Genomic DNA, 69347 nt, shown 5'->3' with positions numbered 1-69347 from the left:
CTTTGTCTGCGCTCGGCTCCCAGGACTCGTTCTCACCCTCCGAATATTCATGGGGCCGCTTCTTTAGTGGCGTGGCCCCCCCAGCCGCTAATCCGCCTGGCCACGGCCCCCAGGGACCGCTGAGCAAACTGGCATATCCCTTAAACAAACAAGCCGTGGGCCCGGCTGGCCCCACAGCTGCTGGCCCGCCGGCCTGCAGATTAGGAGGCACCCTTTCCCTGCCGAGTGCCCCAAGGCATGGGCCAGGGACCCCTCTCCCCTGCTGTCACCAGGAGGGAGCTTGCCTCAGCAGGGTACACTCCTGGGCAAGGAGATGCAGGCAGGGGACCAGCCTGCAGCAGGGTAAGCTGTGGGGAGAGGCCATGTGGGGAAGGCAGTGCCAGGCCCTGGGCAGGGATAGGATTACACCCAGAAACAGGCACCAGCCTCCGTCCCCTCTCCGCGCCCCTCCTCCAGGATGCCTGGAGCCACGGCAGGGCAGTAAAAGGCCGCAGGGGCCACGGGAGCCTGGTCTCTCCCAGCAGTAAAAGCTGACAGCTTTAGCACGGCTCTCCCTGCACCTCTTTAAAATGTCTCTGTGCCCAGCTGGGAATGCGGCTGGACAGGAGACCACCTGAACACTAACAGTACATCGCCTGCCCCGACACATGCATGCAAGGCAGGACGTGGTCCCGCAGGATTTAGGGGGAGTGTATTTCTGTTCCGTATCAGGCCCTGGGAAAGGCTACGCAGTTTGAGCCAGGACTTCCAGCCTCTCCCCCAACCCCTTCCACTGACTCTCCCCCTCCCACAGATCTACATTCCCCATCTCCTACCCCCAGCCATTCCCCCCAGGCTTTCCCCACCACTGCTTGATTGCAGGGCAGCAAAGGCTTACAGAGTTCAGGGGCAGTCTCTGTAGCCACGTGTCTCTGTAGTGACAGGGTGAGGCCACCAGGCAGCCTGGCCCTGTATGTGTACATGTTTGCATGTGCATGTGCAGGAAGGTGGGTGCATGCGTGTATACATGTGTGTACGTGCATGTATGTGCATGTGTGCATAGATGTGTGCATGTGCGGGGGGGTGCATGCATGTATGCCTGTGTGTGTGTGCAGCAGGTTAGTGCATGCATGTATACACGTGTGTGCGTGCACGTGTGTAGGGGTGGGTGCATGTGTGTATACATGTGTGCATGTGAAAGGAGTGGGTGCAGTCATGTATCCATGTGTGTGCACGTGTGCATGCAGGGGGGCAGGTGCCTGCGTGTGTACACACGCGCATGGATGCTGAGATGCAAACCGTACACTACCCCATAGATTCACAGATGTTAGGGGCTGGAAGGGACCATACGAGATCATCCAAGATCATCAGGTCCAGCCCCCTGCACCTGGGCAGGAAAGACTGCTGGGGTCAGATGAGCTATGCAAGGCTCCCTTCCTTTGCCGGCAGGGAGGCAGGGCAAGGAATAGTTTCTCTGGAAAAGGAGCTGGTACAGAGCCCGAATGCAGGTTTGCCTGCCTGAGGGAGAGACCTCGGTGCATGGAGGGTACAACGCTGCAGAGAGGGATGCACCAGGATGGACCCATACAAAGGACACGCTGCCCGAGCAGAGAGGTGGGCAGCAGCAGAGCCGGCATTGTACTCTGGTCTGAGGCTGCACACAGGCTGGGCAGGGGGGTGATGCTCCCTGCGGTGTAGATAACCTCCTCCGCAGCCCTGGGGCAGTCTGGAGGTGGAGGAGGCTGCAAGGGGGTGGCTGGAACAGACCCGTGCCCCTGCTGCACAAGCCAGGGCTGTTGGGTGCTGCTCTGAGAGCCCTGCCCTGATCCACCGTGGGGAAGGGCAAGCGACTTTCACCTTCCACCCCTGCCCTGGGGCCAGGGCCCACACAAGGATGGGTCCACCCAAGGAGGGAGCAGGCGAGAGCAAATCACCCCTTTAAGCAAGGCAGAGGGGACATGGCAAGGCCGACGGCTGAGCTACAGCAAAGCACTGACGGTTGCACTGACGGCTCCTTTGCGAGAACAGACCCGGACGATTAGGAAGAGATGAAAACCGCATCAGAAACCCCTGATCAGCAAAAAGGCAGCCCAGGGGCCTGCGGACAGTCCAAAGCAGGGCGGGAGATGCAGCCAAGGGCAGGAGAAGCACCAAGCCGTCCTGCCAGGCGCTCTCTGAGCTGCAGGACACTGCCAGCTCCCTGCGGTGCCCAACCCGCACCCACCACCTGGTCCCATCATGCCTGGAGGAGCAGCTAACGCCCCCCTCTCATGAGCACGGCATGTGGCTGGGGCCTCGAGAGACGAGGCTGGCATCCCCCCCAGAGCCACCCTGTTGGCTCACCCAGCAGGGGTTTGGCCCAACCATCAGGGATTATTTCCTGCCCTTCAGGCACCAGCTCATTCAGAGCGAGCCCCACTGCCCGGTGCTGGGAGGCGGTGGGGAGCAGCTGCATGGGCAGGCCGGAGTTGCTCCTTGGCGTCTCCATGCCAAGGGAAGGGTCAGAGGCCGGTCAGCCGAAATGCCCCCGCATGGGGAATTCTCGGGCTGATTAAAGGAACCTCTCAGCCTGGGATTTATCTGCCTGCTGTCAGACGGTCCCGGGGGATACGAGAACCTCTCTCGGAGCCGCACATGCTGCACTGAGCAGACACCCCGGGAGATGAAACCAGGGGGCTGGGAGGGAGGAGAACTGATGGGGGGAGGAGGAAGGGGGGGCTGCAAGATAGCAAGGAGCGCTTCTCGCCCACCTGCCAGCCGAGCAGAGCCGTGACGGCTGCATCCATCACGGGCGTGCGGACGGGCCTTTGCACACGGCTGGTGGCGTGGCAGGCGGGGCAAGGGGGGGCCCTGCACGGAGCTGGCTGCAGCCGGCGCTCACACCTCTCTATCTCATCTCATCTCCAATCTGCCTCTTCCACACGCACTAGCAATGAAGATTAATGGGAAGGCGCTCTCCTGTCACGGGCAACCCCCTCAGCGCCCGGGGTGGGGGAAAGGCAGCCAGCTCACCGGGAGGATGCGGCATGGGGGGAGGAAGGAAGGAAGAAGCGTCCATGCTCTGGAATTGTGGGCCAGCTGGAGGGAGATTCATTAGCTAATGTTAACGGCAGCTAATTAGTCAGCCGCCCGTGTTTGCGCAGGGCTTTGGGAATGCGAAGCGCCAGATAAGAGCCAGGCATCATCCGTCACCAGCCTTCTCCCTGCCTCCATTCTCATGGGAGCTGGGGGGCCACGGTGAGGGACTCTGGTTTGGGCACCCGAATAGAAAAGCATGGAGTAGGTCCCAGGAGGAGAGGTGGGATAGCCCGGTGGGGAGGCACAACTCAGGCCCCAGGTTCAAATCCCTGCTCTTCTATGTCCCCCATGTTCAGGAAGCAAAGACAATGGCTTGGAGGGACATAGGCATTTCACAGGTGACATGCCACGGTGCCCCCAGATGGAACTGGTGGGAGGCCCATCACCTGTACACTGAAAAGCAGGATAGAGCCAACCCCTGAAGACCACACTGCAGGTGACCTGGGCGGACCTGCACGGAAATGTCTTCTTCATCCTATCTAGGGCTATGGACGTTACACAGCAAAATCCAGCAGAAGGATATGCAAACGTATGAGCACATCGGTGCTAAATCAGGGATGGCTAAAGTCAAGTTGGAGTGATACCTCAGTGGCCTGCGACGGGGAAAGAAAGTGTCTGTGGGTGCAAACATCTTGATTAAGCGAGGAAGTGAAAGCAACAATACAAAAAATAATCAATCAGTCTAAACAGATGGAAAAGAAGAGGGAAGCTGATGGCAATGAGTACAAACACCGTGGTAGGAAATGCAGGCAGGTGATAAGCAAACGGTATCCATTGAATATCTATTAGGCCAACAAGAAAGAATTTTTTAACTCTGTCAGCAGCGGATGAAATCCTGCTGCTGGTACAGGTCCGATATGAGATACGGACGGTAAACTTGCCATTCCTAATGGAGCAAAGGCTGAAGCATCCAATAAATATTCTTATTCTATGCTGGGAAGATGTATTCAGGTTTCCCAGTGAATATGAAATGCTTTCTAGTCTGTTAAGAGCCAGGGAGAATGCCAAGCAAACAGCAGCTCCTGGAAGTTGAAGATTTTTAAAATTTTAGAGCCAGATAATATGTCCCCAAGAGTATTAAATAAAAAAAACCCCAACCCCATCACCCAAGGAGCTCACCAAACCGCTAGTGTTGATTTTTAACAAGTCTCTTGCTCTTGTCCATGGAGGTGTCTGCTTCCCCCATGGCCTGGCTAAGGGTAGTCTCATCCATGTCCCCAGAGAAGCCCTGAATGCCAATGTATTTGGCCTTAATAGAAGACACTGTTAACTGGCTCCCTCCCGTTACGGCATCAAGCTCACTCAATAGCCACAGAAGAGGGGCTAAGAACTCAAGGGGAACCATGAAGGGGCCGTGAAGCACGTCACACCCAGCAGGGCCACGGAGGAGCTGCTGATGGGGAAAAGCACTTGGCACTGGCGTCCTCCACTCCTCCTAGCAGCGCCCGGTGCTCCCTGCCATGTCCCTGCTACTCCCAGCCCCAGGAGAGTAGCCCCCAGTTCCTGCACACATTGGGTCCCAGACCTGAACCAGGACAGTGCCATCATGGCCCAACCAAGGCAATTGTTCTGCAGACAGGGGTGGAGGGAGGGAGAAAATGCTCCAAGGGGGTTTCATCTACTTAGGCACTTCTCAGCAGGGCTTTCCTGTATCGTGTTGGAGGACCTCTCTTGCAGATGAGACACTTCACTGGGACACGGCTACTGGCAGAGAATTGATAGAGTGGAGGAGCCAACCCCAGCACAGGATGACAGCAGACAGGCAGAGCAGGGGTGTTCCTCGATAACTTTATCCTCAATCAATGTTTCAGGACCATGCAAATCCCCCTGCACTGATGGGCCAGGACAGCTTCAAACCAGCCCCTCACCCAGCTCTGGGGCTGGATGGATCTGCACAAGCTGGAGGGAGGTCAGGCAAGACCCTCTGTCATGGTGGGGAGGAAATGAGGCTGTGCCGTGGGCAGGGAGCCAAAGAGATGCTGCTACAGCAAGGCTCCTGGCCCCCAACCTGGACATATCAGCAGGGGACATGGCAGGCTGTGAGCAGGCAGGGACATCCAGGATGAAGATGAATGATGGAGGTGAACCAAGGATAGTCTTGTCGTTAATAAGGATGGAGACAGCAGCTCCACTGGAAAGTGCTGCCCTGCGCAAGACCCAGCTCCGTCTGGGCTGGGAGCCTGGTGGCTGGACCTTCAAAACTAGGCTAGGCCAAGCCGTGCCAGGCATCACATATGCTATGTGCTCCCTCCCCTGGTGCTTTGCCAGCCAGGTCTCGTTAGCCTGCAAACTCCTTGAGGCAAGAGTGTAGCATCCTGTGCTGTGCCAGGCGTGCGGGGACCTCAGTCTTGGCTGGGGCGCGGAGGCACTTCTGGCATGCCTATAACAAGAGGCACATTATGGGCCATGCTAGCCCTGGAGCCAGAGCCTAGGATCCTTTCCCTATCTGCCTGAGTGGCACGCAGGCATGAAGGAAAGGCAGCCTGTTTGCAGAGATGGGGCAGCGTGCGAGGCAGCCATGCTGGCCGAGAAGCAAGGTCAAAGGCTCCCCACACAACCCCCTTGGGCTGGGCACTGGGACACGTCCAAGCGGTGACTCCCAGCTGCTCCGATGAGAAGCCCTTAGCTTGTCTCCCCTCCTGTGCAGTGGCTCCCCTCCTTCAAGCCAGGAGAAGCCAATATTGGCCATTTCTCCCGAGATGTGGGGGCACCAGGGAGAAGAACACAATCCTTGCAATGAGCGGTGGGTGACCCTGCTTCTTGGTGCACTGAGCTCCAGCCCTGGCACACGGGCTGGCCTCCAGCACGGGCACGAGCAACACCAGTAACTAGCCTCAGGGCTTGGGGCAGCTCTTCATAAGAACATGTCTCAGCCCCCTGCTAAGGTGTCCTGCCTATCTGCCATGCAGGCAAGGGGCAACCAAGTGCCTCAAACTCATCCCCATGGCCCTTCCCAGAGCTCCTCAAGCCCTTGGCATTATTAAACCCGAGGTCAGAGCAACCACTCCTAGGCTCTCAGCTCTCCAGAGATGCTGCCCCCGCGCCAGCCCCAACCCTCTTCTCTGCTTCTGCAGAGAACCCAGAGAGCCGTGTCCAGCCGCCTCTCGTCAGGAAGACGTCCGCCGCAATGAATGGCAACTCCACAGGTAAGCTCATTTGGGTTTCTCCCCGCTCAGCGTGGGGGGGTGGTGGGGGGGGTACAGGGGAGAGAAGGTTACCTCATAAATTCCAAAAGCTGGCACAAGATGTCCTGCCTTCAATGAAGGCAGCAAGTGTGAAGTTTCGAGATAAAGAGGGAATTATGAGATAAGGTCTTCTTAATCCCAGTTGCTTCATGCAATTAAAATGAGCTTCACCCTCCTGTAATTGGATGGAGGCAGGCTGCCAGGCTCAGAGCAACCACAAGCATCACACAAGCGGCAGAGGAGGATTCGCGGAGCGGAGCAAGGAGACTTATCTCCGAACCAGAAAAACCAAGAGGGCAGCGGGAGAGAGAACGGGAATTAATGAGATGAAAGCGGAAAGGCTGACACAAAGGATTAGCTCCCGTCCGGCTCCGCTCCCCAAAGCCGAAGCTTTCCTGGGAGGGATTCCTTGCATTCCAACACCAGGCCACATCCTGCCTCGACTCAGCACCTTGAGCTGGCACCCCCTCGCCCCCGTGCTGGATAGGACCGATGGCTTCCTAATGACCCACATGCAAGTGGGCTGGCCTGCCCCGACACCAGCCACAGAGATCTCCCCACTCACCCCCAGCTCTCACACCCCACCATCGCCAGCAGCCTGCTGACCAGACGTCCACAGCATCCTCTGCAGCTGCAAGTCACCTGCCAGCCAGCACCTCCGTCCCCTAGTCGCTGGGGTAGTAGCTCAGTCCTGCAGCCCGATGCTACTGGGACGAAGGTCATCAGCTGGTGTAACCGTGCCCAGGGCCCTGGTGTAGCACAGGGGGTGACTGCGGGGTCTCCCTAGCAGAGGGCGTTGATCCAGGAGGCGATGAGGTCTATCCTTCAGCAAAGGGCTATGGCTGTAGGGCAGAGGAGCAGCTCCCGAGGGCTGTGGGGCAGAGGGTGTGATGTGCACTCAGGGGTCTGGAGGGCATCAGGAAGGACCTGGGTACTTTAGCATGCAGAGGAGAGGGTGCCCTGATGTTGCAGCACAGCTGAGAGGGTGCGAGGGGTCTCAGTGCAGGGGCCTAGGGGCTGGGCTGTAGCTAGGGGGTGCAGTCATGTCTTGTCTCAGAGCCGGGGCTCCAAGGGGCTGGCCTACAGGCGAGGGGGTACAGCCTTGGTGCCCGCTGTAGCAAAGGGCAATGTCCAGACTCCCAAGGCCCCTGCCCTGCTGGCCATGTCTGGCTGACCCTCCCTTCAATGCAGGGAGCCGGAAGCGGTGGGATTTATGAGGAGAGACGGGGGCCGGGACTTGGAGATCCGAGGCACCCGAGCCTTTACAGCTTTAATACACTTTTTGATAATGAAGTTTAAATAGGCTCATAAAAGGGCCCCCCAAACGCAGGAGAAGCCGGCGGTTTATTAGGGCTATAACTCTTCTCCTGGCATTTCATCAATGTCCTTTTAATCTGCAGTTGGTTATTTTATTTCTGTTTAATATTAGTGGCCGTAAATGTTATTAGGGATGGTCTTGTCCATGGGCGGGGGGTCCTTGGGGCCCCCCCTGCAGCCCGCTGGCCAAGGGGAGCACAAATCTAAGGGACACGGGGCTGCAGGGCACTGGGTGGGTTGGGGGTGCAGTGGGCAGAGGGGGGCAGGACCACGGGCCTCGGTGCTGGGGAGCCAGGCTGCAGCAAGCCAAGCCTTGGCCTGGGCACCAAGGCCCTCAATGCTGGATGTAATGAGATGCGGGTCATGACAGGACCCATGAGGGCTGCACGGAGCAGGTCATGGCACTGCACTGCCCAGCCCCGAGGAGGGGTGCTGGGAAGGGGCCTGGGCAGGGAGGGAGTGGGTTAAAAACATCCATTTGCTTCCCGTGAAAAGGACATGGTAAGAGGATTTAGCCACTGAGCCTCTCTCTGCATGGGGCAAACGCTGAGCTTTCACCTCCGCTGCATCGCACAGGGCTCTGTAGCACACCGCACCCCCTTGACGGCTGTGCCTGTGCCCTCTCCCTTGCCCCGCTGCCCCAATATCCCAGATAGGGACACAACAGCATCCTTCACCTGCCGGCTACCTCCCCCTCCGCCTCCCACCTCCCTGCATTTCCTCAGCCAAGTCTGAGTGCAGCAGTCAAACTACTGCCCATGTCCAGGAGCAGAGACCAGCACGTGGTCCTGTCCCACGCAGCCTCCCCATGTCCGCTGATGGGCACCTCCTGCCTGGGGGGCATCATGGTGTCAAGGGTCTCGGGGCCCAGCTGTGGGGAGCCTAGCTCTGCCCTTCCTCTCCTGCCCCAGCGCACGTACCCCTTTGTGGGGCGAGATCATGCGGGGAAGGTGAGCTCCTCGTTGTCTGGAGGATGTCACCCCGGTGCTGATAAAGCTGGGCCAAGGGTGCAGGGAGCTGGGATGGGCTCAGGGTTATCTCGGCACGGGGCTCAGGGGAGGAGGCAGGCTCCGCGCACTCCCCATCCATCACGCTGCCCTGCTCTCCCTGGATCCAGTTACCGGCACAGGAGGGGCTGGGGCCGGTCCAGCCCTCTTGCTGCCACCTCCTGCGGGGCTCTCCACTGCCACATGCTCCCTTCCCAAGCCCCAGGCGCTCCCACCAAGAGCCTGGCAGGTGCTTGCTGCCCTTGGAGCTGCTGCATGGACTGGCTGTGGCTCTGGGGTCTCCCGAGGCAGCCACGGCAGCTCCAGGCTGAGGGCATTGTGTACAGCAATGCTTGGACCGGTAGGGCTGACCAGCCTCGCTCCCCCGAGCCATCTTTCCTCCGGACTTTGACAGGCAGGAGAGGAGAGGATGGAAATGCAGCAAGTCCCGGGGGACTGGCACCGACGGGTTCCCACAGCAACTGTCAGCTCAGCCGCACGCCGGGCCGAGCGCTCGCAGAATGAGCGAGGCCAGCGTGGCCCCTGCGGCATGGCTGCTAGGACAGGAGACAGGCACCTGCCCCAGTTCGGGGCATCTCGTGGGCGATCACCGTCTCCCTTCTACCTGCCCACTAAGGCCCTTTGCCTGGACCCAGCTCCTATCTCCTTACTCAGCACCAGCCGCCATCTCAAACCCAGGCCCCAATGCATCGTCCCCAGCCAGGATGAAGGAGGCGCACAGGGACTAAGGCGTGGCAGGAGGTCACGGGGTTGCACACACAGCCACGGCCATGGCAGACAGGGGCGGTGGGCAGAGCCCCAGGGACGTGCAAGGAGCTTGGTCTATAGCATCAGCGAATCTCACAGGCTGCTTGAGCTATCGGTACCCATCCTGGGCCTCCAAGGCTGCTTGTCACCCTGTATCAGAGCCCCCCCGGCCTGTCGGCTCCTCGGCGAACAGACCGCTATCTCCTCCGCTGGGAGCGGGCTGTCAGGGCGCAATATGTACTACCGCCATAAATACATCACAAAGTCACCTTTGGAGGACACCAGGAGAGACTCAGCCAGACGGTGCAGAGAGCGCAAAGGGAAAAAAAGCCCCAAAACCCCCAGCCCATGCTGACCAGATCCAAGTCGGCCGGGGGTGGAAGTCCCCTGCCCCGGCTCTCGACAGAGCAGAGGGGAGCTGCGGCACGGGTAAAATCAGAGCCGTCGGGGACTGGCCAGGGTTGGAAGCAGCTCAGCCAAGGGTCCCCCGCTTGTGTCTGCACTGCTGCTACGTGCTCTGTCCGTGCCAAGACAAACCAGCCTACGGTGATCCACTGGATCAGGTCACTTGGCTAGGGAGATCCCCACCATGGGCAGGGCTAGGCAAATTATTTAAATTGCGGTAAGTCCAGACAAGCCCGTGCAGAGGAGGTGATGTCAGCCGGGCTAGGAGGAGCTCTGCTGATGGCTACGGCCAGCTCCGCGCGTGCCCAGAGGGAAGCACCCGTGCTGCGGAGCCAGGGCTGACTCATGCCAAGCCTAGGGCTGAGTCCAAGGTGCCGACAAGCCAGAGTCCCTGCCCGGTGTGGTCCAGTGCTGGGACACGTCTCCCAGGCTGCCGGCTGCCAAGGCAAGGGCCTGGCCTGGTTTCACCGCCCAGGGGGCACGGGGCACCGATGGCACGGCGCATCTCTCTATGCCCGTAATTGCGGGTTGGCGTGGGCGGAAGGGCCCATGCACTGCCACTGCTGTTGTTGTTGACTGTGGTCCCTGCTCCGCTGTGCAGACGTCATGGGCCTGGCAGGCTTCGACGTGACCTACTTTGACAGACCTGCCTCGGCGGTTGCTGATTCCACACTTGTTAGCCTCCGAGATCTCACCCCAGAGCTGACATCGGGTTAATTGGCTGCTGTGCTAATCACACGAGCTGCGGCAGGAGCAGGGAATGGAGTCACACGAGCCACGTCGCTTGGCTGGAGGGGCGTAACCTGGGAAGGACAGCCCCCGAGCCACGGGTTGTGCCCCGAAGCATGGGGATGCATGAATGGGGGGCAGGTCAGATGGTTGCAAGACCTGGCCCCTCCCCAACCCACTGGCTACTCATGGCCAGGCTGCACCCCGGGGGCTGGTTCGCAGCCTCCCGGCAGCACCAAGACAGTCCCCCAGACGGACCAACCTGCAGGGCACGTGGGTGGCAGCCCTGGGGGCACGGTGGGCAGGGAGCAGCTGGAAATGCAAACCAAATGCTCCGATTCTCCCTCCTCCCCGACTTCCTGGCATCGTCTCCAGGGCAGCTGTCCCCGAGCTGGCAGGCGCAGGCCGAGGGAACAGATGTTCCCATACCGCTTGGCCGGTAAATGCAAGGAGCCTAAAGATGCCGTCCAGTGAGCTTGGTGCTCTGTCTCTGTGCAGCCAGCTGTGACGTGGAGCTGGAAGAAGGCTGTATGGGTGCACAGCAGGCTGGCATTTCTGGATGCAAGCACGCCCTCCCCTGCCCCTGGGGCACCTGGGAAAAGGTGCTCTTGGCCTTGATACAGCAAGTGCCCTGGGGACAGCGCTGAAGAGGCAGAGCCAGGGCTGGGCCTGGGGTGTCAGCTGGGTCTTGGGGAAGATGGGCTGTGCCCAAGCCAGCCCAGCCCCCTGGCAAGGAGGGCGCCAAGCCAGGACTTGTGCCCTGGGGAAGAACAGGGAGCCCAGCACAACCCAAGTCAAAGCACTGGGGAATGCTGCAGCATTCTCAAAGCTCCCTGGCCCTTCCTTGCAGCCACCAAGGACAGTGGAGCTCTTGCCCTAGGGACACGGCTCCTGGCCCCGGACCAGTACCAGGCCCTTGGCACTGCTGAGCCCTGCTGGTTTCTCCCAGGAGAGGGCAGTGGTGGCTCACCTGCAGCCGCAGGTACGGCTGCCAGCTCAGTGGGGAGCAGTCGAGAGCAGAGTCACCTGGCTGGGCCTGGCCTTCACGCGGCCCAGAGCCCCTGCTGACTGTGCACCCCGCCACCCACGTCGGGAAACTCTGTGGGGTTTTACCAGAGCCTCCTTCCATCCCAGGACTCCGGCAGCAGGTGATTGAAGCCGTGTGGAGGGGCACTGGCAGGATCCAGCCACTCCATACACACACACACACACACACACACACACACGAAAGCCTTGCTCGCATACCTCAGCATTTACACAGCCCCACACACGCCCGCCCCGAGACTTTACTCATCCTCCCGTCTCATTTGCGCAAGTCAGCTGTGTACACAAACGCCTATGGCTTCCTTGAGGCAAAGACAAAGCACTGCCTTCCCTCCCCCAGCCCTATGTCTCGCTGTGTCCCCCCACCTCATTGCCCCTCTGCCCCTGGGCTGCCATGGCAGGGGTCGGACTTGATGATCTGCTCAGGTCCCATCTGACCCGACCAACTATGAAACTATGCCATGCCAGCTGAGACCATCCCCTTCCACCTAAGCCAGGGCAGAGGATGGTGCCCCATCCTATGGGACCAGACCCAGCCAGTGTCACACACTTGCCCCCGAGCTCCAAGCTCAGTCCCCGCTGAGGGAGAAGGCCACAGGCCTTGCAAGAGCAAAACACAGCAGCTCACCTGCTTTACACAAGTCCCCGTGGGCACCTGGCCCCCATGCCCTGACCCCTACCCAACAGCCCCAGCTCTGAGTCTCTGATGTACCCAGGATCTGGCAAAGACGGTAACACCACACGGACTTCTAGGGTAGGGTTGCCAGCCCTCCAGGATTGTCCTGGAGTCTCCAGGAAAGAGAGATAAATCTCCAAGAGACTGCCGAGAGTCACTCGGGAGAGAAATGATAGGGCATTCATTAAAATAAATATTAAATGTTGAATCCGATTTATACAGTAGTCCCGGGGGGTTTTTAAATGTAATCATAACGTGCATTTGCCTTCCTGACATAATGTCTGTGCACCATAATCCGTAACTGATATAGGCAAGCATGTGGGCATGTTGGCGTCGGCTCTTTAGTCGGCTAACTACGTTACACTGCGTAATGTATTAATGTCATTAAAGTTATTATTACATCATGTGATGAAGCCTCCTGGAATAGATTCAAACAGGACTGGAGCCCTATTCCAGCCCCAGATGGAGCCTCCAAGGGCCCATCTCTGTGGTTTGCCAGAGGCTCATCCAGTCCTTCTCGCTCCCAGAATGGCCCGTGGAACAAAATGAAAGGCAAGAGCCGTGCCCCGCCGGAGGTAAAGCAGGAGACTCATACACGTGTGAAGATAGATATGCTGCTAAGGGTGCACACAGGCATCCAAGCCAAATCAGCACATCCTCTGCATGTACATGGCCGTGCACATCCACCAGCTACACTCTGCTGGGGTACACATGTGCACACTCATGTACAAGCCATCTCCTGGTCTCTCTCTGGCTCCACAGATCCCTGTCAGCTATAGGGATATGTGTTGCCCCAGGCCCTAGTCAAGGAAGCAGCTAGCATGCCCCAGCTTTTTGGAAAGCAAGTGTTTTGGGACTGGACCTGGTGGGTGCAGAGAAGAGGGCCTAGGTCTCCCTGCCAGGACTGAGCTTCAAGGGCGAAGCCACACTGAGCAGAAAGCCTGCAGGTGTGACCCAGATTCAGTGGCATAATGCAGGGGAATGGGGCCTGAGGAGCCACGGGTCAGATCTGAAGAGTCTGCTGAGCTGGGGGTTCAGCACTGGAAGGGGAAGGGAAGACACCGGTAGAAGAGCGCTGTTCCCAGGACATGTGGCCCTGGAACTGCAAGGAGGCGGTGGGGTGGGATTGAGGGGCCGCAGCAGCGCTCCGCATGGATGGGAGCTAGCAAGGAGGTGGGGGCTCGGACTCGAGGGGCAGCAGCAGAGCGGTGGGTGGGAGAATCACTTGCTATCGCTGCGCCCGGCTTGAGCTATTGTTAGGTATCTCTGAGCGTCGTGAGCAGGAAGATTCACACCCCTCCCCCGTGCGCCGATGCACCAATTCAGGGCCCTGCAGCCCTTGATGTTCCACCCGCTGGATCATTAACTGGCGCAGAGAAAGGAAACCCGGTAATGGCATGAAATGACTCCAGGCTGCAACGAGCACAGGATGGAGATGAAACCCACACAGCTGCTCTGAGGAGCGGGGAGCCGGGCTTTGAACTTGCTCAGAGGCTCCAAGCTCCCCTTCCTGCTCTGGAGAGCTCTGCTGGCTGGGAGCAGGGGGCAAGGAGGGTGCAGGAAAGGCCTGGCGTTTCCAAGGGGATGGTGGATACCGAATGCACATGTGCTTTTCACTATGGGTTACACACACATACAGGTAACGAATGTACGTTTGCTTTTTGCTATAGGTTACACACACACACACACACACTCTCTCTCTCTCTCTCTCTCTCTCTCTCTCTCTCTCTCTCTCTCTCTCGGCTTCTCCCACGGCTGCTTCCCTGCTTTGCTATTTCACCAATGGGAGAGGGCGTCCCTGCTCCATGTTGCACAAGCAGGTGTGAGTGTGTACTATCTGTGCACACTCACATGCACACATGAACATGCCAGAGCAGGTACAGCCTCTGAAAGTGCACATACACACAGAGCACGTATCTCCTCTGCAGGCATGTACACACACACACACACACACACACACACACACACACACGTGTGTGTGTGCAGGAGCAAGCATTACCTCTGCAAGCAAACAAGCACACGCAGGGGCAGGCACCATTGTGCAAGCATGTGCACACTCACAGAGCAGCACATGCGAGTGAAGTGTGGCCCATCTGCAGTGGCAGAGCTGCACGTGCTTGCAGGCTGGCATGCGTTGTGTGCACCACGGCCCAAAGCCCTTCGGCGAGGCGAGGGGCACGCATCTGCACATTGCACCCTTCCGCGGCCTGGCCTGCTCTGCTCAGCAGGGCGCTCTAGACTGGGCTTTGTCAGACTCCAGCAGCGGGGAGCCCCACAAAGGGCATCTGTATGCCCCTAAGAGCACCCCCTGCCCTGCCTCTGTCGTACAATGCAGCAGCTGCACCCAGCAGCTCAGGCCCGGACATGCTGAAGCACAACAGCCACGTAGCCCCGTGGCCTCCCGGTGCCAGACAGAGCCTGGCCCAGCCCCAGGCAGCTGCAGCACTGCGGCGGAGAGAAGAAGAAGACTTCAACCAGCCCCTTCGTGGGGGCATGGGCTGGGGGGAAGGAACCACGGATCTTCGCGGGAAGCTACACTTTGGAGAGATCTCCTTCCAACCCCAGCCTATACAGACAAAACCTCCAGCCCAAAGCTTTTCCTCGGCGGGTCCCAACCTCAGCCACCCTTTGTCCCACCTCCACTGGTGGAAGAGCAAAGGTGCGATGCCTCTAGGGCAGGGGACAAAGGGGCAGCCCAGAGAGGGACCCAGCCTGGAACAAAACTTCGCACCAGGGAGAAGGTGCCGCAGTCCCCAGGGGTAAGAGCGAGGGGACTTACCCCAGCGGGAGAACAGGAGGAAGCACAACAGCTCACAGCTTCAGCAGCCTCTCTAGGGCTCCAGCAGCTCACCTGGGCCAGATTTAAAGGATTTCTTTGCCTCCCCTGCAAGCCATGCTGGGAGCAAAGTCTTCAGCCTTGTCTTTAAAGGAGCATCAGGTGGGATGGTTCACGTGGGACTGCTGCAAGAGGCTGTGTGGGTGCTCTGTTTCCAGCCTGGCCAAGGTTACTGCGGTTGAGCTTCAGGCAAAGAACAGGCTCAGGATAAACCACAATAAGCCTCTGTTGCACTCAAGGAAGCGTGGTCTCAGGGGTTAGCACCACATTAAAAAAATTGGGTTAAAAATAACCCAGCTGAAGTCACAATGCAGCGGCCTTGTGTAGCTGAGGTCTATTGCACAAAGCTCTCAAAGTGCTGGTCCCCCCCGGCCCTCTGGGAAGCCGCGTCTCCTAGTGGGTAGGGCACCGGGTTTCAAGAGATCTGCTCTCTGTTCTTGGGCCGGCTGAATAACCTTGGTCAAGTTACTGATCCAGGCCTCAGTTTCCCCCATCTTTCACGTGGCGGGATGCTGTTTTGTAAAGCACTCGGTATTCTGCTGGTGGAAAGCATGGTGGAAGGGATTGCATGAAAGGGTTGCAAGGGATGGGGTGCCTGGGGGCAGGGGCTGCTTTGGCACGGGGGGTCTTGTTATCGCACACTCTATGTGGCTGCTTAAGTGCCGGATGCTTGCCAGCTAGACAGAGGGGGACCCGGTACATCAGGCCCGGCCAGGACACACTGGAATAATAGGAGCGACGCGACGGAGCTGCCAACCACCGCACGAATCTCGTGCAGCTTTCAGGGTGCCCCAGCGCTGGAACCGACTGCTTGCATGGGCCGCTCTGTTTTCATGGCTTGGAAAAGCGAGTTCCCAGCCCTCGCCGCTGCCAAGGACAGCTTGCCAACATGGAAGGAGCACAGCCCAGCAGCTCCGAATCCAAACCCGGAATAATGCACGGCTCTAAAACAATTGCCTGCATTTTGGGAGCCTGACAAGAGCCTCTAAAAGATCCAGGAAGGGCATGCAAGAGAAATGTGGAGCGGGGAGGATCTGATCAGCTCCAGGTATTTTACGTGGCTGGAGCCAGGAGAGGATGTGGAGCTCTCCCTTTTGGGGCAGATCAGAAGTCTAATAAAAGGTAATAACGGGCGACTTTGATTTCCGACACGTAAACTGGGGAATGTCACATGAGGATTAAAAATGCTGGGGGGGAGGAATAATCGCTTCTGGGAACAGCTCGTGCCAGAGCCCCCGGGAGGACAACCTGCCCTTGGGTTCAGGCCCAGAAGGTGACTCAAACAGGAACCCTCCGAGTCACCCAGAAGACAGGAAAGGCTGGCATTTTGCAAGGCAGTTTCATACCCCAAACACCGGTGACACAGCTGCGGGACAGGGAAACTCCAAGCCAAGAGGCGAGTCAAAAATGAAGAATTTCAGCTTAAGCAACCACAAGAGAGGCCCCGGGAGGTGTGAGCACACCTACCTCTGAAAGGAAGCAGGAAGGTACGAATAAGAAAAACAAACACAAAACCAGTAAGGATGAATAACCAGGAACAAACCCTGACTCGAGACAAACAGGAACCCTTTAGAAACCAGAACTCCAGCCGAAAGAAGACCAGTAAGAGCAAGCCCAGCTCATGGCAGGAAAAATAGAAGAGCAAGAAATGCTCCTTAAAGCTGGTGAACGGTTGGAGTCTCTGGCCCACCAGGAAGTAAAAGGAACAATTAAAGATGATACGGGCATTGCGGAGATGCTAAATGACCTTTTCCTGCATCAGTTTTCACCCCAGGAGAGATTGAGTCGATAGATCCTCGTTTCTTTTTCCTTTCTAGGGGAATCACTGTCATTGGTCGACGTGTCAAAAAGAAAGGGGCAATGACTAGGGTGCCCATAAGGAAATTTGGGACATCCAGGGCATCTAGGTACTGTGCCTCGCCCCAGTGCACCATGCCACCCTGCCCCCTCGCCGGACTGCGCCCCGTGCCCCTGCCATTCTGGGATCCCCGTTTGAATTGTCACTGGCCGGGACCGACCTTCGAAATCTGGGCCGGTCCCCAGCAAACCGGGATGTATGGCCACCCTAGCAATAATCCGATAGCAAAATAACCAGGCCCGGGTGGTCCAGTCAAGAGATCTGGATGCAAGTCGCTGAACTATCAGCAAGAATATGCCATCGTCCACAGAAAGCTGCCGCTGTGCTGGAGAACGGGCAGGCAGCACATGGTTGCGTGTGTGACCATATGAAAGGTGCTTAGGGTGATCTTGAGAAGTTCAGGCCAGTCCATCTTACGTTGGCGCCAGGTCAACTAGTCGAAAGGTTAATTAAATAGAGAATTATCAGGCACTCCGGTGAACACGATATGATGGGGACGCACCAGGCCGGCTTCTGCAAAGGAAAATCGTTCCTCGCTAATCTACTAGGTCGCTTTGAACCTGCCTGCAATATGGAGGATCAAGGGAAACTGCTTGACATAATGGATTTGGACTTTCAGAAAGCCAGTCTCTCGCAACCGGCTGTTAAAGAATGAAGTCGCCTGGGGGTGAGAGGCAGGGGCTGGAAACTCGCTTACAGACAGAAAGCAAAGAGGAGGAATAAATCATCAATCTGAACTCGGCCCGAGGTTAACCGCAGCAGGGAATGGGGCTCGATGCTGGAACTGGTGTTGCTAATTATGAAATATAGCCGTGATCTGCAGAAGGGCCGAGCAGCACTGGGGGGGGGACACGAGGTGCCGAGGAGACAAAGTTATTTCGTTTAGTCTGGGCTCGGAGGAAACTGTGGGAAACTTCAGAGGGATTCGAATGCGCTAGGAGACCGAGCATCCCCCCCCTTGAAACGTCGCTCCCAGGCAAAGGAGCTGATGGCGCACGCGGCCGGTTCTCAGCGCGCTGGATCTGGAGGCCTGGGCGTCCACGGTGAACAGCTCGGAGAAAACCGGGCCCTGCACCGTGGCGTGCAGACCAGCCGGTTAGGGGGGCTGAGAAGGAAGGCGGGCGAGATGCCTCCCCCGGGGTTGCGGAGGACGACACAGGTGCGAGGCCTGGGGGGATTGGGCTCCTCTCGTCTCCCGGCCTCGTGACCAGCGATGCTTTTCCGGGCAAGTTTCTGAGCCCCCGAGAAGAGACCCGGGATTCAAAGGTGCCGCCCCATTGGCGGCTGGGCTCTAATTGTGTTTAACAATCCAAAGCCGTGTTTTGCCTCTCGGTCCGGTCCCCTGTCAGATCTTTCCCTTAAACAATGCAGACAGGCAGGGGATGATTAATGCCGGTGCGTTTGCAGTGAACCCTCCACGGCCGCCGAGCGCTGCCAAAGAAGATCTCAGCTCGGAAGCATTTTGGGGTAGAGCCACGTGCTGCACGGGTCACGTCTTCTCTTCGAAGGGATGCGCCTCCGCTGCCCCCACCCAAGCGCGCACCTCCGGGCGGGGAGCAAGCCCCTTGCCCAGCCTTGCTTTCGCAGCCCTTTCCAGAACCTCTTGGAGGGTTGTCCCCTCCATCACATACCGCAGTGATGAAGGCCACGCCGGCATGTTGCGAGCTTTTCTCCTGACTAACAGCCCTTGGCTAATAGATGATACTCATTAACTCCCAGCACCCCTGATCCCATCCGCTCTGACACAGTGCAGGTGTGTTGGCTGCGCTGCCGGGTAACCCTTTCCTAGGCCCCGTCCTAGTAAGGAATCTGGTTTCTGTGCCCACGGCTCAGACCCCGAGAGCAGGGCAGGTCTGGGAGGACGACTCCCGGCCGCCTGTGTGGTTCGTCGGCGAGTATGAGCGTGTTGAGTGTCACAGGGATGGCAGAGGTGGTCTGGCACCCAGCTATAGACCCTGATCCACCTCCAGCGAGAAGGCTGGGGGGGGGGATCCTTGTACCCTAAACATTTCCATGCACACGCCAAGCAGCCCACAAACGTGACCTTTCCCATGCAGCAAATTCTCAGCTCTGCCGTTCTCCCAAGGACTGTCCTCCAGACGCACGAGATGGAGATGAGCTGGGATACTTCCAGGGCCAGCTTCTCCAGCCACTTTCCATCTCTCCTTTTCCAAGCCTTCAAATGCTTTCCCTTTGAACTCCCTGCTGAGCCCCTGCCAGTGACCGCTGGCTCGGGGGTACCTGTTTCCTTCCCTCCAGGCTCAGCAGGGACCTCTGGGATTTCCAGGCACCCCTTGCCTCTCCCAGATGCCTTGCTCGGAGGATGAGGCTTTGGCGGCAAATGCGGCAGAATACAAACACCCCGGCAGGTCCTGAGCTGTGCAAAGCTTTGACCGAGGGAAGAGAGAGACGAGCAGTCCATGGGAAAGAGCCGTGTAGGGTCCTGGCGTGCGCACAGAGGCTGCGAGTGGTCTGTAAAAAAAAAAATCGCCAATAAATAATCTTAACGGGAAACAGAAGGAGCGGGGCCGGGGGCTCGTGGGTGTCCCACTGCATGGGCTGCCTCGCTGGTCTGGGAAACAGCGGAGGGCCACTTCCCTCGTGCTGCAGGGGGGAAGCTGCTGCTGGGGACACCAGTCTGGAGGAAGTGACCGTGTCCGTGCGGCCAGCCCGATCCCCAGCCCAGCTCTCCCATGCACAGCCTGAGCCGAACCACCGCCTATCTGTATGAAAGTCCTTTCGGTTCCTTGTCAAGCAGCAGCTCCTGGGCGGGGGGCCAGCGTGCGAGGAAACCGGGGGGGCTCGGGGGTGTGAGCAAGCAGGGGGCAGTGGGGACAGGGCAGGCGCTGGGAGTGCGTGCTCCCCAGTGCTTCGAGGGCCTTGCTCAGGACCCCCCCCCCCAGCTCCCCACATTGTTCTGCCCTTGCTTCCTTGCCCTCGGATGTCTTGGGCTTGGCCCAGCCCTTCTCGCTGCAGCTCGTCTCTTGGGGTGAGGCCTAAGCTGGGCTGAAGGCTGATTCTTTCCAGCTGTGTAGGCCCAGGCAGCTGACATGGTTGCTGGAGCCTTTCCCTGCCAAGTCACAGGAGTGTCAGCCAAGAGTTAGCAGCGAGAGCGCCAAGAAGCCAACAGACTTGGCCAATTAATCCCAAATCTTCCTCCTCCTGTCAGGGGAGGGACGCAGGGAGAGGCTCGAACATTCCCGGCTAAGCTCCCGTCTCCAGGGAGCAGAAGCCAAGAGCCACCAGGGCTTAGGGTGGGAACGAGGAAGGGCCAAGCCCGACTCTTCCCAGGCAGAGGAGTGAACTGCAGCAGCAAAGAGGGGAGGCAAGGCCCCGCACCTGGTAGCCGGGGCTGTGTTTTCCAGGCACCTGAGCATTGCAGTCACGTGGGGTAGGAGCTAATGGAGGGGATCTACTCACAGTGGGGGCATGGGGATAGGGAGCACGGTGCCAGGCTCAGCACACGCAGTGGCACACAACTCCATAGTGCAGAGGTATGCATGGGCGACTGGTGCCTCCCAAATCTGGGGGCGGCCGATCGCCGAGCCAGCCGTGAAACCGGAAGTGCACTTCTGCAACAAGGTATCCGGTTTCACAGCTGGTGCTTCCAAGGGGTGCACAGCCGAGCTCAGGGGGTGCACGTGTACCCGATTGCACCCCCTACGCATCGCCAGTGGAGGTATGAATGGGCCTCTCCATGCTGCCTCCATGAAGCCAAGGTTGTGCCCCATCAGGGGCCTGCTCATCACAGGGGGTCACTTATGACCTGAGCCAGCCTGTCTCCATCTGCTCTCGCTCCCGTGCCCGGTCGGCTGCCCAGTGGCGCGGTGAGGGGTGCAGGCAGGGCAGCAGGCTCAGCCGCTACTGCCTTGGCCAAAGCGCCCAAGTGCATCCTAGGGACCCCCATGCATTATGGGGCGCACAACCCCCAGGAGGAAGCTCCAGTGCCCATCCTCACAGAGCTGAGCTGAACGCCAATACCAGGCCCCTGGAAACTGGGGCGATGCATGGGTATTAACCGAGTGCCCCACTTCTGCCCCAGGTGCCACGTGGCCGCAGAGCGCTGTTAGCCAATGCAGCCCCACCCCGTTTGGAAACTGGTGCACGGTCACAGCCCGGGTGCGTGGGAAGCCACGAAACCAGCTCCACCTTTGGCCGTGTCGGTGGCCCGAAGGGGAACGGCGCCTTTAAGAGGATGGCGCTACGGCCTCGAAGCAGATGCAACAAACATTGCCCAAGCAGCTGGGCGGCTTCGGAGGCATGTCCCGACAGCCCCGGCCTCGCTCTGCGCCATCGGCCCGTCCCAGCCGCCAGCTTAACCTCGTGCCATGCAGGCACCGAGACACAGCTGCTGGAGGGCTGCCGGGAAGAGGAGCCCGCTGGGAAGAAGGGCACCTCGGGAGACCAGGCATCTGGCTCGCACGCTGCGGCTGGGGCGCTCTGTTCCTAGAAAGACAGGCCAGGGGCTGGAAGCTGGCCAGGGAGAGGCTGCGGCCGAGGACAGGCCCCCCACACAAACAGCGGAGACAGGACCGCTCACAGGGGGCAGGCGCTTTCCAGCTCCATTTCCTCTCACCGCCACCGAAATGCCGCTCCTTGCAAACAGGAAGGCGCGCGCCGGCTGAGGTCGCTCGTTAGCGATCCCAGGACACCTCCGGCGAGAGCCGAGGGGGTAACACCCACGCCCCGGCTAGCTCCAGCTGTCCCTCCACCTTGCTCCAGTCCCCGCACGATGCAGGCTCCTGCACTGTTTGCAGCCATGCTCAGCCCCAGAGGCGATCCCTGTCCTAGCTAGGGGCTTGCGGCCCTCCAAAGAGAAGCTCTCTCTCCTCCCCCAGCAGTCAGGCAGGCTCAAACCCTCCCAGCTGGCTGCCGGCCCAAGTCCCCTGGCTGCAGCTCAGGCACGGCACAGGTAGCAACACTCCCCGCCTGCAGAGAACAGAAACAAAGGGAAACCCTACCCAGCGTGTACAAGCACCCCTAGGTGCGTCCTATGGGCCCTGCACCAGGAGGCAGCAAAACGGGCTCCCTGCCTTCCCCCCTCCAGCCAGGAGGCGATGCTATCCCCTCCCCAGCCCCAAATCTCAGCCCAGAGGCCACCGCCACCCGCTTTAGCTGCCTCTACCCTCCCCTCCCCGCTTGTTTGGAGAGACCACGTCTGTCCTGTCCCCCCAGCGAACTTTCCAGCAGCTCCTGGCTCTCCAGCACCACAAACAATCGGAGCCTTTGTCTCTCCCTTAATCTCCTAGTTAGGAATTAAAAGGGGGGAAAACAGCGGGACAAAAGGCTCTTTGCCAGGGCTGAAGGGAGAGCGAGCAGGGAGTAGAAAGGGGGATGTGCTGCCCTGGAGACCGCCAAGGGCCCTGGAGAACCCCCCCCCCCCCTTTCTCTCCAAGAGATGCAAGCGGGCAAGGAGCACCACCAGCCCCAAGTGCCCTGCACCCCCGGGGTGCCCTGGTCCCGCTTGCTGTCATCGTCCCCATGTGGCCCAGTCCCAAGCCCAGCCCTCCCCCCTTGGCCCAGAGCTGAGCCCTTCTGCTCCCTGTCATGGCCCTGGGGGAGCCTTCCTCTGGGCTGGAGCAGAGGTGATGGAAACAGGGCTGCGGGGATGAATGGGCTGAGACAGCAGTGTGGGGAGCAGAGGCTTGAGGCTGAGACAAAATCACCGGTTCTGCAGCCGAAAGCAGCATGGGGTGTTCCCAGCCCTGAGACAGGCCCCACGCCTGCAAGAGCCTCTTCCTCGGTCCCTCCATCCATCCTCCTTGTCAAGGCAGAGGGCGGGATCCAACTTCGAGCTCCTTGGGTTACTCGAGGCAGCTGAACCAAGGCAGGCCCCGGGGCTGGAGCAGCTCGGCGCATCAGGCAGCTGCCTCTCCCTGCCAAGGGCATGTTCGACTCCATCCACCTGCTCTAGGCCGAGGAGAGGGGTCCCGAGCAGCCCCCAGCCCCGTGCCGGCCCACAGGCGAGGGCAACCACGTGGCACCCAACAGCTGCGAGGGCCCAGCAGAGACCCTCCACTCCTCACAGCCAGGACCGGTACGCCGCGTACACAGGGCTGGGAGCCATTTTAGAGGCTTTGGACAGGCAGGCATCCAGCCCTTCCCTAATTAAAGACAGCTTTGCTCTAGCAGGGCCGAAGTTGTGCTGATGTGTCTCCTAGGCACTGCCAAGGCATTTCTCTTCTACACCGTGCAGGCTGCACCGTGGCCAAGGGGGGCAAGTAGGCGATGAAATGCTTTGGGGGGCAGTGGGGTGGCAGAGGCAGGAGAGGGGACTAGACGCTGGAAGGGTTTCAGCGCGGGGGCACCGAGGCTGTATTGCCAATGCTGGAAACCCGGGCAGCACAGCAACTTGCTGCCGAATGCGGTATGCCAGGGGTCAGCAACTGCGCGACAGAGCTGGTCCGTGGTAGGTTGTAGCAGCGGGGGCACTTTCTCCACCCTGTGCCATGCTGCCTACTGCTACCCCAGCCCTCCCTGCTCTATGCCAAGGGCTGCTTTCTTGGCCCGTGTCCCCTTTGCCGCTCCCCGTTGCCATTGAGAGCGGTGGCACTTGGCATAAGTGAAGCCTGCGGTAGGGGGACATGAGAGAGAGCAGCCCTTGGCACAGAACAGGGAGGGCTGGGCCGGAAGCTGCTGCCTGGAAACATGTGCCAATCCCTGCAGTACACATCTGGGCACCTCTGCAGCACGGCCCATCCCTCACTGCAACGGGCATCAAGCATCCAGCAGGCCCCACGTGAAATGGCCAATGCACATCAGGAAGAGACGAGCACCGCCCCAGCAAGCAGTGTACCCCAGCACGGCAACTGCCCCCCCGGCCCACCCAGCGCCAAGCCCCGCACAGCAGCCCGGCAAGGACCACACCGGCAAGCGAAGAGCTCCATAAAATTTCTTAAATAATTTAATTGAAAAAAGTATTTCTTTAAAAAATATTTCTACAAATGCACGATTGCATCATTTCTTTTTTTGTCTTTTTTTCTCCTTTCACCATTAAATACATCTCAATATATATATATAAAAAAAACGGTGGCAGGTACAGTACATGAGAACCAGCTGGGGTGAGACACCGCCGCCCGGGGCGACCGCCGCTGAGCCAAAGTAGGTGCAAACCAAGCTGTGCAGGGATGGGGCTGCCCGGGGGCATGTGGCCAGGGCCGAGAGCCTGCTGGGTACCAGGGCACGAAGCTAAGGGAGGAACAGCCCGTAGTCCAGGAAATGGAGTCCAACCCCTCCTTGCTTTCCCCAAGGGGCAAGCCTGGCTCTGAAGGACGGCATCCACCTACCTAACAGCTTCCACTGGGTACCAGGTAGGGATAAGATGCTCTCCCATAAGCTAGGGGTACTCACTCCCCAGCTTAGACCATAGCCCCCTCTGAAGCAGGTGAGCTCACAGGCTATTTAGCGGAAGAGGAACAGGGCTGGGCTGCTTATTTTCTTTTCGAGCCTCTGGGAGCAAGTGATTTCTGCCTAGTTCATTAATAGGAGCAAGCACAGTCCGTGGCAAGGAGAGGAGTGCACAGGGGAAGCACCGGGCTGGTTCTGGAGGTGAGGGTAGGAGAGGGTCTGAGTGAACCCGGGAGCAAGGTGATTCACTGCCCAGCCAACTCCAAGAGGCTCCAGGAGACCATGGGGGCAAAGGGGCTGAACAGAGAGCTGCTGGCTGCAGCAATGGGGGAAGAACTGCAGTATCACAGGGCTGCAAAGGACTTTGAAGATCACCTGGGCCAACCTTGGGCACAAATGCTACTCCCAAGAGAAGGGGTTGACCTGAATGCAGAGGGTGCCTACAAGGCCTCCTGCCCACAGCTCATTGCTGGTGGAAGGCAAGACCAGAAAAGAGAAAGGGCCCATGGACAGAGAAGAACGAAGGGACCAGGCAGAGAAGGGCGCTGCCACCCAGGAAAGAGAGCCGGAGAGAAGGCAGGAGTCTAGAGACAGCAGCACTGAGACCGCTCAGCACATGCAAGCCCCAGTGGAGCAAAGAAAAGCAACAGCAGGATTGGGGGAAAGCCAGGGGGCAGGGATGTGGGTCAGTGCTTGTGGGGTCTCTGGAGAGAGGAATTGCCAGGCACCAGGGAAAGCATTACCATGGTCTGTGCCACGGAGACCGGATGCAGAGCAACACGTGCGCCATGCAGCTGGGAGACACCAGCAAGGGGGTAGATCTGCATGGGAGCAAGGCAAACAGAGCGGGAGCAGAGGGCACGGTGAAAGAGCAGCACCTCTGGATGCAGCTTTTCCCGCACCCCCTTTGGTCACTCTGCCCTTGGGGGTCCCCCAGACAGGTGCCCCACAGCTCTGAAGGCCTTCACTTCTTGCCCCCACCCCCCAGTCTGAATTCCCCCGTTGCCTTCCTGGAGGCAGGAGGATTTCAGGTCCCTGCATCCCCCATATCTGCTAGAGCGTCCTATGCTGGGGGTATGGTGCCGACTTGTACTCCAACACGGTGGCTTGCTACCACGTACGGCTGCCTGGAAACCCCATGTGGTCGTGCTGTTGGTTTTCCTCCCAGTGTTTACCCGCCTCTTCCACCTGAATTCCCCCCGGCTGGTGGAAGAGCAAACAAAAGCCGTTTCGCCGCCTGCGGTGTGGAGTTCCAAAAACACCGAGGACAGGCAAGTGCTTTGAACCGGGAAGCAGCAAACAGCACCCGCTCCTAGAGAGAGGAGGCGCAGGGGAAGATCAAGACCTGCGAGCACCTGCCTAATTGCCAAAGCAGCTGGTGCCAGAGCACCTGGAAGCAAAAGGGACAAAGCCAAGCTGTGTTTGTCAGCTGCAAACTGCGGCACCGCGGGGCTTCGGTTCGTCCTCCCGAAGCAGAGCGCCCGACGGGATGGGATGGGGATGGAGCAGGAGGCATGCTCCACACCGTCTTGGAGAGGACCAGCACCGTGCCACATGCTGATGGATGCTGCCGGGAAGCCTGTTGCTAGGCAACACCGGGCTTCCCTGCAGCGGGTACCTTCCTCCATTGAAGCCGTGCAGCATCCCTCTCTCCCAAACCAGCCACGGTGGAGAAAAATGCTGGGTCCCGAGTGAGCTGTTGCCCACGCTGACAGCAAGGCCTGGTTGGGACTGCAGAGGGTCCAGCACAGACACCCTGAGGGAAGGAGCTCCGGGGTTTGAGAAAAAAAAAAGCCACCCCCCAAATTACACGGGCACTTGCGGTGTGCCACACAGCGTACCCTGACCGAAGTCACAGCAGCGGCATCGTACCAGGGAGACGGACCTTTCCCACCCCTCTTCTTCAAGTACCAATTCAGGACTCGACTTTGGACTGAGACCCGTGCAACTGGATCTCTAGGGAAAGGCGGTGGGCTAGAGCTGGCTCAGAAAGGCTGGATGCCAACCACCTGGCTGACTGATGGGAGAAGAGGCTTAAAAGCTAATAGAGCACCACTTAACCAAGAGAAAGGCAAAGCAAGGCAGGCCGAGGGCTGGAGCATGCAGTTTATCAGAAGGACAAGAAATCTGGAAAAGGCAGACACAAGATGAGCCAAGTGACTGGGCTGTGTTAGGCCCTGATCCAAGCCTCAATCTGTCTTCGACGCGCAGGGAAGAGCTCAGAGGAGAACCGTCTGCAAAGGTGCAACAAGGTACAAGGAAGATCCCGGAGCTTCTGTTTTACACAGAAAGGGACCTGCCATCCAAAGAGGTCGGAAAGCACATCTAGTTACTTAAGTCACCAGACCCAGAGGATCCGCCAGGCTAAAACGGCTGTGAAGAGAAGTGCAGAGAAACCATTGGCGCCCACAGCGAAAGGCTATGCCTGGCAGCAATGGGAGGAACAATTTTTCCCAAGGACGGCTTGAGGATCGTCTTGCCTCAGCAATGAGGCCAAGGTTAGGGCACGAGAGCATGGGAGCCAGGATGGGAGCCAGGCCATGAGTTCCCAGCAAGAGGCAAGCCAGCAGCTCGTGGCCCCCAGTGCCGGGTGAAGCGAGCGGTGGGCTCGATGAGGCTGGCTGCTCAGAGATGGAAGGGCGCAGAGTACCCGCCGACATGGAGCGGTGCATGCATGCAGCACGAGCCACCTAACGGCTGCGCTCCTGGGGCTCGGGCAGCGGCAGGAGGCTCCTGCTCAGCCTGCCGGGCAACGCTTTGCTTCCTAAAAGGTCACTGAGCTCAAAGCTCCCGGCCCTGTCTCCCAGGTGTGAAGTCACCATCCCTCCAGCTGCCATCTTGGCAGCTGTCATTTTCTGGGAGGTGGCCAAGGATCAGGCACAAACCCTACGGGTGACTCATGGGTGCGGGCCGCTGCAACCCTCCGCCTGGGCCTGCTCCTTTGTCAAGATGGGGGAAGCAGCCGCAAGGCAATGCCGGGATGTTGGCGGACTGCTGTTCTCAAATGATGGGAAAGACGGGAGAAGACGGAGGGGGGTCTGGTGGAGCCCAGGTGAAACATGTAAGCAAGAGGGCTAGCCACGCGAGAGGTTGCGAGACTGGAGCCTGACTCACGCCCGAGTGAGCTCAATCAGCCTGGCTGCTCTCAGCTCAAGTTTGGGCTGGGGCCTACAGCACAGGGCTCCTGGCACTCGCAACACAGCACCCTCCTCGGGCTCTCCAGCGGCAGCTACGTGGCAGCTGTGGCCTGCCTGTGCCTCACCGGGCATGTTCCCCCATTGGTCTTAGCATGAGGAGGGGTCAGCAAACAGCTGCTTATATTGCACTACATGCATCTCTTTGGGGCTCAGCCTGGGCCAAGCCTGAGCCCCACTTCCTGCTACTTCCTTCCCCCACGGGGCTGGGGAGCACAACCCGGCTCTCTCCTGGCATGGATCAGGTGCCTCTGTAGGGAAAAGCTGCCTAGCCAGCGCTGCGGGCAGGAGAGAAGCTGGTGGGGTCTGTGGGCATGACCCTACAGGACCAACATAGCATGCTGTGCAGGTCGGGGGGCTCGGGGAGAAAAGTCAGCCCTTGTGCCAGCCTCCTGCAGTATTTACAGACTGGAGGGGAGACCACCAGAAGGAGGGGGCCAAACCCTGTCCAGAGGAAGGCAGGAGCTGGTACCTCGCAGGTCCTAGACAGCGGTGGAGGGGAGACTGATCAAGCGAAGGAAACTCAAGTAAAATCCTTATTGCCTTTAATCTGCCCACGCCCCCTCTCACAGTCCAGACGGCCAGTACACAAGCACTCACGCACGCACGCACACGGATAGGGGGTCCCCCCTTCCACTCGAGAGGCTGTTAGCATCCGAGAAACAAGAGAGGGAAAGAGAGAAAGGAGGAGGAAGGGGGGGGGGGGTGTGGAAAAAAGTCTTTTGGCAGCAAATCACAGCATGTGTCAGGAGAGGTGCTGGTGAGACGGCGCTCTGACAGGACCTGCTCCTTCTGCATAAAAAGAGGCTCTCCAAGTCAGCTTGGCCTTCCCTCCCCATCCCGTCTCTCCCAGCTCCACCCCCCGGGGCAGGAGCCCACGCGGCTGCCTCGCGGCCCTGTGCAAACTTGTGCCCAAGGCCTTCCTCTGCCATCCGGATCTGGCCATGGAAGCCACGAGGGACGAGAGCTCCGGAGTTGGGCCTTCCAACTCCCTGCATAGTAAATCTCGCTGGGTTCGGGTTCAGGAGGCCAGAGCCGAGACAGGCCAACCCCCCTGCTTCAGACACACTCCAGTGCAGATCCGCATATGGGGGGCGCCAGTAAGAGGGAACATGATTGTCTGGGCTGCACAGGCGAAAGCCAGGCTGGGCCCCCGTGGGGAACCGCTGTTCCTTCAGCTCCGTTGTTCCTTTAGCCTGGATCCCTGCACCCCCCTCACCGCTTCCAGGCTGGGCCAAGAGCATGAGAAAGGGCCAGCACATGTTGTCATGTCCCCACAGGCCTTTCTGGATGAACTTCAGGGTCAGCAAAAGTTTGTGACCTTGGGGTGAAGGAAATCCAAGCAGCAGAGCATCCCTCGGACCCTTGGCGCCGCTGGTGTGGGGACGGGACGGGGAGAGGGGGGCGAGGTCTCCGTCCCATAATCCATCTTCAATATGAAGACTCCGCGCCTCGCCGGCTCACTATTCCAAACCCAAACCAAACCGCTGGTCTCCCTCTTGGCCCGAGCGCCTCGGGATTCGGGGCAGGACGTCCCATCCTGCACGGCTGTCGGAGGCCAAGGAGCTCCACGCAAAGGGGAAAACAGGAAGCCGGGCTGCACCGCAAACTGGAACCTTAGGATTCCCTCCAGTCCGTTCTGATCCCAGAGTTCGCCACGGTCAAACCTGGACTGGGAGCGTCTGGTTCATTTGCAGCCTCATGTCCTGAATGCTGCTGAGGATCTTCTTCTGATGGCCCGCCAGCGTCACCCCTATCCTGAGCAGGTCTCTGCAAGAACGAGAGAAGGCGGTGAATAAGGGTACGTGCTCGCTGGGCAGCCCTAGGCCGACCTACAGGAGTAAGGGCCTCACCCCCTCAGCCGCAGACTGGGGAGGACTCCCCAAAAATTCACCGGGGCCCAGAACGTGGCAGCAGGAGTTATTTAACATCCATGTTATCCCCATGTCTTCAACGCAGTTGTGCTTCTTGGTCAAAGGCGGTCAACTTTGTGGCTCCCTTCACTTCTGACTCCCTGTGACCCACCTCTGATCCCAACCCCTGGTGCCTGTGGGGAGCTACAAGCTACTCAGTTATGAGAGTTGGGATGCAGGAGCTTTCCCACTCTGTGGGGGGAGGAAGTCCTGAACCATTTGCCACTCCTGCCTAGTTACATGGCCATGCTAGGGTGGGAGGAGCTGGCTGCCCTCCCAGCTGCCCACACGCCTCCACTCACTCTGCTGTCATCTGCGCCACCAGGTCGAAGGAGGCGAAGCCGGCGTTGACAAAGTTCTCCTTGTACCGTCCCATTTTGATGGCGTCCAGCCAGTCGCCCACAGTGGTGAAGGTGGTGTAATCTGGGACCGTGCGGTCCAGGAGTGGCTGGGACACGCTGTGGGGATGAGAGAGCTCACAGGTAAGCCTAAGGTGCCTAAGTGAGGGGGCAGGATGGGAGGGAAGGATTCTGGCTTGCACTACATGAGCACAGGAGGACACTTCTGCCCCACCAACCATCTCCACCTAGACCCCGACCTGCATCTTTCTCCAGCCCCACAAGCTCCTTGGTACTCTCCGCCCTTGGGAAGGGCTGTGTGATGTGAGGCCTGTCTGGGCCAGCATGGAAGCAAGGTGGGGATGGGAGACGGTTTTGCAGGGCACTGACCCTGATTGGACGCTGGTGATGACCTTCAAGCTGGCTGCGTTTCGGATCAGCTTGTCCAGTGTGTTCACAATCTGGGCGAACTTGGGCCGGAGGTTGCGGTCGCGCACCCAGCAGTCCAGCATGAGCTGGTGCAGAGCAGTGGGGCAGTCCATGGGTGGTGGCAGGCGGTAGTCCTGCTCCACAGCGTTGATCACCTGCCGGGATGCAGAGCACAGGCATGAGTTACCGTGACCACCCCAGGGTCTCCTTCCCACTTCCCTCTTCTTGTCCCTCCATCAGTACAACTTACATCCTGGTTGGACATGTCCCAGTACGGCCGCTCCCCGTACGACATCACCTCCCACATGACAATGCCGTAGCTCCACACGTCGCTGGCTGAAGTGAACTTGCGGTAGGCGATGGCTTCAGGGGCCGTCCACCGGATCGGGATTTTACCACCCTGTGGGAAGACACGCTTGACTCCATTATTTAGTGCCTACCTTGGGGGTTCCCCACAGCACCCCTCCTTGGGTGCTCTCCCCTGCCCCCCTGAAGAAGGGCGGGCCAGCGGATGCCGAAGAGAAACTCCCATACCAGTGAGCTGGTGTAGGTGGGGTCAGCGGGGTCGTCCTCCAGGAAGCGCGAGAGCCCAAAGTCCGACACTTTGCACACCAAGTTGCTGTTAACCAGGATGTTACGGGCGGCCAAGTCCCGGTGCACATAGTTCATCTCAGAGAGGTACTTCATGCCAGCTGCAATGCCCCGCAGCATCCCTACCAGCTGGATCACTGTGAACTGTCCATCATTCAGCTGCCAGCAAGGAAAGGCCATAGGTCAGAGGGCACCTCTGGGGAGAGTGCCTGGTCCTTGCCCTTGCAATGGGTGGCAGAGGGCTGTGAACCCCTTTAGTTCAGCTGGCCAGAGAAGTCAGGCAGGTGTCTGTCTAGGATGGCTTAGGGGGCTGGCCTAGATGACCCTTGAGGTCCCTTCCCACCCTGGCACACTATGATTTTCTAAAGCAGAAGACACTAACATGTTGCTGCCCTCTTCCTCTGTAAAATCCCCCAGCCTGCACTGTACCACAGTCCTCTGAAAGAGCTCCTGCCTCCAGGCACAAACCATGGGAACAGCCACTCTGGGGACATTGGGGAAGCACATGCCTGATGGAGCATGGCCTGAGTGACACTGAGGAGTGGTCCCAGCCTCTTCCGACCCTGGCCTGAGTGAAGTCCAGAAGTTGCCTAAGGGTCCCAGCCTCCTCTCCCCAAAAGCCTCTGATGACCCCTGGACATGGGTCTGGGCCAGTACGAGCCTCACCCGGAGGAAGGAGTCGAGGGCGCAGTTCTCCATGAACTCTGTGACGATCATGACGGGCCGGCTCTTGGTCACCACGCCCTCCAGATGGATGATGTTGGGGTGATCGAACTGCCCCATGATGCTGGCCTCGCTCAGGAAGTCCCGGCGTTGTCGCTCCGTGTAACCCACCTTCAGAGTCTTGATGGCCACGAAGATCTCGCGCCGACCCGGCAGTTTCAGGCGGCCCCGGCATACCTCCCCAAACTCCCCTGTGCAGGATGGACAGCGGCACCATTACCGACTGAAAGCAGCTGCCAGCAGCCCACGTGGCACCGGCTGCATCCAACCAGGGGGTGAGAGAAGGGACACAATGACTCACCTGCTCCAATCACCTCCTCGATCTTGACACAGGAGATGTCGATCTCCTTGGCGAACTCCCGGACAGCCTCATTGGGGTCCTCGTAGGTGAAGGGGTCAATGTAGACCTTCATCCCAGGAGTGACTGAGAGGACAGAGCAGGTCAGGGCCAGCACAGAGGAGAGGCACAGAACCGGAGGCACTACCCCCTTCTCCTTGTGATATGACAGGAGAGCGCCTTGGGGTGCAGACCTCCACTGCCAAGGCCATTCCCCGGCCACCGCTCCTCATCTCTCTGTGGCATGGACATGCACACTGCCCAGTCTCATGCCCTAGTGCCCTTTTCTGCAGGGGTGTCAGGGCCAAGCCTTGCTCCTATATTGTAGTGTGTGGGGCATGGAGAAGTGTGAAGGAAAGCCTGAGAATCGTGCTTACCATACTGCTGCAGTTTTTCTGTGTACTCTGGGTCCGTGCTGCTCCTCTGCTTCCTGCCCCAAGGAGACAAGAAGACCCCATCAGTTGTGCCAGGCATCAAGATGACTGCTGCCAGCTTTGGGACTTGCCGCCAAACAAACACTCAGCTGCAGCACCCAGTGGGATTAAAGCATTTTCTATGCTGCCAAGCTCCTTCTCCTTCAGCCCTAGGACTGCAGCCCAGTCACGGCAAGCAGGAGCAGCAAGATCGTCCTGCCCCAGGGCTGGGGAGAGGCGCCTGCTCCGCTAAGAGTCCCCCTACGGGCTTGTACCCAGCCAAAAGCTCTGGGCTGGGATGTGCCCAGGGAGACGGTGGCAGAAGTGCGGTGGGGAGGGTTCCAGCCGTGCCCCATGTAGGCACACTCCACGCCCAGGCAGGTCACCCTAGAGCACTCTAGGACCCCTCTGCTGGGGAGACCCCTTTTTTTGCACACGTCTGTTCCCTTTAGAGCACAGAGACACAGAGAACCACATGTCAAGTTGCTGAGAGCCTCAGGGAGGAAGCCCTGCCTCCTTGACAGCTCTGGGGGATGCCCAGCCAGTACCTGAAGCAGACAATAGCAATCACCACCACGACAATGATGAACACCAGCCCGGCGGTGGCTGACCCCACGATGAGAGGCAGCTCCTGGAAGCTCTTCCCGCTGGAGCCTGCAGGAGAGAAGGGAGGCAGATCAGAGCGAGGTGGTTAGCAAGGAGGAGGGGAAGGAGGAAGAGGGAACTCCAAGCCCTGGTGCCTACCGTCCTCTGCAGAAGTCTGGAACTCGGTCGGGAGGCTGTACAGGCCGTAGCCAGCAACGGTGCGTGCACGGACCTGCACGGTGTAAAGTGCGTTGGCCTTCAGACCGTCTAGACGTACCATGTTCTTCTGGCTGGTGACGGTGTTGGCGATACCGTCGCTTTGGCCCTGCTGTGGGGCAGAGAGGAAGTTGGGGGGTCACTGCTATGATGTTATCTGGCCCTCACAGTCTCATGGACCCAGTCCCCTGCTCTCTACCCCAGCAGACCTGGACACACAGACCCTCCTCCAGCAAGGCCCACAGACAGCAGGTGGAGGTGGGGGAAGAGGCTGGGCTCTGCCTTACCTTCTCGAAGTACTTGATTTCATAGTCCAGGATGATCCCATTGGGTCTCTCCGGAGGGGCCCAAGAGAGTGTCATGCTGTTGCCGGTGCTGCTGTGCAGATGCATTGTGGGAACAGCCGAGGGGGCTACAAAACAAAGGAGAGATGTGTGCCAAGGAGTGGGCTTGGGTTAGCCTTGTGTTCCACCCAGGGTAGCTGGGGACATGTTGTCAGCCACACATTTCCCCTGCACAAAAGACTTGTCCTCCACTGCACCCCTCAATCGACCAGCAACACAAGTTTTCTCTGACTGAGGCATCCACCTATTCCACGCTCCAAGTCAGACAGCAAGCGAGACCCACCCACTGCCAGGACACCCAGAGCCATCCCCTTCCACTGCAGCCCTGAGCCAGCCTGAAGGACACCCAGGGCTCCCATCCTACCCAGATGCCCTGGGAGCTCGCTTTCTGGGGAAGGAAGCTGGGGATCGGGCAGCTCCAGCCAGCTCCTGAGGGCCACGTGACAGCTCCTTCAGGGGAGCAGGATCCCAGCCGATTCCAGCTGAGTTTGCACTCTGCCAAGGCGGCACTGGGAAGCAGCCAGCGGGAGATGCTTCCAAACCCCAAACCAAGCCGGGCCTCACCCACAGGCAGGGAGCCACTTTCCCCTCCTCCCACCTGCCTCAGTTCCACCCTCTGCCCCAGACTAGACCTGTGGAGAACAAGGGTGGCAGCCGCTGGGCAGCCCAGGGGCTGAAGGAGAGTTCACCAAGCAGCTCCACCGAAGTACTGGGCAGGGCTGAATTTCCCTGGACCCATCTCTGCCTTTGTGGGTAGACAATGTGCGGGGATTAGAGCCCTAGCATCTCTGGAGCATCCCCCAGCTACCCCCTCTCCAGTTGGTTTGCATGGAGTTTTGATCTTCTTCCCTCCAGGGACACGTCTTCAAATGCAGGGAGAAATTTACCCAGGGGATTAGATGCAGGCGCTTTAAGCCGGCAGTAGGGCACAAAGGAGACTTCCAACAGGGAGCCCCACACTGCTGGAGAGAGATTCCCTGCCGTGACCCCGTGCACTGACCTGCCTGATTGGTGGTGATGTTGACTGAGGCGAACTGGGGGGAGTAGGGGCTCTTGCTGGACACGCCGTTGACGGCCTGGACCTCGAAGGTGTACTGGGTGTGCGCCAGGAGGTTGCTGATGTAGATGTGGCGCTCAGTGAGGCCGAGCTGGCGGGGCACGAACTCCACATTGTCATCGCAGCGGGTGCAGAGCCGGCGCTCCACGCTGCATTTCTTGCAGATGACATTGTAGAGCAGGTCATCCCGGCCACCGGTGTCCCGGGGCTCGCTCCACTCTAGCACCAGTGAAGTCTCATTCACGTTGGAGATGACACTACGGGGAGCGGAGGGGACGCCTGCAAATGAGGAGCACGTCAGAGGAGGAGCTGGCGGGGCCTCCCCAAGCCTGGCCTGGCCCTGGGAGGAGGCAGGATGCAGCCTGCTGCCCTCAGGGCTGGATCCCCACCCCGTCTGTCTGTGCAATGCAGCATTCATCCAAGGCACCCCCAATCTTGCACCAGGCTCTGTGCTGGCCAGCTGGGACAGGAGCAGAAGAACTCACCCCAGACTCAAAGCCAGCTGGCAAAGCAGGATCCCAGTCCTGTCCCACCCCTACCCCCACCATGAGGGCTGGAACGCTCCCAGGCTTACTGGTACAGGCGCTGTCCGCCGGGTCTGCATCTGCCCGGAAGAAGCCATTCCGACAGGAGCAGAGAGTCGCCGCCCCGGAGCTTGTCCTGCTGTTGGGGGGGCAGGGGGAGCAGGCATTTTCCCCTTGCTTTGACTTGAAGCTCCCTGGACCACAGGCTGCAGGAAGGAAGCATAAGTTGTGTTACTACCTGCTACCAAACAGGCCTCCCAGGGCATCAGACTTGCCTGGGGCAGGAGGCAAAGGAGCACAGACAAAAGTTGGAAAGCCCCGGAGCAGATCTTGCTAGCTGCTCCTGAGACTCCTGCCCTGGTGAGAAGCCATGGAGGCCCCTCCAGCCTCCTAACAAGGCTCGCCGGCTCTCTCAGGCAGCAGTGGAGTACACAGGGTCAAGGCCCAGAGGCTGCCAGGAGGTCCCCAGCAACGTGCAGGGACCTTCTGCAGAGCCCAGGGACCCTGGCACCTGCCTTGGGGCTGCTGTGGGAGAAGTGGGCAGAGAGGATTTCACCTCTGGCTCCTTTCTGAACCGAGCTCCCACCCAACAGCATGGCTGGTCTGCTGTGAGTGGGGCCAGACGCTCCTCTAGGTCTGCAGGCGCTGGGCGGCTGCCGGGACGCTTACACGAGAGCACAAACTCAAGCTCCCCGAGAGGAGGGGAAGTCGCGAACAGAGCCTGGGACCCCATGCCCACCCCTCTGCCTTCCAAAGGCTGCTCCGTCCTGCTGTGCCCCACATACACACATCCCCCCCGGGCAGGCTGCTGCTCCAGGCTCATCCCCAGCACCTGATCTCTCGCCCTTGGTCTCCAGCGAGCCCAAAAGCAGCGTCACCAGTGAATTTTTGGGACCGGATCAGGTCTGCAGACTCAGCTGGGCTGGGAGGGCTCAGGCCCAGCCCTGCAGGGACTGGTCGCTACAGGAGGACAGACAAGCCCTTGGAGACCTCCTCCAGGTCTGCGATTGCTGCTTTCACTGCCCACTGTGACAGCAAGTGTGCGGTGCCCTTCCTGGCTGGCCCTGGGGCACTGCCTGACCAGACAGGACGGCTTTCCCCTCACTGGCCCAGCTCTTAGCAGAGTAGCACCTAGGACTGAGGCAGCCCTGCAACAGCAGTCAGATGTGGATGGGGACCTAGCCCCTCTGCAGTCAGCTGCCACCACACCAGGGGTGTGTCTGGGACTGGTCATGAAAGCACGTCACCCACTGCCTTCTCCAGCTCCTCGGGTCTCGGTCTCACAGGCTGGTGCATCTCCTCGGTGCTTGGCCCCAACACTCCCCTCCCAGGCCCTGTATGCACCCCGTTAGCCCTCGGCATACACCCATGCTGCCCAGACCTGAGCTAGATGGAGTGAGACCCTCTCCCCTCCACGAGCCATACTGCAGACTCCCCTGCACACGCAGCTCATGGTCAACCTTTTCTGCAGCCATCTCTCACTGCAAGCTCACCTGTCTGCTGCCGTCTGACCCCTTGGCCTCTCTCCTTCCCAGCGGTCTCCTTCCTCGTTCAGCCTCTGCCTCCAATTCCCATCGCATTTGCCCCACCTGACCCGCAATCCTATTTCCTGACCGCAGATCCCAGGGCCTTGAGGCTCTCCGTTCTCACCGGTGTCTATAACCTCTGCTCAGCAGCGCACTTCATACACTCCACCTTCCTCCGCAAAAACAAAGCTGGTAAATGGGGCTTTGCCCTTGACACCAGCAGCCTCAGCAGATGCTTCACCAAAGCTGGCACGCTGTCATTCCCCCACCCCATACCTTTCCTTTCAGGCCCTCCCGTCAGTTTTCTGTCCCTGCGACACAGCTGTCCCCAAGCTGGCATAAGTAGCTTGTCAAGTAAAATAAAAGATAGTCCAGCAGAAGCGTTGCTAAACCGCTGTTTCTCTGCTGCTGCCAACATCTGAAAAACCTTCTGCTTCCTACAAACCTCCTTCACCAAGCAAAGGACCTGGGACCCAGGTCTGGTGCGAATAATGGAGACTTCGGTCTTAGCAAGGGACCTGGGGAAGCATTAATAGCGCTCAAACCTGATGGAGGCCAGCAGCAAAATACCGCAGAACTGACCCCCGTCTCCAGCAGCCCCATCTGTCCTCACGACACCGCTCCTGTGCCCTGGCATCGGCCTGGCAAAAACCAAGTCAAACAGAAGAGGGCTTTGCCCGCAGACGTGGGGCCGACTCAGACCATAACTGCCATGCAAGGTCCATCTTTCCCAGCAGCCAGCTACATCCCACCGCAGGCTGTGGCGTCTCACAGCCCCTGGGAGACCGGTCCTCTACAAGCCCGTGTCACCCCCATTGCAGAGAAGTGGGGCTGGAAGGGCCCTCCAGAGGTCATCACGTCCAGCCCCCTGCCCGAGGCAGGGCCTATCCGAACCATCCCATACAATCCATAATCTAAATGCTTTGCAAGACTATCGAACCCTTCACAAGGCTACGACTACTACTACCGCCCTCCACAACGTCCCGCAGCAGGGAGTTCCACAGGTTAATAACGTGCAGTGGAAAGAAAGCACTTCCCTTTGTTTGCTCCCTGAATTTCACGGGGTGCTCCTTGTTCTTGTGACAGTTGGAAAAAAATAGTTTCCTAGTTGCCCCCCGCCCCAAGACCTTTGGTGATTTAAGACCTCAGTCGTATGTGCCTCTGTCAGCTTTCTGCAGGCTGAAGGGTCCCGGCCCTTGCAGCCTTTCCTCCCGCGGAGGCTGTTCCACGGCTCTGCTCCGCTCTGCTGCCCTTCTCTACCCCCTTCCTACTCCTGCCGTATCCTTTGCAAGACGGGGTGGCCTGCGTTCGAGCTGGAAGCAGCTAGTCGGCCCCTGCTGTGCTTTGGCACGACTGCTCCGTGTCCTCCACGCCGGCTTCCCAAACAGCTGGAAAACATCCTCTGCACTCTCACCTCCGTGAAGGCCTCCCCATGTCTCACCCCGTCTCTAAAAGCCGTGCTCCGACCCCCCCATGCCCTAACCCCAGGGGTTAGAGAGAAGCTGGATATGAAGGCACTTAACCTCCTGCAGCTTCACCTCTGCAGAGCCAAGTCCTGCTCCATGCCGGCTACACCACAGCCCCCTGCCCTACGGGAGAGCTTCATGCCACCTTGGGGAAGCGGCTGGAGGAAGTTTCCTTCCATGAGGTGCAGCCAAAACACCCATGGTGGGAAGTATTCTGGATGGCAACCGCAGCCTTGCAAACGGAGCGATTGTGAAAGGCCCCACGCCCTGGGCTTGTTTATGCCTCTTCCATTTCAAACCCTGCAGATTTCTTGCAGCACCCACCGATGCAAAGTGGAGCTCAAGGAACAAATCCCTACATGCCTCCCTAACCGCGTGCCAAGCTGCGCCCTCCGCCCATCATGCGCACTGCAGGAAGGCTGTAGCACGAGGACCACGGTCCAGAACCGCTCCAGGACTCTCAGTTGTGTCACCCACCCATGCCCCTCTACTCTCTGCAAGAGCTCTTCACACCCAGGGCCTCTGCAGCTCCCCATGGGCCGGGAGCATTGTGCGACACCCCCACGCCTGGCAGTACAGCTGCGACAGGCTCTGCAACCCATAAAAATCAACCCCTCCTTGCAGCTTAGTCACTGTGGTGGTGTCGAGAAGCCCCCGCGGACCTGGAGGAGCCGTGCCTGCAAGCGGTCCCAGAACAAGCTCTTTCCCATTTGCGGGGCTGTCTTGGCAGGTGCCTCCTGTGCCAGACGGGCGAGTAGCAGCATCCCCCGGGGAAGAACCAGGCACTGCTCATTAAGGCACCAGCTCATTCTTCTCCTAGCTGGAAAAGCAGAGTCCTTGAAGTCTACCTGGAGGCCAGCTCACAGGTTTTTAGAGACTTTCCACAGGTGGATTGTAGCAGCTGCTGTCTGTCCCACGGGCTTTGCAGTAAGATGCAAATGGGGCTTGACTTAGCTGGACAAGACACTCGATCCACTCTGAGCTGGCACTACCTGGCTGTCAAGGTTCTCCCCAGCAAAAAGAGTCTAGTCCTTCAAGCTAGCCTTCCACCCATCAGACCGCACAGCCTGGTTTTGCTCAGCCGACTGGACTGGGGGGCAGCAGAGTGGGGCTCTGCTGAAAACCCAGGACCAGCAAGAACATGGCACACGGGCTGGGACAACTCAGCAGAGCTCAGTGGATCTTTGCACAAGCAAACGGCAGCTGCAATGGAGACTGCAGGCCTGCAAAGTCCACCCCCCCCGCCGCGTCGGTGTGCCAGGCTCCAGCCCCATTTGGTTACGAAGGGGTGGATACAAATTCAGAATTAAGGAACCGTGTTGCTGAGGGACGAGGAGTGACTAAAGCCGCTTGGACAGGAACATGTCAGGCTGAAGGAGCTGCCAAACGCACTCCAGTTGTGGAAAGCAGCCTCAACCCACCGGGGACATGCAAAATGCAAAATCATACAGGCAGGAGAGGAAAATAAGAGAGACACTCCCTTTGAGCTGGCGCGGAGCAGGAAGCCCGCGCGCTCCAAGGGCCGCTTGGCGGAGGTGAGGAAACTGAGGTGTGCTGGCCCGGCTCCAACCTGGGTAATTAGCACCTCCTGCCCCGGCAAAGGCATCCGTTCCTTCCTGGGGGGGGTTGTGTGGCTAGGGGTGGGGTATTTTGCTATCTGGGTTACAGCACCATCCATGACCCTACATCTAAACTCATTCCTTGTCCCTGGCACCCATTAAAGCGAGCTGCCTTGACTTATCTTGCTCGGAGAGCACTGAGATAAGAGATGCCTGCGGAGTGCAAGACAAGCCATCCTGACAAGCTTTCAGGCTAGCAATCCAGAGGAGGCTCGCGCCTGGCAGCTGTGCCATCCACGCAGGGTCCGGCCAGGCAGCGGTGCAGTCCACGCAGGGTCCGGCCAGGCAGCGGTGCCATCCACACAGGGTCCGGTAGGATCCCTGATGGCACACGGAGGTCAGCGGTCTTGCTTTGCTCCCCGGAGGGGAGAGGGAAGCATGCCCCACCTGCCAAAGGTTCCCAGTCCTCCTGTCTGGGGGGCTTAGCTGGTCCCCCCAGCTGTCTCACCAGCTTCAATGCATTCACACAACACCCCTGTCAGGTGGCACCCGCGTTACTGGAGGGGGCTGGAGCATGGACAAGCAACAGCTGAGACCCTCCGAGGCATTTAGGTGTCTGTTCCCCATCAGAGTCAATGGGCGCAAGGTGCCTAATGCCCTTGGATGTCCCAGGCCAAAGTGACATACCCAGGTCGCGCAAGAAGCCTGTAGCACAGCAGGGAACATACCCAGCTTGTCCACGGCTCAGACAAGTGGCCAAACCCACTGACTCCTGGGTGAAAACCACCGCAGCATCAGCCCGTCCCCGTGGGACTGACCCTGGGACCTGCTGAGCTGGGAGCAGGCGTCTCCCACGGGAGGTGCCCCAGGCAGCGGGAACCGGTGTTCCCGTGGTTTTTCATGCCGAGGTGTCTTCAAATAAAAGCCACCTTGCAGCCTGGTGCTGAGAAAGGAGACGTGCGTGCGAAGCCACCTCCGGGGGAACACGGCCACCGTTTAGCAGCTGCGGCACAACCGGGCGTGAGCTAAAGCAGAATCCCTGCCTCGAGCAATCCCCGAGTGCGGGGAAGGAAGCAACAGACTCGGAGAAGGCAGTCTTCCAACTGGATTTTGGCCAGGACACTGGGAGTAACCCTGCAACAGGGGCCACGTGAGACGTGCCACGGGATTGTTAACAAGGCAAGGACTTCATTTTGGCATCCCACCTGCGACAGTGCCCGCTGCTGCATGGGCAGCAAAGGCCTCCCCCCGGGCCAAGCCACCGCTTCCGGCAGCACCCGGGGTTGTTATTAGAGAGCGCTTCCACCCTAGCGTGGACCCACCCAGCCTTGGAAACCCAACGGCATGGTACTGCAAGGTGGTCTGGTGGCAAGAAGCTTCTCTATCCAAAGAGAAAGCCCCACCCCTGTGAATAAGGGCCAAGGGAGGGAGCCGAAAAACACTGGAATAAATCATCCCAACATCACAGAGGAGTGACTCACGCAGCTCCCAGCCTGCGATTACTGCCTGGGATGTGGGGAAGGAGAAACGAGCCACACACACTGAACTGGAAGCCTTGCCGATGATTTGGGGCCCCCTCCCTCCGCCTGGAAGGGGGAGGGATGGCTCCATGCTGGAAATTCAGCCGTATGCAATGCAGCGACCCTCGTTGCCCAGATCATTAGTGAAGCCATAGCTCTCTGCCCTGGCCCTGGCCCCTGGAGGGCTGTGCTTTGTTACAGCTCCCTATTAGAGGTGAATAATAGCCTTGAATTACTCTGTTTAAGGTCTCTGCCAGTTTTCTATCTGCCCTACTGTAGTTTAACCCAGACAGCATCTCTCCAATTTCTCTATCCCTTTCCCTGTAGGGATTGAAGCAAAAGTCTTGCTGGAGTCTAGATAAATTAAACCCATCACATCCCTTTGTCCAGCTACCCTGTAATTTTGTTAAAGGCGGCAATCACGTTTGCCTGGGACAATCCATGCTTTATGAACCTGCACAGCTCACTCGCGCTGCTCTCTCTTAGTGCCAACAGATGGATTAGAGTCAAGGCAGCAACGCTCCAGCTACGGTTGAGGTGGCAACTTTGTGCTTAAGCCTCTATTTTAAAAAGGCACTTGATTTCTTGGAAAAAAAAAAAATACCCTTTGGGCTGAAATATTTCATGCTGCTTCTGTCCAAAAGCGATTGGAGTAAAATTTAGAGAAAAAAAAAGGAAAGAAAAGCCTCTGGCTGCCTGAGTGGTTATGGCCAAACCGTGTGCAAGAAAAATGAATTTTAAAAGCAGGGAAATTTAAACTTTCTGCATTTGAAGCGAAACTCTGATTTAAAGAGCCCTGCGTGACATTAGGAAGGCCAGTCGCCGTCATTACGTCAGGAGGAGCAGATGACTGAAACCCAGGCGAGCTCGCCTTCAAGCTGGCTTCTCACCCTGCGCCAGGGAGATCTTTAATCTGTCGTCATCTCGCCAATTAACACCAGGCGGTTTCACTTCCCGGTTTCCATACAGCGGCCTCGTGTTGCAATGCGAAGCGGTGAGCTATCGACAAGCGCCGTGCTGAGCTGGCACTTTTCTTTTTTCTAATTCCTGGTGACGTTTCGATTAGTCATCGATTGCAAAAAAAAAAAAAAAAAAAAAAAAGGTTTGTTTTTTATTGGTTAAAAAAAAAACAAACACCAAAACCAGCAAAATCCGACTTTCGGCCAGGTCACGCGGCCGGCGTCGCCTCTCGAAAGAGCTCGGGTTTGACGTGCAGGGCGTTGGAGAGCAGACTGTCTGGAGAAAAAGCCGGTTTGAGGGATCAAGGGTAGGCGTGTGGACAGTGCTGTGCCAACCTCTCCGGCTGGTTACACATTCACGTAGGTACTGGACTGACTGGAGCTGAACAAAGCTGATGGAGATTGTAAAAGTCAGGAAAGCTGGGCAGTGCTTTCTAGGATCCGGAGCGCTTTAGTGGACTCTTTTCCCCTTCCAACAGTCGCATCTTGCCTCGGATGATCAGGGTGACCCCCCTAGCAAACATATACGGGCATAGGTTGCCAATGAATGTATGTGTATAGGGCCAGGCTCTCTAGAGAGCACTGGTCTAGGGTGATGAATGCCATGCTAGGGAGCTGCCGGGCAGGCTGTCCCCCAAAGGGGTGCTTCTCTGCAGGCAGAGGGAGATGAACGACCACAGACACAAATGCTGCTCCTCCTCCGGTGCCGGTGGTTAAGCAGAAGTATTACACCAGTGCCACGGCACAGCTGGCTCAGGCTGGGCGAGAGGCACACCCCAGGCCTCTGTTCAAAAGGGGTCTCAGGTTAAGCTGTTGTATACCAGACGCCACTGAGCCCTAGCTGAGCATCTGGGCTTGGAGAAAGAGCCCAGCAGCGGTAGTTTGAACCCTCCAATTCTTCCACCCAGCAGGATGGAGCTGTGAAACAGGAAGGCTGTGGAGCTCGGTCCTGCCTCTGTACACAGATGCCCTTGTATTCGCAGGCTCACAATGCTGCTGGCCTGGGGCAGAGCAGAGGGAGCGTCCCCTTGTGAGCCAGAGGGCTTGCTCCCATGGGCACCTCTCTTCCTGTACCCCACCGAGCTCCAGAGACGCGGGATGGGGCCAAGCAGCAGCACCACTCGGGCAGCCGAGTCCCAGGTCAGCGGCTTCCCTTCGTCCCGCGAGAGCTGCCTGCGCAGATCCTCATCCTGGGAGAGCAGCGGGCAGCGTAAGCCCCAGAAGGGCTGCGTGCTAATTAAATCAAGATAATGAGCCTGAGAATGAGATGCCAAATCAATGCTGTGGCAACGGCTGACTAGAGCTCCAGATACCCGCTTGCGGATCGCATTACAGAGCATGCCAAAGACGCTGCTCGAGCCTGGCGGGCTGAGCCCTGGGTTCCCGAGGGACTGGGATCCGAGCTGCATTGTAGCAGGCCTGAATGCAGCGTCTAATCCCGGCTCTGGGTGGAGATAAAGAGGAGGAGGAGATCTTTGAAGGCGACAGAAAAAGTCGTGGGAGGGGTGGGATTTAAGACTGGGCTTATCCCATCTAAGCAGTAAACTAGGTATTGTTATTTATTAAAATGCCATCTGGCACTTGGGAGGCGTCCTCACGCGCCGTCTCAGCCACCGCCACAAAGAGGAGCGTGGAGCCAGGGGTAACCATCTCCCTCTGTGGGTACCAAGGGCATCCATCGCTCCCTTATGCCGAGGTGGTAACAGGGCCCGTCGGGGCAGCGCTTTTCTGGTCGGGCCAGCATGCTCCGATTCGAGAGGCGTGCTCTGAGATCAAGCTGCTCGCATGCTGCTTTCGCAGCATGGCAGACAAGCCAGCTCCTCTGCGCGGCTGCCTGCGAGGCAGAAATAGCAGCCAATTGCTTCCTGGTTGTTCCCCCAAGACAATTCCCAATGTGCAGAGGACATTAAAAAAAAAAAAGTCTAAGTTGCAAAACGACTGGTAAAGGGACATGAAAAATGGAGGAGGCTCCCCGGGCCTTCCAACTCTGTCAGCTGCTTCCACTTAGACATGCGAGCGCCTGGCAGAGAAATGGTTCCACCAGCTCTGTGAGACTTTCCTAGGGAAATGCAAAGGTTCCTCTCAAGCACCCACACACCAGACGGATGCGATGCGGAGGAGTCCCCAGTGAGGGACGTGGTTTTGGGGCAAAGCGGGTCTCTGCAGACAAGGCTGATAGGACAGAGACCACCTCTCGAGCAACTTTTATTGCAAGGAAGCGATGGGGAGGAGCGATGACCCCAGTAGGGCTTACTCAGCACCACCTTGGAGTGTAAAGCCAGAGATCCATGTCTGGGGGGCCTCCTTTGGCAAAGAGCAGTTTTCCAGGGGCATCGTGAATACTCCTGCGGCTGATCGGACCTCGTGCTCCCCATCTGCGGAGAAGTCTCTCTCTCCCAGGCCCGAATGCAAGCCAAAGGTTTTGGCCTGGGCCATGCCCACCCCCCAGACGTGCTACTTGCAGGCACAACACGGCACTGGAGTCTCGCGGGCTGCTCCAGTCGGTTGCTCCTGCAGAACGCTGCGTGGGCGAACCTCCATTACCTCCCCACTCGTCTCTGATGAAGGGAAGCGGAGAAGCCGCAGCCCCAGCCACTCGAGGTGCAATGCAGCTCTGAGCTCGGCATACGGCGGGGCTGCTCCTTTGCAGCCTGCCGCCTCACAGCACGGAGCTTGCACCCCCTGGGATCCAGGGGAAACCATGTTTATGGTGCAGCCGGCTGCCCCATCTTCGCTCCCCAGACTTTGGGCCAAGAACAGGGAACCAAGCAAACGGCACCCTTCTAAGCAAGGGCCCTAGGGGTCAGCTGTCCGCAGACGGATACCCCCGTGGGCTCTAATGGTGAAGTTGGACAAGCCCCTTCTCCCAGACTCTCTTCCCTATTGCACACACGGCGCCCTACAGCAACACCAGCCATCTCCATCCATCCGGCCAGGCAGGTCCTGGACCCCGTCCTGTGGACATGAGGGAGGCCCCACCCTAAAATGCTAAGGGACCCAGATCTTCCCAAGGCTTCCACGCAAGGACTATACTGCCCAAAGATGCTGCAAGTCTGGCCTCAGCAGCTGCCGCCTCTCAAGACTCCAGCTCTCGTCCTCTTTGATCCTACAGCGCACACCCTCATTTGCCCGGGGTCAGGAAGGGATTTCTCCCCTTGATCAAGCTGCCAGGGACTGTGTAGGGTTCTGCCTTCCTCTGCAGGGCAGGGCATGACCCTCTTCCTAGGATCCTCCTTCCCTGACACCGCAGCGCCAGGCCAATGGCAGTGCCCTCACCTTGGCGTTCCCGTTCTGTAGTTGTGGGCGCAGGTTGGAAGTGGCAATTTTGGGGATTCCTTTGGTTAACAACTGCTTGCAAACACAGGGGACTGGACTTGATGGCCCAGGCGGGTGGTCCTTGCCAGCCCACCTTGCAATAGCTCCTCATCCCTCCTACCCCACAGCCTGCCTCATAGTCTGACCCATGCCCTGCGCCGTGCCAGGCTGCTCCAGCCCAGGACGTACCAGAGCCACTTGCGTGCAGGGCTGCGCCTGGGTTAAATCAGCTCTCTGTAGACTCATGCCAAGGTGGCTCTGCTGCCTTGCTGGTGCGTGCAAAGCACTCTGGCACCAGGACCATTTTGGGGGTGGGGAGTCAGCCAACCTCCCGCCCCCGCAGAGCCAACCCATAGGGCCTCTGTGGCCCGCTGGCTGAGATCCACTGCTTTAGGATGCTCCTGACCTGCCCAGGAGCAGGATTTCTACTGGAATGTGGGGTGAGGTTGGGATGACCTCAGTGCAAAGGAAATCTCCTACTTGATAAACCCCAGGCCCTGCCGGTCCCAAGGCGTATGGCCAGGCTTGTACAACATGGACGAGGGGTAGTTCAGCTGGAGCTGGCGCCAGGGATCCGGCCGAGCCGGCCCTTTCCCACAGGGACAGTTCTTGCATTCACAGGTGACCGTCGTTTTCCTCGAGGGTGCACAAGAGCGTCTGTCTGCTCCAGGCCTCTCGCCCAGCACAGCCACCGGCACCCTCTCGAACAAGGGCCTGTGTAAGGACTGGCCTGAACGTGGTGCCTTTGCCACTAATCCAGCCCCCAGGATTGCTGAGCCTCAAGGACCATCAATCATGGATGGATGTAGCCATCTAGGAGGCACCTTAGAGACTAACTAAATCAGAGATGCATAAAGCTTTTGAGAGCCCAAACTCACTTCACCCAATGCCATCTGCTTGACTCCAGACTTTCTGTAGCCATCTAGTCACCAAACCCAACATATTCAAGACCCAATGCTTACCTGGCACCCCTCCAAGGCCCAACACCCACCTTCCTGCCCCATCCCTGGATTTGGGGCCTCTCACCATCTGGTACAAAGCTCCACACAAAGGAAAAGCCAAATCCTGGGCAACTAAGGGCGGTCTGCAGACAGCAGTGCCTGAACTAGAGGCCCCAGGAGAGCATGCCTTCCTCCTGGCTGGCCTTTCTGGAGGTTATTCACATTGACAGGAGCAAGTCTGGGGGGAAATGAGCCACAACCGAGGGGGGCACTCTCTGGACACCTGGACCATTCTCTTCCCCTGGGAAGCAGCCAGCCCACAAAACGGAAAGAACGGCGAAGGTGGCTATCTAGCTGGGAGCTACCAGGACCACAGTGACATGCAGCCTTGCACAGCTAAACACATCCCCTGCTGCCCCCTTCATACACAGATGCTCCCCCAGAACCAACCCACCCTCCAAGACCCAACTCTGCCGCAAGGCTGATTAGCAACAGCTCCAGGAGCGGGTGGGATCAGCTGCCACCTCCTTAATGATGCAGTTCCATGTGCATGTGCATCTGACCCCACGGCTCCCCTCCCCTCCCCTCTCCCGTCTTCCATTGTCTGCTCTATCGGGCAGGGCCCACGAGTCTTTGTACAGGTTCTTACAGCAGTCTGCACAGCGGGGCCCCAATCACGGCGGGGCCTCCTGAATGCCTTGGCGACCTCAACGTGAAATTGGATTTCTGAAGAAACAATTCATTCCAGTTGCAGGTGGCTTTATATAAAGGGTGAGGAAGAGGATGGGGAGAAGGGACAGGTGTGTGTGGGCTGTGGGGGGGGGTGGGGGGCTGGGGAAGGAAGAGTTGCTGTTTTGAATGAGGTTCACAGACCCAAATCTGCAGCCAACACGTTTGCATCTCTGATGGACTCCAAGAACCGTGGTCCCAGAACAGGCCTTACATCTCTGACCCAACGTGGCATTCACTCTGAGAGAAGAGCAAGCACCTGGGACAGGTGTGGGTCACAGAGCCCCCCGGGCACTAGTAAAGAATCAGTGCGCATTAACCAGACAACGTGTGTGGGCTTGGAGGCTTGAGTCACTTCGGGCACTCAGATGCTGACCACTAAAACCCAGACTGTCATTCAGGTCGGAAGTTCAAATCTCCAGGACAGAGCATGCATCTCTAGAAGCCTCTATAAAACTAGCCCAGTGCAGACGTACCCAAATCCTCTGCATGGAGGCTCATACCCCAGTAGAGAAAAAACAGATAAAGCCACCTAAGGCAGGTACTTACCTTGGCACTGGGTATCCTTACTGGCCGGCTCGTATCCAGCAGCGCACGTACAAGCCCCAACCGGTACCATCCACTCCCCATCTCCGTTACAGTACAGCTTCAGAGGCACGGACACTTCCACCGCATTGGGGATGCACGTCCCTGGAGCAATGACCAGGGACGTGGGCTCTGCCCCGGTTAAGGTCTCTGGAAAAATGGCAAAGCCCGCAATAGTGTTGGAGCATTTCTTATAGAAAGCCCGGACAGAGATGAGGGACATGCAGGCGCCCAGATCCTGGAAGGCCAGGTAAAACCCGTTCTTGGAGAGAGGCCCAAAACTGCGGACCTTGGTGTTCATGCGGCCGGACTCCAGCTTAGAAAAGCTCTCATCGGGGGCAATTGTATCCACTTTGATGTAGGGGTTCTCCATCCAGAAGGGGCTGGTGGCCGAAGCAGAGTCTGTATCCGACTCGTAATAGAAGAGGTTGAAGGTCTCTTTGCAGGAGCCCGGGATGTTGGGGATGCTGTTGCAGTCCCGCACAGTGAATTTCAGCTCCACGTAAACGCGTTGCACGTCCTGGCGCTGAATGAACTGAGTCCGGAGCCAGTTGTTCTGGTTGGCTTCCCGCACATTGCACACCTGGTAGGTCCGGATGGGGTTCATGGCCTCATCGTAACCGCTGACTTCTTCCCACTGCCACGGAGAGAGACGAGTGGGTTAGTAGCTGGGACAGCCAGTCGACAGGCTCCAAATCGCAGCCTTTGCTGGACTCTGACCCAGACACCACTGGGAACACGTACTGCAAGGTACTCCAGAGGACCCGAGAGTAGCTGAGCACTTCTCCAGAGCATGCACTCGTCCAAAATGAATGCAAGCAGTGCTCGTTAAAAGACACAGCCCTGTCAGTGCTGCAATATTAGCAGCCCCTCAGCAGCCTACCTCCCGCCATTTTGGAGACTTCTGATAGCCAGCTGCTGTCAGAAGCCCTGAACACAATAGGAGCTCCTCAGCTTCAGGGATGCTATTAGAAGCCTTGCAAAGGAGGAGAGACAGGCAGCATCAGGGCTGCGAGTTCCCAGCGACTGCATGGCTTCTGATGGCAGCTCTTTGACAGCCATTTTCACGGCACCATTTCTGTGCTGTTATTTGTAGGACAACAGCGTCGTAAAGCTAAGAGCGGGGCTGAAAAGTGCCATGCCCTTAGGTGGTTCACATGACCAATATGCAGGTACTGGATGTTTGTTAGGATGGAAGCAATAGGCAATGAACTGGGGCAGGAACGGTGTTACCTGGTTAAGTAAATTATGCACTTACCTGGTACATGTGTAGGTGGAGGACACTGCAATTAGCAACAAAGCTACAGCAGCACGCACCCACACTCCTGCCACCAGGAAGCCATGATAGCCTCTGCCTCCCCCTCCCTTGAATACATCCCTTTCCCCACCTTCCCTGAAAGCATGGCAGCTCTTCAGGCCTGGGCCTGAGTCTGCGTAGCATGAGAGCCAGACTCCAGTGGTCATGACCTAGGGGCAGGCTTGGAAAAGCCAGAGGCAATTCTACAAGGCAGAGGACGTGCAGCAGGAGAGAGTCCAAAAGATGCAGCTATAAGGCATGGTCCAAACCACAATGGACCAGAACTAGCTTCTCCCTTTGCCGTTCAGTGCCCGGAGCAAGGAAACAAGGCTTACCCCCGTCTCCGGATGAGCCGTCCACGCCAACTCGGATGTCACCCACTTAGTGTCCATCAGGGTTTCTGCAGGGAGAACAAGCATTGGGAGAGGAGGTCAGGGTGTGGGGAGGAAAAAGCTAGGTGGAAAATCTTTAAGAAAACATTGCCAGAAAAGTACTAACTTGGGGGCAGAGCAAGACAGACTAGAGATGCCTCCTGTCTGCTGTCCAGTGGAAGGGGAAGAGACGTCCCTATGGGACTTGTTCTGGGAGGAAGTGATGGTCACATATCTGCCATCTTCCTCCAGCAACCTCCACCCGGAGCCCAACTCAACAGGCATCCACCGCCCTCCCACGCAACCCCTCTCCCATCAGGGCCAGCCAGAGAAGGGAAGAGTCCCCTTCCCCCACATGCACGCTCCTCCTTTCTTGGCACGGGCACTTATTTACTGTGGCGCGGGTTGAAAGGGCCTGTTCCCATGATGGGGCGGTGCAGGCCGGGCAGGTTTATCCGGCAGGGGAGGGACGGCAAGCTGTTCTCCCCGAGCCGCCCCACATCACTCATTTTTACAAGAGGGGAGAAGAATTTGACCGTCTGGCCAACATTCCTGGAGCGGATTACAAGGCAAACCTCCCCGTCAGCATTCCCCGAAGAGCCCCAGCCCCAGCCTTGGGGGAGCGAGACGCCTGTCTGCGAGGCTGGAACGCCAGCCAGCTGGAGCTAATCGCAGGCAAGGCCGGGCCGCTCCCGCCCGGACCCGAGTGCGGCGCGGGGACGAAGTCACGGCTAGCAGCAAATTGCCTCTCTCCTCCTCGTCACCCCAAGGCTGACCCCCAACGACGTTTCCGGAGAGGGGGAGGAGGTGAGGGGGAGGAAGAGGCCTAGGGGCACGCGGCCCCCACCTGAAACAAGCAACACTGCTCGGCTCCGACCACCTGCACTCGCCTTCCTGAAGTGTTACAAGATCCACAGGCAGCTCCCCCCCGGGCCCCGGCTGCTGCGGCCTCCCCCGGGAGCGAGGGGGGGTTTGCTACAGGCCGCACAGCGGTTGCAGGAAAACCCCGCTGCACGGCCAGCACGCAGTCCCGAGCCGCGAAATGACCCCTGCCCCGCTAGGGAGGTTGCAGCCCCCCAAACCCTCCTCCCGAATACAGCTGCCCTGCCTTGCCGACCGCCCTCGCAGGCATTGCAGCAGTCGTGAACTTTGGGAGGGCCCGAACACGTGTCCTCGGAGCACAGGCGGACAACTCGCTTGTTCGCTAGGGAGAGGGTCGGGTGTCCCCGTGGCCCTCAAGCTCCCTTGGAGTCAGCCAGGCCTCTAACGTGCTTTCCAGGAGCCTTGGAAACCCAGTCCCATGGAGTCACCATCTTAGCTTGCTGAGTAATAAAGAGATGCCAGTCCCCGAAAACGTGGCAGCACCAAGGAGCAGAATCCCAGCCCTACTGCTCCCGTGGCACTTAGGGAGCCTTGGTGAACTGTTGTGGGCTGGGTCAGCACCCCCCACCGGCTTGCAACAGCTCCCCAAAACCCCCTAAGTGGTAGGCTACTAAATGGAGCAGGCAGGAGGGGTGTCTGTGGACACTGGCCCGGGACCCCCTGTGGGCAGGGCACACTCAGCTGGGTGGATGGGATGGGGCTGTAATCCCAGTCCCGGCCCCGGATGCTGCTCCCCATCCGTCCCACAGCTCCATCCCAACTGCGCAGGTGAGCATGCCCTGCCCATGGGGGTCCTGGGCAAGTTTCAATGGAGACCCTGCCCACCTGCTGTATCTGGCACCCCTGGCGGTGGGTGCAGGGTTGACGGGCTGGGTCTGGTGGCGGTAATACTGGCAGCAGCAGCCGGAAGGAGCCACCACCCATAGGGCTGCTGGGAAGCAGAGTCTGGCCCCCATGCCACCCCAGCTCTGCTGTGTATCCAGGGCGATGTGGAGGCAAGGCCAGGCAGACGTGCCACAGCCTAGGCTGCCCCCCCAGCACCTGGGCCAGCCAAGGCCAAGGGACCTGCCGCAGCCCAGATAAAATCCCTTGGCATGCTGGATCTGGCCTGCAGGCCATATTTTGCCTGCTCCTGGTCTAAATAACGGGGTAGGAGCCAGCCCTGCAGGGCGCTCGGCACCAGCCATGCTGCGCTGTTACAGAGGAGCCGTCAGTCCAAAACCCACCCAACCTCCTCCCTAGCAAGGTTATTTCCCAATCTCTGGCTGTGGGAGTTCTCCCGCATCATGGCTGGGGCACCAGGCTCCTGCTTGCTCCCACGCAGTCTCCAGCCATCCCATTTACTTCTTAGAGGAATGAAGCCAGCCATTCTCAACCCTGGCGCTGTGGGGTGCACACCACATCACCCCTGCTGGGTGTGCAAACACAGCTCGCAAGGTGAATCCAGTGCTTTCGAATAGGAATCCACCATGCTAAAAATATCCCAACCTGGTGCGGTCCTTTTGAGTCTTTGCAACTAAAAAAGCTGCCTATTATTTTTCTGTAGTCAAAAAACAAGTGAGAATGAAGAGCTGACATTTTCCATGGGGTGCCTCTGATCTATCCAGGGATGCCTTGAGTCTAAAAAGGCTGTAACCACTGCTGCACCCAGATACGCAGGACCCTGGGTTGCAATTAGGGTGAGGGCAAGCAGCACCCTCCCTGGAGTGTCTTCCATGGCCTCTTCAAGGCTCCCCCCAACTCAGCCTCTCCTGGCTGGGAGAGTCTTGGGTTGACGATGAGCAAAGGAAGGAAGGAAAAAGGGTGAATGGGGATTTGCTGAGGGGCAACTCCATTTACCAGCCACCTTCACGGATTTCCTCAACTGATTCCCTTACTTGGAGACCAGCGGGCAGAACTGCGGCAGGGTGCCCCTGGAAAGAGGGGGCCCATCTGGCCTGCATGCCAAGGGAGAACTCGACTCAACCTCCAAGCAGCCTCCCTTGCAGAGTCCTTGTAGGATGGTGAGCCACTCTCCCCATGCTGCGGTAGCCCCAGCCAAGGAGCTCTAGGATGATCTGGTGCCAGGATGCCAGGCACGGCCCAGAGCCCTCCTTGCTCAAGTCATCCAGGCTGAAATGGTCTTCTTCCAAGGGATTCTGCCATAGACAGGCAGAGGAGTCAGTGCAATCAGGAATCACTGTCAGGACAGCAGTGGGTTTCTTCTGGGCCACGCATCAGGCTCGTGGTCTTCTCTGGAGACGTCACTGCACAGACAGATTACACGACTGATGCTTCTACAGTCTTTGCACGTAGCTTGGCTTTGCAATGCGGCTTGTTCACTGGGGAGATGTTTTCCCCACTCTCCTCAGCCAAGTGAATGGCTGGAGGAACAGGCCGGGGGCTTCTCCTGCAGCAGGGTAAGACACTTGGTGGGACAGATGGATCCAGGCAAGTCATGGCCCCTGCCTTGGACGGCATGGAAGAAAGCGACTTTGCCCCATACCGGGGGGGAAAGGCAAATCTCTGTGTTTGGAGCTCAGGGCTATTTACAAAGCCTCTGAGCAAAGAGGCCCCATATCAGCCTGGGCCAAGAAGAGGGAGTGTTATATATCAGCTGGAGAGGCCCAGATACTAAATAAGGCTTTTCAAGCAAATGACCCCCTGCTCTTATATAGCCCTTTTCATCAGAGTGCCTCAGGCAACAGGCAGCTGATCGAGCCTACACGCCCGGTCCTTCCCAAAGGAGGTCGCCACCACCATGAGACAGATAGGGAAATGGAGGCACGGCGAGGAGACACGATTCTCTCCAGGTCACCCAGCAGGCCAGTGATCGGACCCACGTCACGGAGCATCAGTTAGTGCTCTAGCCACTACTCCACTCTACCCTTCAGCCAAGACTGGACCAACAGGGCGGGCAGCCGGACGGAGGGAGCAGGGACGCAGAGGTCTCAGAAACGGTGGGTTCTGCATTAGGTGGTAGGACGGAGGCCTCAATGCTAGGCCACAGGTATCCGAGTCCCTGGATCATGGCTCAGCCTGGCTCACTCTCCCAAGGGAGAAGGCACTGGAGGAGGCATGAGAGAGATTCAGGGACCAGAGGCCTCCAGTGGCACTTGAACCCAAGAGGACTATTGGCGCCGTCTCTAAAAGCCTGCCGAGTCCCGCTGGGCAGGCTGAGGATGAGGCTTAGCACCCATGACTTGAACAGGAAGTAAAAGTGCTGTTCTTAGCTCAGAGCAGGGAAGAGGGGCAAGACATGGTTTAGCATCCCAAGAGAGACACCGCTGCACTGTCCCCACTTCGCCCCAGGGAGAAGGGGAGCCTGCAGAGTCATGCAAACCTCGTTGCCTGCTAACATGATTTTAGCATGTCTGGATTCACCCATTTCCCTGCAGAACTCTGGACCGGCTTCCTAACCCGAATCTGAGCCGTCCATACCAGAGACAGCTCAGAGGGACAGAGCGCGGTCAGAGGGCACTGCCCACAGCACCCCAGATGACGCGGGGTGTCGTTAGCCACTTCTGCAAGCTCCGTTCCCAAAGGGAAGCCGTGAGTCAGGTCAGCGAGGAGCTGAGATGCAGGCCGGGAAAGGATATTGCCTCTGCCTGAGGCTGTGAGACAAGACAGCTTCCAGGAGACCCAGCAGGGATTCAGGACTGCAACAGCCATTTGCATTTTGTCTTTCTAGGAGCTCTTCCTTCAGCAAGGAGGCTCCTAGGAAGAAGAAACTGAGTTTCACTGGAAGCATGGATGTCTCTGGAGGAATGCATTTCATGATGGGATGCACACACACCCACCCCCTCTTGAGAGGACCGGGCCCTGACAAGCCAGCTGCCCAAACATGGGCATGCTTGTGTTCCTTGGTGCCCAAAATATGCAGCCACTCTTGCTCAGTGTCTCAGATTGACCCAAGTGGCTGCAGAAAAGCCACTTGCTCTGCACTGACAGCCACTGACATCTGCCACATCCACGTGCAAGGGGATCCTTGGGCACGGGCCAAACGGCGAGGTGGGAGCCTGGCACAGAGCACTGAGGCCGAGAGGGTGCCGAGCCCTCCCGGAGGGCTCACGGGGAGGGAATAAGAGCTCCAGCCATGACCATACAAAGCTTGTTTCAAAAGAAGCTCAGTTCTCTTGTGCCAGGAGGCTCATGACCTCTTTTGGCATGTAGGTATAATGGAGTGAAATCCAGGCCCTGCAAGGCGGGCTGGGCTTTCTGCAGTGGAGTTAGCTGAACTCATGCCCTTCCAGGGGCCTGGCCGGCAGTGAGAACGCATCTCCCAAATCTGCTCTTCCATCCAGTCTTTCCTGCCCAGAGCAGGGGGCTGGACCCGACGATCTCACGAGGTCCCTTCCAGCCCTAAACTTCTATGAATTTGTGAATCTCCTGGGCCTAGAGGTCCTGAAAGCAGCTCTACCCATGTGCTATAGCAATGACTCTCAAGCAGGGAGCCCAGGTGCCTTGCGGTCCTTCCAAGGGTCCCACACCGTGTGAGCACCCTTCGGCGTGCAAACAGGATTCACAAGATAAACCCAGAGATTTCAAACAGAGGTCTATAGAGGCCTTTCCAAGTTCTTTGCAACTGCTCTATTATTTTTCTGCAGCCAAAAAAAAGAAGGAGAATGAAAAGGGGCCACCTTGTCTGAGGGGTGCCGCGAGTCTACCCATGGGCGCTTCAAGTTGAAAAAGGGCGAGTGCCGCCCCGTGTGCTCCTGCTCAGTACAACCCCAAGGGCGAAGCTGGTGCCCGCTCATCAGCCCTTCAGGAAACGCCGTCCTTCTCGGAGGCATTGCAGCCCCAGCATGTGCCGATCCGTGACAGACACCTCGCTCTGACAGCATGCTCGCCGCCTGCATCCTGATTTACCAGGATCCTGCCCGAGACGCAGGCAGGCCACAGCACCAGCCCACCGAAAGAATAAGAATGAGAATGAGGGGAAATAACTCTGAGCTACGAGACGGAAGAAACAAAGAGAGGAGGAAGGGCAAAAGCGGAGGGAGCGGGGCCTGGTTCCCAGGCTCGCAGCCTGCCCAGGAAGGGGAGAGAGGAGCCAGGTGGGGTCACGAGCCTTTTGCAACCTCCTCTCCAACTCGGCTGTGCGTGAAGGTCGGGCACGCTGGCCTCCAGGGTGGCGGGTTTCAGAGGGCCAGGAGTCGCGGCGCTGGGGAGCGTGTGGCCTGCCCAGATCTGCAGACAACTCCCAGGAGGGGAGGACCTGGCCTGCCAAGCCGCAAGATTAGATGCCTTGAGCCTAAGGATCCAGAACTGAACACAGCTCCCCCCACGCCCGCACGCTTTGGGAGGGAGCGATCTGCTTTCTGGGAGCCGGCACCACGGGCCAAGTCCTGGCCCAATGTAATGGACACTCCCCCGGCGGCCAACCCACAGCCTAAAGATGAGCCGGCTGCAGACACGGAGGGTTGTGGGAGCAGCCCAGTACCACTGGTGCCGGTTACTGGGAAACTTTTTGTGGGCACGCGAGTATATGGCGGCAGCTTTGAAAGTCCTACACCTTCTTCTTGGCTTTGAACCTGGGAGCACCCAGCTTCCCCAACGTCCTGCCCAGGTCAAAATTCAGGTGCGAGCTGTGCCCTTCTCCGCGCAGGGAAAGCAGGGCTCAGTTTCCAGCGGCGAGCCCTGTAGCAGCATCTGTGGAAGGACGTCGTGGGGGCTATATGGAGCGAGCCCTTCCCCGAGCTGAGCTCCCCATGCAAGAACAGCCCTGCAGCCCATGCCACAGGACAGGCACCGGCAGAAGCAAGCGGGTCTCTTCAAGGAGGTGGCATCCGACCCACAGCGCCTTCTGGAGAGGAAGCTGTCCTCACCGTGGCGTTTGCTGGCAGGCAGCACCTTGCTCCGTGGTCCGCTCGCCCTCCCCAGAGAAAGAGGGAGGTCTCTGGAAGGGAACGGGAGATTCTCTGGGCTGACGACCGCTGCAGCTGGCTAACATCTGGCCGTGGCCTGGGTGGAGGTGCAGAGAAGCAGATGAGGCCACTCTCTGCGAGGGGCACTGCCACCAGATGGGGCGTCTCCTCCATGTTTTAATTCCCTCCTCAGCTTCCAGATAATTATAGCAGGAACGAGCGGCCTTGTGCACTCCCCATTCAGGCACCTATTGGTACAATTAATCCCAGCACTGCTCTAAACGGCGACACAAAAGGCCTTTGGAGTGAGGCCCTTTATCAGCGAACAAAGAGCGGCCTGTGGGAGAGAACCTGAGATTGCACTTTTCCCGCTGACACGCATTTTGCGCACACAAAAGCAAAGCCACACAAAGTGCTGTGCGCCGGGTCAGACGCTGCAGGGAGACCCCGCCACGCACTTCCCAGACCGCGGGGCCCACCCACTCCCAGATTCCCACCGCCGCCTGCCAGGGGAATCCTCCCACCTCCGACCCCGGCTGACACGGGAGCCGTCGCGCTACCCCACGCCAGCGCCCTTCTCACCGAGGGGGCAGGCCAGGGAGGTGCCCGCTCCCCAGCTGCCCTTGCCTCCCACGTCGGCCGAGATACCATCGCGCAGGGAAACATCCGCGTCCCCCAGAGACTCGGTGCCTGGCATCGCCCACCAACACCCTCTTACGAACCACATGCTGCCCACTCCCCTTCCTCGCTCCGGCACCCTTCCCCATGACGACCCCTCCACTCACCCACCTGCCTATGTCATCCCCAGGCTTTGAGATGCTCTCCTGGCCTCACTCCCCGGTGCTGAGAATTTCCCCAAAAACCTTCCCCGTGGCAAGCACCGGGCTTTTAGGAACAGGGACTGCAGTCCGATCCTTAGCAGTCACAGCCGCTTCCCACCCTGGGGCGCAACGACAAGGAGCGGCACCCAAAACACCAAGAACGCCCGATGACGTGCCACGGGAAGATTTTGCACGGGAGATGCGGATGGAGCGGGCTGGGGGGACACGGAGATGTGGCGGGGGCAGCTTGGCATGGGTCCCCCGCACCCACCCCAGCCGGCAAGTCTGGAATTGGCTCCGGGAGGGGCTGCGGACACGGAGGCAGGAGAAGGGGGTGCCCCACTCTCCTCCGTCCCTGCGCCCCCCCAAAAGCCCGGCCTGTCAGAGCACAGCGACTCCAGGCTGGGGAGAGGTTGCAACCCCCAGCCCAGCCCAGTCCAGCCCAGCCCAGCCCAGGACAAGACTCGCAGCTGGATTTCAAAGGCCTCAAACATTCGCTCGCCGCCTTTGATCTCGACAGATGCTGTGCGGCAGCTCCCTCTGCAGGAGCTGGGGATGGCTGCACCTGCGGACCGTGCGGGAGCCAGGACCACTGCCCTGCACCAGCACCCTGGACCCCCCCCCCCACCCTCGGGCACCTGACCTCAGACCCCCAGCCCCAGCCAGGGGAACCCCGGGGAAACCCACCCAGTGCTGGGTCCTTCCTTTAGCTGTGAGCGTCTTCTCTTTCTGAACCAGACCAGCTTTGCTGACGGCTGGCCCCGCCACTCCCCTCCACATGCACACGCTCTCCCTCCGTGTCTTGCTTCTTCATCTGCATTTCCGTCCAGCCGATTCCATCCCCTCCCCCTGAGGCAGAGCAGAGCAACGTGGCTCCATCTCCTCCTCCTCGCTGCAGCAGCCAGGCAGGGCCTCAACTCAAGGACATGGTGCCATCAAGCCTGGCCTGCGCCTGCCCCGACTAACCCCCTTGCACAGGTCCTGCAGCCGGGAAGTAGGAGGCAAAGCCAGCACAAGCTTGGGGGGTGGTCCCGGCAGTACTTTGGCCTCCTTGCTCAAGGAGGGATGCCGGGGAAGAGGCCAACTGCTTGGCCCTGCTTGCTACCTGCCCTGGGCCCTGCCTGGGGGAGAAGCTATTGGGTGCAGCATTCATGCCTGGGATGGGGCAGGGAGGAAGGGAAGCATCAGACCCTCCTGCCGTAGATGCATTGACTCTTCTGCCGGGAAACGGGGGTTGTGACAACTGTCCCCAGCTGGGACCATCCCCAGAGCCCGCAGGATGTGTCAGCCTGGCTCAGCACTTCCATACCCATGTCCTGCCTCTGGCCAAGGCCTGGACCTGCCCTACTTGAAGTTAAATGAACCTAATAACAGGTTCGTTATTGCCACATTATAGCAGGGCCCAGAGGGCCCCATTGTACAAACACAATTACAGGGCAGTCCCTGCCCCATAGAGCTTACTGCCGGATGAGACAGGACCATGAGCAGGGGAAGGAAGCACCTCCTTTTATAGACAGGGAGCTGAAGTGAAAGGACTTGCCCAAGGTCACACAGTGAGGCTGTGGCAGGGCCAGGAAACAGCTGGAGATCTCCCAGCTCCCAAGCTGGTGTCCTAACCGCAAAGCCAAGGTTTCCTCACTTTAGGGGAAGGTGCACTGCAACCCTCACTCCCTGCTTGGGGGTACAAACTACATTTGAGAGAGGATGGTGGAGGTCCAGAGACTGCTCAGCCAGCTATTGCATCTCCCCCGCCCCAGGCGATGCACCCCACTGCTCCTGACTTCATCCGCCCCCAGCCAGACCCCCCCTCGCCTCGTGGAGCTGCAAACTGAATTCCCAGATAAGATCTCTGTCTCCAAAAGCTGGCTCATGCCCAAAGGAAAGGAGGCCAGAAGGAGCTGGTCGGGACTGGCGCGCCACCTTCACGCCCGGGTCCCTCTCCCCCGCGCTCTTTGAGCGGCTGAAGGGGAGCTCCAGCCAGGTTCTTGCCAAGAGCAGTTCTCTGACGGCAATGAGACAGACGTAGGCATGTGACCTCAGACAGATGCCAAAAACCCAGCTGGAAGAGCAGCTGAAGTGCCAGCACTGAGGACTCGGGGAGGGGCCAGCGGGCTCCCAGTCGGGCATTGTTCGGGGGAGCCACCCCAGCCCCAAACTGGTCACCACCACAGGGCGGTCTCCCACTGACACTCTGCACCACCCCATCACCACGGGGGAGCTGCCCCCAACCTCCTGCCACCTCGCATCATTGCATCGGCCTGCCCACGCCAGTCACTTGTCCTGTTCAAGGCTGCGCAGGGCACTAGAGCTACTCCTCGCACCACGGGACATGGTGGGCACTAACACGCCTTCCCAGCCTGTTCGTGCCCGGCAGAGCTGCCCAGAGCCCAGGCTCCAAGCCTCAGGCAAGGCTAAGAGGGGTCTTGCTGGGCAACGCATCACATATTTTTCCCCGAGGGTGCTACGGATCCGACACTATGGGGCCCTTTGCTAGCACACGTGGAAGCAACTCGTGTTCCTCTGCTGCAGGCCCAGAGTGCCCTTGAAAGGGAGCTGTTGGAGCCAGCTGTGCTTTCACCCAGCGCCGACGGCTGGTTCAGAGCGGTGCCAGGCCGCCGTGCCCGGGCTCTGTTGGAAGGAGGCAGTCAGAGCCAGCTGCTCAAAGCCCACCTCCACGGTGCTGTTCCTCTTCAGGCTCGGGCCATTTGGGGCTCACAAAGCACTTCGTACACCCAAGTTGACAAAGCAGCCCCACACAAATGCAGATGCTGCATTACAGTCATGCCAGCCCGGCCCTGTCCTGCCACTCGCCTGCCCCGGGCCCCTTGAACATGCCCAAACGAGCAACACGGCCACACCAGACAACCTGGCCGCTGACTTCTTTGCAACAGGATCTCCATGCCCGTCTCCCTCACACTTCCAAGCTGCCGTCCCCAGCAAGCCTCCAGTCCCATATTGCAGAAGCCTCCTTGCCCTTCCATAAAGGCTTTCCCACCTCACCAGTTCCCTTCTGCCTGTTCCTACAGGCAGCCCGTATTCTCAGAGAATGGGACCCAGTAACCCAGTGCTGCTTGGACCGGCGAAGCCAGATGGGAAGGCAGGAAGAGAGGAACAGCATCTTATAAATCACTGCAAAAACTGTGCAGCCAGGCCCCCTCCCCTGCCCCAGAAATAACTCATCCGATCGGGTGACAGCAGACCCGTTCAAGCTGCGAATACCATTAACTGGGACGGAGGCAGCAAACCGCTCCACAAACCCGTCTTCGTCCCCAGATTTTATGGTAAAAATAAAATGACTCCTAACAATGAGCCAGGTTTGCCCCGTGTCCCCCAGAGCTGTCCATCACTGCAGCAAGGCTGCGAGTGCCACCCCCACGGAGCCCCGGGTTGAAACCAGAGGGGGAAGTCGGCTTATGTTGCTTGCCTGACTATGGGATCCCTGCAGGGGAAGAGGCCTTGGGGTGTGTGCCCACGTCTCTGGCTTGGACCCGATTCAGAGCCACCCAACACGCTGCCGAAGGGCACGAGGCGGGCAGCTGATGGACTCTCTGGCTCTGCTCCTGGAGGTGACTGGCATCTCCAGGCTGCATTTAGAGATGCCTCCCAAACTCAGCATGCGGGCTATTCCTCTGGAAACCTTCCAGGAAGCATAGGGGAGGAAAAATCCCCAAAAGTTACTTATCGCATGTTCGAAGCCGCTCGCCCCACAGACACCGCGGCTCTGCGAGGCCGCACTCAGCTGCCAAGCTGTGTCCCATCCAGTCCGCGCGGAGGGAGCCTCTGCCAAAACGTCCCTCCCCGCTCCTGCCTGGGGCAGTTACCCGAGTCTCCGCGCTGCGCTCTGCTCACTTCCTCCAGCTCTCAAGCACCGAGCCCATCTGGAACTGTTTAAACCCAAATATCACCTCCCCCCCGCCCCATTCCAGACCCCCCCCCACCCCAAAGTCAGATTCTTCCAAAGTTAAAACAAGCACAGAGTCAGGAGGGGGTGCCAGGCCTGGCTGACTCTCGCCTTCATTTCAGTTTAATTTCTGGGGAACTAGAATAAATCTGTCCTTGGCAATCGTTCAACCTCGGCACATTTTTCTCATTAATAAAAAAAAAGGAAAAAAAAATGAAAAAAAAGAGAGCAGGCCTTAGGTTGCGAGCCGTTGGTGCGTGCGTGCAGGACGGCCCCCTCCCCGCCATAATCCCCAAAGTGGGCTCTCGCTCATGCCTCAGCTCTTGCTGGGCAATTGCATGAATTAGTGAAGTGACAAGCGGGACAGACCGGAGAAGCGGGCAAGGCCTGGCCCCCCCACCCTTTATGCCACATGTGCCCGCGGCTCCCCCGAAGGGAACTTAAGCAAGGCCCCACCTTCCTCCCAGAGAAACTGGTGGGAGCAAATGCTGCAGCAGCTGCTGGCACCGCACGAGAGGGATGTCCTCGCCGGCAGGCTGCGGGGTGAGGTCGTGCACAGCCGCTGTTCCCGGCTCCAGGGCGGCGGGGAAGTGGCTTCCCTACTCCATCTGGGCGCAGGAAGAGCTGGCGGTGGGGAGGGAAGAGCCTAGACTCCTTTAGACCTTTGATTTCCATTCATATGGAAGCAGCTCAGCAGGGCCCGATCCCGGCCCAATGCTTATTGCTTCCTGCATGAAGGGAAGTCCAGGGGCTGCTGGCACTGCTGCGGAAGGGGGTGGGAAACAGGTGTGCATCAGCTGCTTCGAGGACACAGAGCCCACATGCCCAAGAACATGCATGCAAACATCTCCGTTGACGGGCATGGGACAGCACATGGGGGGGCTGTCAAATTCCTGCCCTTCCCCCTTGCAGGCAGCCCCAGGGGACCAGCTCCACAAACCTGGCACAGTGCGGTGCCAGCGCCAACTGCCCTGGTGGCACTTGGCATTCATTTGAAAGCACCCCGTAGCCAAACTGCTGCCCCCACACTATTGCCCCACCAGCCAGCCTCCCCTTCCCCTGGCTTGCTCCATCCTCTGCATTCAAGCAGTAGGACACCTGACCTTGAAGGCAAGCAGGGACAGGAGAGCTCAAGGGTGGGCCGAGCCACAAGATGAGTGGCTGCAGGTACAACTGTTCAGATGTGCTTTGCTTCCAACAGCCTCTGGAGGGAGAAGACAGAGCTTGGTGGGAACGTCCCATAGAAAGGGTAGTCCACGAGCCCCGGCTGCAGCGCCATAGCCCGCTCTCGGCAGCTGCGCTGCTGGTATCTTCACGGTAGGGCCGAGGTTGCCACCTGTCCAGTTTTCACCCGGACAATCCAGGAATCTGGATCTTTGGCCAGAATCCAATGAGACTTGGACGCCCGATGTCCAGGAACGGGACTGGGAAGACAAGGTGGCAATTCTCGGGGCACAAATTCATAGGCTACAAGGAGTTTCCAAAAGAGGCTCGACCCAGGTCCCACCTCCCCCCGTGGCCGGTAGCACGCACACAAAGTCATGCTATTTCCAGACTGGTCCACGAATGGCTCCAGCAAAAGGTGGCCGAAACGTTAGGCAGCTTGGCTTGCTTACAAAATGGCTCCCGATTCCCATCATGGCGAAGCAGCTTCTGTCAGTCATGTTCCCGGCGGGCCGAGGAATGCCATCTGAGTTCGCTCGCGGCCAGGCTGAGCTTGCCTCCCCGCACACCTGGCCAGCGTGTGCAAATTTTGGGGGGACATTCCCGTTGGGCCGGGGCTGTCGCGATACTCCCGCCGAGCAACACGGGCGCGGAGCCCCCGACAAGCCAACGCTCTTCTTGCCGCCGGCCCCCACCAGAGGTAGGAGGCAGGTCGCGACTGAAGCATGGGAGTCTGGGCTGTTTTCCACCCATTGCAACTCCCCAAAGACGTGGATCTCCCCAAAACGTGGCAGCCCCATGACCGGCCTCGGCTCGGGAAAGGGGAATCCTCCTCCCCGCAAAACAGCGGCTTCTCCAGGCCCAACCCGGGCGCGAGGGGCACCAGAGCCCTACAGCACGTGGGCAGGAAAGAGGATGAATTCAAAGCTGAGAAGGGATTTTCTGTTCCATTGACACTGGTTTTTCAGCAGCGGGCAGAGCGCGAGTCCTATAGCATCTGCATGCACTGCACCCCTACCGCTCGGCCTCCCAGACACAGCCCACGGTGGAAGGGAATGGAGGGACGCCTTCTTCCCCGGCTAAGATCGCTGGTTGAAAACCAAGCTGAAGGGGAAACAAAGGGCAAGGGGAGTCTCCCAAGAGCCCAGGTAAATGAGCCACCCAGGAGAGAGAGAGGAGAGACAACTCCTAAGACCGGGGCCGTCTTGGAGACAACCAGGCGACTCCAATTTCCAAACTCAGGCTCAGAGCTTTTGGGGGAAATCCTGAGTTTGGGAAGAACGGGCCTAGCACGTTGGGGCTGGGCTCCCCTCGGTTGCACTCAGGCTCGCACACCCTTCCCCCAGCGCTCGGCACCAAGGAGGAGTCCCTTAATCCCGACAAACCAGTTTGACTCAGCACAACAGGCACAGCTACAATTTTCAACAACACACGAGCCTGTGATTCAGATTCCTCCGGCCGTTTAATTAAATGCCGAGCTCCCATTTTTCTAGCAGAGGCAGCAGCAGCCACTTCTCAGGGCCCAAAAATGCAACCGACTGGTTTCCTCAAATTTCTGGTGAGATCAGTCATCAAAACAAAGCCAGGAGTTTGGGGACGTTCCTTGAAACCGGAGGCCACCATTCGTGTCATGTGAGAGACGCACACGTACTGACCCGGAGTTTCAGGCCCTGGGGCGGATGGGTGTTTTGTGCTCCCAACCCACGGGCTGAACTGCATTAGGCAAAAAAAATTTCATAAAATAATAAAAACCCAGCGAACAATGGAAGCACCAAAATTGCCGGCATGCAGCCGGCCCCTGAAATCTCAGTGCATGCGGCGCGCTCTCCCCTCTCGCTAACTGTGGTCTGCCGGACACAAAGGAAAACCCCTCTTCGCCCCGGCTCAGGAAACACGGACAAGAGGCAGCTTTCAGGAGCAAGGGCCGGGAGATTGAGAGAGTCCGGGCAGCACCACAAAGCCCTACACGACAGGCCCTCGACCCCGGCCCTACCCCGAAGCATCAATAAAACAGCGGGGCTAACATCCATGAATCACACCGTGGAGAAACCAGCCGTTTCAGCGAAAAGCAATTCAACAAAAAGCACATCTCCCTGCCAAGAAAATACCCAACCGTTTCTAGAAACAGGGCTGGGGTGGGGTGGGGAGAGAGCCAGGTCTGAATCGAACAGGGGTGCCTTGGTACGAGAACAGCCACGGCGTCGTGTTTATGGTCAACCTGAAGAGCAGCGAGGCACAACCAAAGAGGACTTGTTCCCCTCCCTTGTGCCCGCTGGGGAACGAACTCTTCACAACTTCATCTTCGTTGTGTCACTCTCCACCCCCCAAAAACAGTCAGCAAAAATCCCCAAGAGTCTGCCCGTCTTATCAGCAAGTTCAGGGGTGCATATGTAGGAAGGTGCGGGGCTTTCTCTGGGATTTCTGCAGGAAGACTCATACCCTTGACCCCAACCTCTCTCCTAGCTGGAAACGAGATTCTCCCCGACACCTTGGCTTGCGTGCGGCGACGTGGAGGCTTCCCACAGACCACCACGACCCCCCCCCCCAGAGAGGTCCAAGCGCCCCCTTTTGCAAGGCACTAACGATCTGGGGTCACTGCCTGCTCCTGCCAACTCGGAGCCTGGCACGGTCAGGCGAGCAGCTCTGTGCTGCCTCCGCACCCACGCAGGCCCCCCGAGGCTGACAGCTGGAAGTCACCGCTGAAACCGAACCCGGCGAGAGCAAACAGGAGAAATTTAGCCCATCTCGTCAGGCCGGGTCCCATGCTTGGGTGTGCAGAGCTGGGCTTTGCATGGAAGACAGAAGAGACGCTGCCCAGCCCAGAGGCTCCGGTGCCAGCGGCTGGGCGGGGAGCTGGCTCCAGGGGCCAGAGCCAGGCCTCCCTCTGCCATGCTTGTGTGCACCCTGTGCCGAGAGCTGGCTCCCTTGTAGCCGGTTCCCAGCCACAGGGGCCTCAGCTCCCGACCACAGCGGGGCAAACCCGTCTCCTCCTTGCATTCAAATACTTGGCCAGAGAAAGCTGCTGCTGTTGCTTCTGGACAGAGCATTCCTTCTCCGGCAGGCTGAGGCACTGCTGAACCGGAGAAGAAAACCACATTGTAACTTCAAACAAGCCCAGCGCCCTTGCAGGATCTGGAGAGAAACCATTTTCTCCCGAGCAGCACAAAGCGCTCACTGAGCTCGCTGCTGAGCCCGGCTTCCCCCATCCCCACAGTGCCCCCAAAAGAAGCCAGACTCCAAGCCATCAGCCCGGAGGACGGATCCAGAGGGTGGAAGGGGGAGCCAGAGTTGCACGATAGCACAGGCAGGAGAACTGCAGAGCCCCCAGGCCAACATTCACCCCACACCAAAGGTGGGGAGGCCGCAGGGAGCTGCAAATCCCCAGCACGAGGGGAGAGGAGGAGGTGGCGGCCGCGGTTTGGAGGACGTGCACGCAGATTTACTGCCGGGCTGGATTTACGACAAGCATTAAAATATCTGAACTAACGCGCACCCTGGATTTACAGCGACTGCTCCGACGCCCCGGTCTGTGCCAGGGAACCGCTGCGCGAGGGGCTGGAAACGCCAGACGCAGCACCGCGCCGCCCCGAGACGGGGTCAGCCATCTCGGCTCGCGGGGAGGCCGAAACGGCTCGCGGCCTGGCCAGTCGGCCGTGCCGCCTCCCGAGCCACTCGCAGGTCCGGCCCGAACAAAAGCATGGACAACGTGGGCACGAAGCGGCCAGCCCTCCGCCGTCCTCGCGCTCGCCAAGGCCTGGTCAACAGCTGGACCGTGACCTCCCCCGGAGGAGCATTCGGCCCTCTGACCCCTCCGCACGCTCAGGAAGCTGGGGAAACCCTGCGACTCCCAAGTGAACGCTGTTTATTTTCCCCGTCCTGCTCTTCGCTCCGGCCGGCCCGGGTTAAGCAGCCAGCTCCCCAGCAACGAGGCCCCCCGCGCAGCGTGTTGTCTGGCCGGGGATTCAACAGGAGACGGAGGCCACCGCAGGACGCCTCGCCCCGAAGCGTTACAGCCGGCCGAGAGGCACACCGCTTCACGGCAGCGCGAGCCAGGAGGACGCCGACGCCAAAAGCGGCTTCGGGCACATGCCTGCAACGCGGACACCCCCGGACACGCAGCCCCCCGCCAACAAGTCCCCTGCGGCCCCGCACCTGGACTCCAAAACTACTTCTGTGCACCTAATTATTAACAGGACCGGTGTCGCGCCTGCCCGGAGGCTTGTGGCGGGCCCAGAAAACACGGTCCCTGCCCACAACTTCGCTGCTGGCGCGGCGTCTCTCCGGGGGACGCGAGCGTCGGGGAGTTCGCGGGCGGCCGAGCGCTCCCGGGGCGTCATTGTTTCCTTCCTTCCATGTGCAAGCATCGCTGTTCAAACACCGCCTGCGCCCGAGCGCGGGGGGACGAGGCCGGGAGACTTCTCCCCTGAAGCCGCAGGCGGGCGCCAGGGGATTTACGGAGGAGAGAGGGGGCAGGGGGCGAACCCAGGCGTGACATGACAAGAAACCCCTCCGGGGCAAAGCCGGCGGCCTGAAGACACGTCCCCGACACCACCCGGGGCCCCAATCCAGCGTGTGCAGTGGGGGTCGTTCTCCTCCCCTGCCCCTGCCCCAGCCCTGCCCGCCCCGCCCCGCCCCGCGCCGAGCGGGGAAGGAGCGCCGGTCTCTCCAAGTCCCGAGACAAAAGCGGCTTTTTTGGGATTTTTCGGCAAGAGGAGCTGCAGCAAACTTCTCCCGGGCCCCGTCCCACCGGGGGGAGCAGGGGCAGCTGGGCCAGGGGAGGGAGAGGCGCAGCCCGTTCACTCTGGACCCTACCGACGGCGCGGCCCCGGCCCCGGCCCGCACCCACCTTCCAGCGCCCGGCAGGCGCCGACCAGCAGCAGTAGCAGCACCGGGCGCGCTGCGGCCATGGCGGCCCGTCCGTGCGCTGCGGCTCCGCGCTCCCGTCCCCGCCGCTGGCGCTGCCGCTCTGGGCGCTCCGGCGCGGCCGCCGCGGCTCAGCTCCGGGGGGCGGGGCCCGCGGCCGGCCCGGCCCCGCCCCCGGCAACCGGCACGGCGCGACACGCCCCTAGCAACGCCGAGCGCGCGGCTCACTGGGCGCCCGCCGCCCGGCCCCTCCCGGCGGGGCGGGGCTTCGGGGGAGGGGCGGGGGCCCGGCCGAGGAAGGCGGGGACTCGCGGGCCAATGGGGAGGCCAGGCCACGCCCCCCGCCGAGGCCACGCCCCCTGAGGCTGCGAGGAGCCGAGCGGGTAGAGCGCCCCCCCCAGCGGCCGGCCGCGGCACTGGGGCTTAAAGGGGCCGCGGCGGCGGGGGGTGGAAGCATCGTGAGGGGGGGGCCCTGCCTGTCTCCCCCCCCCTCCTGGCATGGTTCCTGCCTCCCCATATTTCCTGCCTGCCCCCCCCCCGGGATGGCCCCCCCCAGCATGGTTCCTGGCCCCCCATATTTCCGGCCTGCCCCCACCCCGGCATGGTCGCCCCCCCTCCTGGCATGGTCCCTGCCCACCCCCTATTGGTCCCTGCCTGCCCCCCCTCCTCCTGGCATGGTCTCTGCCCCCCACCATGGTCCCTGCCTGCCCCCCCCCCACATGGTCCCCACCCACCACCCATTGGTACTTGCCTGGGCCCCCCACCATGGTTCCTACCTGCCCCCCTGTCCTGGCATGGTCCCTGCCCCCCCCAGCATGGTCCCTGCCCCCACCATGGTCCCCACCAACCCCTACTGGTCCTTGCCTACCCCCCCACCATGGTCCCTACCTGCCCCCTGTCCTGGCATGGTCCCTGCCCCCCCCAGTCCCAGCTTGCCCCCCATGCTGACACCTTGTCCCCCCACAACCTGGCCTTGTGCCCCTGCCCCGGCCCCGTCGCATCCCCACGGCCCTGCCCCTGTGCCACCCCTGGCCCGACCCAGCCTCCCCTGCCCGGTGCCAGCTCCGCCCCGACACCCCGCCGCCCTGCCCCGCAGCACCCGGCCCCCACCACCCCTCTCGCGTCTCTCCTGGATGGGAAACACCAGGAGACACTGCCGTGTCGACGGGGCTGCAGGGCCGAGGCGGCTCCGGGCCGCAGGCAGGGCAGACGCATGCGAGCGGCGAGGCTTTGGCAGGGCCACGGCTGTTATTGGGCGGGCGACGCGGGTGGGACAGAGCGGGAGGCGCTGGCGAGGGCGAGGCGGTCTTCCTCGGGACCGGAGGCTTCGGCCTCGAGCAGGGCGGCACAGGGAGAGCTGACGGACAGTGTCTCGCATCCCAAAGCTCATCCCGTCTTATCCCAGCTGCTTCGTTGGTGCAATTAAAGCTGTCGCCCTAGGAAGGCCTGGCCTCTCGCAGACGTCCGTGGCTGCAGCGTCGCTCGTGCGCTACAGGGAAGAACCAAGCAGGAGCCGGCAGAAGATGTGGTCACGGCGGGGGCTGCAGGCATACAAAGTCCCAGGCCAGCGGGGCTGGAAGATGCTTCAGAGAGGCCTGTGTGGGGTTCCTTGCAGAGCTAGAGCTGCGAGGATCCTTCTTCCATCATTCGGAGGCACTCGAGTGGGGAACTGCCTGGCGGGCAGCAGCCCGGGTACCAATGCAGCTCTGGAGCAGGCTGCATGCAGCCAGCCATGGCACCAGGGACCCCTGCATGCCTGTGCACAAGCATGCAGACCACCTGCAGGTGTGCCCAAGCCCCCCACCCCAAGCTCGGGCAGAAGGGGCTGCCTATGGACTTGACCCCACGACAGCTGGCTCTGCTGGCAGGAGGTACCAGTTGTTAGTGAGGCTGTGGCTGCCAGCGGAAAATGTGGGCACATCTGCACGCATGCTCTGGCAGCTTCCCTGTGGCAGTGGTGCTTCCTGTCACCCACGGACGAGGCTGCCACCCTGGCAGAGCAGGGAGGACAGCTGGGCTCATGTAGATCAGGTCCCAGGGCCCTTCTCTCCAGGTTTCTTGGATGTGGGCACTGAGGCCTGGGTGCGAGGGCCCTGTCCAGCCTCCCTCCCTGGTCCCTGGAGCTCTGCAGCCCGAGGCAGTGCAGGGGCAAGTTCTTTGCCCCACTTTGCTCCTTTCAAGCTTCTCGGGCAGCACCGCGGGTGAAGAGGCCCCTTGTGTTCCCACCACCGAGACTTCCCCCCAGAACAGGAGAGGTGTTAGGCAGCATGGACCTCACGACGTGACCCAGCATCACCCTCCTAGCACCCCCTGCCCAGGGCAGAGGGCAGGGCAGGGGCAGCGGAGCAGAAACACCACGTTCCCCGGCTGCCTGTGAGACACGGAGGCCAACCCCAAGAGGGGCAAAGTGCCGTGCTCCAGCTCGGACAAGGAGTCGGTGTCGGGACAGAGAGAAAACTCCAGGGTGCCCGTTATTCTGCTCTCATAGCCTCTGCCATCCTGCTCCCCACCACCTGTGCTCCAGGCAGAGGCAGTCCCTTGCTGCAGGGCTGCATACCCAGGGTGCTTTCATATACCTGCATCCCCGAGTGCTGATGAACCACGAGGGCATTTAGCACCTGGCCCTGGGGTGGGTCTCCCATCCCTTTGCCTCCTCTCTGCCCCACGATGAAGACAGGGCAAATTGTGCTCCACTTGTGCCTCTCTGGGTCACACCGTTCCCACTCTGCT

The 69347-nt window shown here is 59.3% G+C and overlaps 1 protein-coding gene across 2 annotated transcripts; it reads right to left on the bottom strand.

Annotated features, from left to right (window-relative positions):
- Window positions 1–23743: 23743 nt before the first annotated feature.
- Window positions 23744–66724, bottom strand: EPHB3 (EPH receptor B3). Of its 2 annotated transcripts, none has more exons than XM_014611012.3 (16): window positions 66601–66724; window positions 49105–49169; window positions 47437–48109; window positions 34923–35078; window positions 34292–34627; window positions 33235–33359; window positions 32891–33059; window positions 32695–32800; window positions 32111–32163; window positions 31698–31820; window positions 31340–31587; window positions 30617–30832; window positions 30333–30497; window positions 30044–30237; window positions 29618–29773; window positions 23744–29172 (listed from the first exon to the last, which is right to left on the bottom strand). In XM_014611012.3, the coding sequence occupies exons 1-16, from the start codon at window positions 66659–66661 to the stop codon at window positions 29064–29066; spliced, it is 2955 nt and encodes a 984-aa protein (XP_014466498.1). In that variant the 5' UTR covers window positions 66662–66724; the 3' UTR covers window positions 23744–29063. The 2 variants fall into 2 exon arrangements, with proteins under 2 accessions (XP_014466498.1, XP_006260832.1); XM_006260770.4 differs by having other exon boundaries at window positions 30333–30482.
- Between the last annotated feature and the right edge of the window lie 2623 nt (window positions 66725–69347).

Source organism: Alligator mississippiensis, chromosome 7 (genome assembly GCF_030867095.1).
Source record: "Alligator mississippiensis isolate rAllMis1 chromosome 7, rAllMis1, whole genome shotgun sequence".
NCBI classification, from domain to species: Eukaryota; Metazoa; Chordata; order Crocodylia; family Alligatoridae; genus Alligator; species Alligator mississippiensis.
Note: the sequence above shows the minus strand (reverse complement) of the source record. Positions and strands in the feature narration are given on the sequence as shown.

Excerpts from the sequence above, each read along its gene's own strand:
- EPHB3 (XM_014611012.3), bottom strand. The coding sequence starts at position 66,661 with ATGGCCGCAGCGCGCCCGGTGCTGCTACTGCTGCTGGTCGGCGCCTGC. Across the intron at positions 49,170-66,600 it reads CGCCTGCCGGGCGCTGGAAG|AAACCCTGATGGACACTAAG; the intron begins GTGGGTGCGGGC and ends TTCTCCCTGCAG. Across the intron at positions 32,801-32,890 it reads CCAGACTTCTGCAGAGGACG|GCTCCAGCGGGAAGAGCTTC; the intron begins GTAGGCACCAGG and ends TCTCTCCTGCAG.